Source organism: Solea senegalensis, linkage group LG18 (assembly GCF_019176455.1).
Source record: "Solea senegalensis isolate Sse05_10M linkage group LG18, IFAPA_SoseM_1, whole genome shotgun sequence".
Lineage (NCBI taxonomy): Eukaryota > Metazoa > Chordata > Actinopteri > Pleuronectiformes > Soleidae > Solea > Solea senegalensis.
The window spans coordinates 4,264,739-4,336,827 of record NC_058041.1 but is presented as its reverse complement, the minus strand read 5'-3'; the positions used below and the strand labels follow the sequence as shown (position 1 = coordinate 4,336,827).

Sequence of the window (72,089 nt, the reverse complement as noted above, 5' to 3'; positions counted from 1 at the left end):
AATTCAGGTGAAAGAGGTAGGTCCTAATTTTACACTAAATCCATTTTTGGTAGAATAGAACGCATAACCTTTTACAGTGTTATTAGAGAATATAAATCGAATTTTAATATATAATAGAATATAAATATAAACTTTTTCCCTTTTGTTACATTTTTTTTATTTTCATGTAGAAAATCAAGGACCATGAAGGTATCACATATGGCTCCGGAAAGAATATATATTAGAAGTGAAAGGAACATTATTTTACAACCTTTTAGAACAGTGGTCCACAGGAACCCCTGTCCTGCATGTTTTAGATGTTTCCCTGCTTCAACACACCTGATTGATTTCATCAACTTACCGTCATATTACCATAGATGCAGGAGAAGACCGAGCCGTATCACTGCTATTTAGAGAACAATGGAGGCTTTTCTGAAAGTGTCAGGTCCACTTGTTAAGTTTCAGCCCAGAAAACTACTTCAACCCTTTTAGCTAAAGTAGCCGTTGAGTGTCTGACCACTAATGGCTGACACTAATGACCTAGCGCGGTTTTCCTAGAACACGTCGGCCGTGACGGTCAGTTTTGTCGCCACAGAAAAAGTGCAAGTGGCTCAATCTACGGTAAAATGAGACTGTGGTGCCTCCTCAGTGATACTGGCTCCTACTGAGGCTGTGTTTCTCGAGTATATCTGTTCTGTATATAATTGTCCATTTAATTAATGAGCTTTATTGAGTGAGAATTCAGGACAAACCAGATTAAAAATGTTTTAATTGTTTTGTAAAAAATGGTTCTGCCGCTGTGTGTGAGGAGGTCGGAGACGCTGCAACTCTGTGTGTGTGTGTGTGTGTGTGTGTGTGTGTGTGTGTGTGTGTATAGCCAGGCGCTGAAATCTGCAGGGAAATACACACAGCAGGTCTAAAACTGAGTCACAAAACAGGATTTAATAAAAAATCCTCAGCTGCATTTCACAAAGTATTAGGGAAACAATTTTAGTCATTTCTGATATTGCTCTCTATTGTTCTCGACTGTCATCTGTACAGTTTCTATGACGACTGCATCCAAAATACACTTGTAATGAAAACTCCTCATCGCTGCTCTCTTATTACCATGGTGATGGGTCTCTTGGGTCTGGGGCCTTGCTCAGGGGCATCAGGGTCGACTTTACCGTCGTTCATTCATTCATTTACCCCCCGTTTTTTCACCTGTTGCTCGACTGGACTTATCAGCAAAGTCAGCACAGAAAAGAACTGAGTGTGCTATATTTTATATAATATTAGGTTCAAGAGGGAAATTCTGAGGAAGAAACAAGATATGCATTCGTTGGTTGCACTGGCACAATTTGTTTGTTCGTTAAAAATGAATGAGTAGACTCATACTACTCAAACTCTGAGGAATAAACAAATATTCCATCCTTGATGAGGTGGCACAACATGTTCTTTTCCCTCAATTGATGGTAGAGAAGGAGTCTAAACGTTAATTGCCACTAATAAATTATAGAAACATGTGTTTTCTTTGGTTGAAATTTTTTGAATGTTGCACAATGGTGCCACATGATCTTCATAAAACATCGAGTCTGGAGCTCCCGTCGCTCTGTCGGGCTGCAGAGAAACTCTCTCGCTGTGATGACACAGATGTGCGTGGGATAAAACCTGACTTCCTGCTTCTCACCAGTCAGGTTTTACAGTTTATATATCCAGAAAAGAAGGACTGTTTTCTCGACTTCTGTTTCAGCGCTAGTAGTGTTCCGCAAGCAGTAGCATCGTGGTTGACTCGCACTTACCAGTTCCCAGCCAGAAAATCAAAATGCAATAATCAATTAATAATAACCGCATTCATAATCATGACACAGCAACATTACAGCATTCAAGCTGTGCGTGAAGCAGCTCAGTGTATGATCAGACGACAACAAGCATCCACCCTGATAGCAGGAGTACGTGACGGTATTGTGGGCCTGAGGGCATTAAAGCAAGTTTGCTGGAAAGAACACGGTCCGGTTGACTAATGTGAACTCAAGTCCTTCAACTGGACTCCAATAATCTCATCAGATAATCCATGCTGTCCAGGCTGTTCTTGTCTTTCACAGAAAGCCCATTAAACCAACAGATAAAAGGTTAAAAGACTTTCAATAGAAGAATAATGAAAGCTACATGAATTCATTTTAGAAACACTATAAGAGCTCAGTTTCCACATCAAGTGGATTCTTTGTTTCTACACTGAGAATCGAGCGCGGATCCAGATATTTGTCTCCATAAGTCGCCACAAATTGGACTTTTTAGCTTGTTGCTGTCTTTCCATGAGTCAGCCTTTTGTTTTGGTGACATTTAAGTCGAGAAAGTTCCCGTCGTGCCAATGACGACAGGGCAGAGCCAATGACCCTGGAGAAGAGACAGCAGCTGCCCCGTTGAGAGGATCTACATGATAAAACGGAGCGGTGAAAGAACACAGCCCAGTACTGCTAATGCGAGGTTTTTTGACCTTTTCCCTTGCTAATTAGGGCAGTGTTTTGGTTCATTTGTGCTCCCTCCTTGTAATAATTGGTGGAACTGTGGTTATCGTCATCAACCTACCCTGTCAAAACATTGTCGTCTCTCTGTTAAGGGGTTGCCTCCTTCAGAGGATGTAGTTCACAAAAAGCACCCACCTATGTCCACAAAGGCTGCACCTAAAATTAGACCAGCTACACGACTAGAGTAGTAGCCTCGTACTGAAATGTAAAATTACCCGTGTTTCCACAGAGTAGAACAGTTCATGCTCCATGTTTGGTACCTTTCCCTTGGGCTACCATAGTAAAATTATAAGGTATGTTCCAAAGGACGAATTTGTCGGAGGAGCCTACAAACTCTTTGATTCTGAAAAGGCAGTGCCTCGAAAGTGAGTGAAGCTTCACTTGTGATGCAGCAGAAGCAGCTAATGTAGCCTGGAGCTTCAAGCAGAGATGATTAGCAGGCTGCAGACGTCTGGCAAACTGGAGTCTGTGTGCAACACCCTCTCCGACTCCAACTCAGCCCTCACTCATGTCAGCGTGGGTTACATGAGATTATTTATCACTCTCCCTCTGGAGTCACACATTTCCAGCGGTTCACGTCAAAACCTGTCCAATACTCCCGATTTCCACTTTAAATTGAGTGATGCTGGATCTGACCCCTCCCCTGAAGGCTCTGTAGATGAGAGGGAAGATATGCCTTCAAGAGCTCATGAGAATCCTCGCTTCACTGCTCATGCTCAGTTGTGTCCTTGTAATTACATGTGCACTCAGAGTTACTCAAAGGTGAACAGGATGTTATTCCTCTGAGGAAGGATCTTTCCAGGACTCCATATTTAATCCCAGAGAAAACCATCCCAAGTTCTGTTTTAATATTATTAGGAATGAAGATGTTAATAAGAGGTCTTTGCTTATAAGCCTTTTGACAGGTCTACTAAAATCACAATACTTTCCGTGTACAATATGTATCTTTACTGGAACTGGTCCTCAAACAGAGATGTCTCCCAAAGGCAATTGTTATGTAATAGATGGAAATTCCATTTTATTGAAGAAATTAGGTTTTGTTGAAGCAAATGCGGAATCAAGTCGATATCTTTGTATGCTGTTTGCTAACTCAGGGGGTTTAAGTCCAACTGCTGAGGTGGCATTATTTGACTTTTTCATTTTACAATACACAGTAGCACTATTATATAATCCAAATATTAAAATGCCACATGAAAGAAACGCAAAAATGCAAACGTACCCTATACACTGTAATGTCTGGGGGACATTTCGTCTTGTGGCCATGGTTCCTGTGTTGTTTTGGTCCCGCTTAACTTAACGGGAAGTGTTGATTCTGCATCTATTATCTACTTTTTTTTACCATGACCTCATGTTACTGTGTACTGTGTATGATCTGCACAGTATGACCTGCAGGTGTGTTTACAGTCATCTGCATATGTTCTGCATGGATGCAAGTGGGCGAACACACGTGGGTGTGGAAAGTGTGACCTAAACCTAACCCAGTCATTTCTATTTTGCCCATAGAATTCATGGGGTGAAATGCATTATTTATTTACATCACTGCTTTAATTATGAGTACTGTATATATACATACATATATACTGTGTGTATATATACATATATGCAGTGTAGGTAGCTTTGCCGAGAGAAACAAACCTGCACAGTAAACTAAACTAATTTTATCCACGGGCTAAATAATTTAATAGACGTTTTATATTCAGAAGAGAATTATCATCCCAAGTTTCTTTTCTCTCTAGATTGGTTTTCCTTAGAGGCAAATGATTTCCCACGGCTGTTGAATTATTCTATTAGATCAGTATTCTAACTCTGTCAGAAACAGCACCTATGTTGTTTATTGTGTAAATACTCTGCATTGATTTACATATATTGTAAATCAATGCATCAATGTATTGCACATTTATTCCCCTGGTGTTTTTATTTTTATTTTTATGTTTCATTTTTATTTTTTTAACATAAACTGCTATATGTTATTTGTAACAATTGTGTGTTAGAAGATTTTCATTAATTGTCTACGCTTTATCCTCCACATGAGGAAACACAATGTAGTTCACACAATACACATAACCGAAAGGGAAAACGGGAGAAGCCAAAAGCTTATCTAGTCCCACTCCCATTATCATCACACATTACATTTATTTTTTCATTTGACAAAGAAAACATGTTTCAGCATCAGGTAGCACTCAGAGATATAGTCTAGCTCTTGAGTTTAAGCCCACATAAGTGAATCTGCAGCTCGTATAGACACATTTATGACGGTTGAGACAAAATTGGTTACAGGAACGTTCTAGGAACCAAAAGATAATGTTCTATAAAGGTTGTATGAAGGTTGTGACTCGTTCTTGTAATACAGTCATTTTAGGGGAATGTTCTGGGAACCAAATGTGCAACCAAAAACTAACATTAGGAGCATTTTCCATACCAACTGCAGGAGAACCTGGGGGGGGAATCGTCAGGGAAGGTTCCCACAACCAGAAGGTAACGCTCAAAGAACCAGAAATTGTTAGCTGGGTCATGTGTGATGAACGGAATGGTGCGTTGCTCTTACCTGCATTCACAAGGCCACGATAGAAAGGCTTCCCCTTGTTATCATCAGTGTGGGTTTGTCACCGAGGCAACCATATCTGCTGCGGCGCCAACAGAGAAAAAAAAGAAACTCCATTCATAGACTCAGTGCTGTTATGTCACTGTCAAAAGAATTTCACTTAGATACGAGTGTGAATGTCTGTTCTCCATATATTTTCACCACGTTTCAAACTGTTTCTTTTGGCTGAAGTTTCATGTTCATGAAGTTCATGCACTTTCATAACCAGGTACAATGGCTATTCTCAACCCACTGGACGGATCTAATTAGAATTGCATTTTCTTTATGCCACTGATCATTGTCTTTGGAGGAGGGGAAACAATATGCAGAGACCACACGATACTCGTGTGTCGTAATTAAATAAAGAGGAGATAAGACCGTCCCTTTGGGAACTCCACATTACCTCAGTCTAATATACTGAGGTGAGTAGATAAGACAATTTTAGATAAGAAATAAAGAGAGAATGTCGAGCTACTGATGACCTCTGTGACACATCCAATGTGGACACAAGGGCTTTATAAGCTATAATATTATACTCCTCGATTAAATGCTGAGATCATTGATACATGGCAGAGTTTGGTTAAAGCTGCTTTATTTAAGAAATTGTTACCCATCCGTTCATCGTCAACCACTTTAGCCTCCACATGAGGCCACAAAGTAAAGAATCTAAGAATGAAAATTCAGGTCAGAGTTCAGACGTGGCAAATTTGAAATGATCTGTAATGTAATACTGTTTAGTTATCTTTAGCATTTTGTATATTTATTATTTTTTTTATGACCATTGCAGAGTATTTTACTTCTATTCAAAACATCACTGTTGACTGTATAGTGTTGTATTACTAGTTTATTGATGTGTTAGTCTTATTCTCATACATATTTCACTCTTTCATGAAAACTGACTTTGTTTTTCTGAGGAGTTACTTAAAAATCGGGTTTCTCGAAACCACTGTGGGATGTGTGTGTGTTGGGTGACAGTGGATGATGAATAGTGGAGATACGTTTAAATCTAGATGGATGGAGAAGAATATTTAACATATATGATTTATTAATTGTTAATCATTGTCCTGTTGCTGACACACAAACATGAACCACACAGGTTCAGTGTTTGTAAGAATACAACAGTCAACAGCAGGACATTAATGTTTTTGAGAGTGTTGCGCCGGGCATAAGTGCAGCCTCTAATTTCTGCGTTTAGGGAAATCTGGCAACCCCTTTGAACCGTGTTTTTACACGAGATAGCAGTAATCACTTTAAACGCCAAAGGTCACTGTTTGTTTACCGTGTTTTTATTCTACATATATCACATTTCAGTGGGGAAATGAAACAATCTAAACCACTTTAATTGCCCGTTTGACCGAAGGAGCACACGAGAACCTGCAAAAAAGTACAACCATTACAACTGGAACATTCTTCTCACAGGGACAATGTTGTGTATCCAAACTCATTAAAAAGCTTGTTCGTTAGTTCTCTGGCAGCATGTTCTTCCTTGAATTTTGAGCTCTACTCAGTTTCTAATTGCATTTCCTCGCTCAGTCATAGTGGAAACCCCGGTGGAGATGAATTAACTGAGCCTGAACAAAAAAAACGACAATGCTCAATATTTCCAAATTGCAATGTCGTCTCATATTGTGCTGTTTTCTTCATCTGGAGTGTAAAGTGGCCTGCAGAGCTTGCATGGTCCTGAAATGCTGATCAGCACTGGATCCCTTGGGGATGCCAGTTAAGAGAGCGTGCACTCAGCCAAGAGGGAGGGAGGGAGGGAGGGAGACAGGCAACACTCAGCACTTGGGGCTGTGAAGTTGAGAACACTCTTACATGCTGTAAATTCATCCGCTCTCTTCTGTTTTTGCTCATGTTTTGCCCGCGCGACAAAAAGGGGAAGCGCTCGCTGGAGCTGCGCGGCTCTCCGTATGAATTATTCCATTTCGCTTGGCAGGGGGGGAACATTGCACACCACCATTCGTGCATTTGTGCCTTTTTTTTAAATCCGCGCGCACACAAAGAGCGGATTTGCAAGCCGCGTGGTTTTTCGGCGCGGAGCGAAAGCGGGGGAATCAAGTCGAGGCAAATAAGTCGTCCTGGTGCTGAATGAAATGTAGGTTACAGGCAGATGTTTGTGCTTCTAAGTCTAAGTGCTCCATCCATCCACACACGGTATCACATCACTGACAACAATGACACATACTGTAGCTGGAACTGTGGGTTACACTTATATTATGTAATATATACATATCTATATACAGTATATATGAATACTATAGTAGTATTGATACATATAGTGTAATTTTAGGGCCCGAGCATGAACGGCAGGGGGCGAAACGGCAAGAGGAACCTATTGCTATCCTTCAGATTATTATTATTAGTGTTATTATCCGTGGCTTTGCTGTCATTTCTGAGGGGATTAACGTGCACAAAAACTCTTGGCATAGTTCCCGGATCCATGCATTGCTCAAGGGCTCGATAGCACCCCTCGAAAAATGGTGGGAAGATGTTATAGACAAAACCATGAACCATGGCGTCAACTGAACAGGAAGTCGGCCATTTTGACGACTTGCACCCTACGTAAATGAGCGAACTCTTCTGAGCACGTTTGTCGTACCGACGGTCGGTAGTTTTATTTTTCTTTTTTGGAAATGCCACCAAAATACCTTTAGCTCAAGGGCAGAGCTGCAATCACACACAAAGAACTGGGTGAGGTATATTCTTGCCTTTTAAGGGCTTTTTAAGTGTAACAAGTACTTTGTGATTTATCCCATAACATTTAACATTAAGTGTTTATGGTCTCGATCACTCGTTTAAATAGTAAATAAATGGTCTGTGTTTATGTATCACTTTTCTAGTAGAATCATAGAATTGAACCCTCCACCTTCCAGTTGCGGGACAATTTGCTCTACCACTCACCCGCTGTCGCCGCCACCATCACTGTCACTTATGGTAATGAAGATTTAATGCTTTGACAGTTATTTTAGAATCCCCACCTTCGCTTTTTAATCTTCCTCGCTCTGGGTGACCTAATCTACGTCGTTCATTTTCTATGCCTCCACTCGGAGCTCAGTGCATCTCAGCAGGTTACGCATGTAGCTTAATGATTACACTGAGCGGGGTTTCTTCTTGTGTGCACGAGGTTTGCGCTGTAATATAATGCACCTGTTGCTGTACGACAGTGGGGGAAAAAGGTGCAGTCGAAAACAAACAAACAACCCATGATATGATGATTTTGTGCGAAATCATTAGATCATTAGATTTAGACACTAATGCAACAAAGCAGGATTATCGACACATAACAGCTTTCATTAGGAATCACCACATCGACATGCATGTCTGCTCCTCCCTGTGATTTCATAGATACAAAGCATTGAAGCAGATGGCTCTGCCATGCAACCATGTGTTTCTATGCACGGTATCATTTTTTTTTATTGCTGTAAGGGCTATTAGGGCCACAAAAATAAATAAAACATGACGTTTTATTCAGACTTCTGACTTTTCTCCTCAGAATTCTGACTTTTTCTTTAATCTCATAATCCATGCTGGGTTTCTTTCTTTCTTATAATTTTTTTTTTTTACGTGTGGCTCTAATAATAAAAAAAATGAACCACATCAGTGTTTGAAATGTTCAACTCTGTGTTTCTACAGCTCTGGGAGAATACACACTTAATTGCGTCTCCACCTCCTTGACTTTTACTCACCTTTAAAGTTCACGCCTTGTTCTGCATAAAAACAAGCTTTGTTTTTATTTTACGACCTCTAGCCGTCCAAAATGATTTCAGCAGACTGAGCCGGAGGGGAACATTCGGCGGTGACATTTTCATGGTGATTAATTTGTGTTTCTCCTAAACACAACTGACAATTGATATTTTGTGGTCATTTCCATACGACTTCATGTCATATAGTGTTCCATAATCCGAGGCTGTCACTGAAGGCGACATCGTCTTTTAAATATTCTCTTAAAAAACAACTTTTATTCTATGGTGTATTCACAACAATTTCACTTTAAATCAGAGGTCTCAAACATGCGGCCCGTGGGCCATATGCGGCCTCCAGTTGATTTCCTGTGGCCCATCACATATTATTTCTGTGTGTATTATTTTGAGTTGTGACTCAGATTATGGTAATCATCATTTTCTAGATTTTGGAACAGCGCGCAAGCATCGCTCTCTTCTTCTTTCATAGGAATGCGTCCTATTCGCTGCATCCAGACTTGTACCGCCACCTGATGGTAAAGTGGGATCCCTGCGAGTATTGTATACCAACCAGGGCCCGCGAGAGTATACCAGGGTCTTTAATGCTCAGTGGCCTCTGGGTCATTTGAGTTTCAGACCTCTGCTTTAAATGGTTGCCATACATTTTCAATAGTAGCAACTTTTGGTCTCACTGATCTTCTTCTTCGTCTTTTTTTCAAACTAATAAAGAAAACAAGAGTTAGAAATTTAGAGTTAGAAATGCTGACTCCTTAATTCAAACTCTCCTTTTTTTCCCCCTACTTTGTAATAAAAAAGTCTTTAAGAAAACTCAGACGTCACTGTTCTAAAAGTATGAGGAATGTACAGTGGCCGACAGGGGCAAACGCACTGCAACGACCCAAAACACATGCAGGAGGAGGAATGAGCTGCATAGTCCCAAAAACACCGGCAAGTCCCAAAACACTAGCAAGACCCAAAACACTAGCAAGTCCCAAAAACGCCAGCAACCGCATAGCTGCACGAAAAGGAGTGCTCCCACAGATCCGAGCACTTTCATTATCGTTTCTGTCGGCCGGGAGGGGCAAACGCAAATGTTTTGAGACTTGCTGGCGTGGCGTTTTGGGACTTTTGGGACTTGCTGGCGTTTTGGGACTTGCTGGTTTGGGACTTGCTGGTGTTTCTGCTGGTGTTTTGAGTCTTGCTGGTATTTTGGGACTTGCCGGTGTTTGGGACTTGCTGGTGTTTTAGGACTTGCTGGCGTTTTGGGACTTGCTGGTGTTTTGGGACTTGCTGGTGTTTTGGGACTTGCTGGTGTTTTGAGTCTTGCTAGTGTTTTGGGACTTGCTGGTGTTTTGAGTCTTACTGGTATTTTGGGACTTGCCGGCGTTTTGAGACTTGCTGGCATTTTGTGAATATGCAGCTCATTTCTCATCCTGCATGTGTTTTGGTAGGAATGGGTTCCAGTACAGTTATAAATGAGTCGAAAAACTAGTTGCCTGCCTCATGTGTTTAAAAGCACCTGCTCAGTCAAAGAGGATTAGAACAACTTTTTTTTTTTTTTGGCTCACAGACGTTTCTATCTGTGATCAATTGGTTTATTCATGACGCGGGAGACTCGATCAATCCAGCCCTCGCTCACGACGTATTAGCTCAGCTGGTGCTGATTTCTCCGGTGTCCTCAGCGAGACACAAAAGGCAGCAGGTGTTGGCTATTGAGCCTGTTCAGATCACACGGTGGGGTATGTGTGTGTGTGATTTTCTCTGCATTTTTAATGCTCAAAGCTACTAAATCTGACGATGAGATTTCTGCAGAGGATCGACTGGTTAAATAATCAGCGGCTGCTCCAGTGTGTGCGGCTTGTGTCCGGCTGCTGTGGGAGCTGAATCGATGGAGATGTAACAGCTTGATTGTACATGCAGCTCTGCTCTCACGTGTGTGTCTCATGTTTTCCACGTCCTGCGGTTGACGCCGGGACATGATCAACATGTAGGGGGAGGACGACTGAGGCCGGGGTAAAAGAAGAAGACAAACACAAGGCACTCAAGGCTTTTTCAGTGTTTAGTTGGGATCTTGTAGAAGTTTATAGCAATGCACAGGAGCATCAAGTTACACTACGGACATGCAAAAGGCATTCAGATATCTGCAAACAGACCAAAATACATCAGCTATCATATCTATATGGTCATTTTTTTTATTTTTTCATTTTTTTATTTGTTCCACAACCAATATATTAAATTTTAAATAGTGTTGTTTTTTTTGTACAATTAATTCAAAAACATTCAACAAAATTCTCGAGTGATTTCACAGAGCCAAAGAGACATTTTGTTTTTGCACGACGTTGACGTCGTTATATATAAAGCAAACTCCAACCCCCAGTCCAAGTAAATGAGTTCACGATGAAGATGTTGAGGAAATGTTTCAGCGCTTGTTCTTTATTTCTAAAAAAAAAAGGACAAAAATCATTTCCGCCGAGCAGCTGGACACTGTCGCATTCAGGCTTCTGTGAGCAGGAGATGAGACTATTCTCTGCTGCCGGCTTGATGCACAGCAGTTGATCTAGGCGACATTTTTTCATATTTCTTTATACAATGTGGAGCAACTTTTGGCACTGATGAATAAGATTTATGTGGAGTTTTGGCTTTGACTTGACAGACAATTCTTTGGATCGGGGTTTTTTTAACGCAGTTTTGGTGTTGGTGTTGTCGAGAGCATGGCGACGGCATTTTGAACAGAAAACAGCACTGCTCGTTACACGTGATGGATGATGGGAATAAATGAGACTATACGCACACTAGTTTGGTTTAATGTTTTCACCAGAGTGAAATTGCAGTTCCTTTCAAACTAATGAGCCAGCTATGTATTTTTTTTTTTTTTTAAATCTCTTCGCGTCGTTGCATCTCCTCTATTCCTCAAGGAATAGTAAGTCACTTTCTTGCCATTGAGATGAGAAGATTGACATCAATAAAGGCCTGTGTTGTAAATATGATGCACACTAGCAGCTATTTAGCTTAGCTTCAAGGCTGTAATAAGGGGGGAAAAAAGGTAGCAAAATCCACATGAGGTTTTCTTTTTAAGCAGAAGATGTATCGCTGGGTGCAATTGACTTTAGTCAATGTATCAGCTTCCATTAACTACACACTCCTGATGACGGAACACATCGCTTCAATTTCGTGGGACAGGATGCTTATTACAACATTAAGCATCTTGGGTTTTTTTCAGAATAAAAGCCCCCAGTATTTGGTCTGTAAGTATAGAAATCCATGTGGAAGAGACTCGAGATGACAATTTTAGTATGGACACGCGCAGATTGGATCTGATCACTTGCAATTTTTTAATGTGACCAGTTGGTCAAGAAGATCAGATTCTGATCAGATTTGGGCTGCAGTCTAGACGAGGCCTGAGTGGCACATTTAGCTCAAACACCACACCATCCGAGAGGCGCTCTCGGACAACACTTTTTTTAGATAACTGCACCAAACCACGACGGATACTGCAGAAATCACATCACCATCATGCGAGTCCCCCATGAAAGGTGCTGTGAGACGGCTAATCTATGTTTCCCACTATCCCTGTGTTCAGTTACAAACTAACTGCTGCTGTCTATCGCGACACTGTACAGCTATGAGAGTCCTGCGACCCTTAGATAATCCTCCCAACAGAGGCCCAGTTCATCTGCCATGTGTTTTTTTTTTTTGTTGTTATTTTTACGGCACTATAATGTTTTATTTTTTCCTTTTTGTTTTACGACATTTTTTTTTCTCCAATATTAAACCACTGTTGAATCAGTACCTCTCGCACCACCAGCTGCTTCGCTCCCACTGTGGACGATTCTCCTCTCAATCACCAGTAAATAAGTCGGTGACGCACATGCAGCGTGAGGAGGACAGACGGTAAACATATGAGAAGGCATAAAAAGTTAGTTAAGAGTCTTCTTTTTTGTTGTTGTTTGTGGTTGTAGTTATTATTATTCCACTGGAGGACCAGGGAAATAAATATAGATGAGTTTTATATATGAGTTTTTTTTTTGTTATTTTTTTTAAATTGTCTTGAACAGCATCTCCTCGAGCAGTCCCCCGCTGGTGCTCGTACAACCACGTCGAGTCCATGGATGCTTAATTGCGAATGCAAAAGAAGCTTCTGTCGTCACTGTCCTAGCGGAGGTGATGAGGCATTCAGGGTCCACGACTGTGCGTCTCATTTCGTCTCCCTATTCCCGCCGCAGGCTCCGCTCTCGTATCAAAACCTATCAGGGAGACACAGGGCAGAAGTGTGGCTATTAATACTGTGCTTTTAAATCCTACACACACACACATACACACACATACACACACATACACTCGACAATGTTTGTACAGCATGTTGTCATTGGAAACAGCATGTCGGTATAAATAGAAACGTAGTTATCAGTGCCCGTGTGCATTGAACAGCATTCACCGCTGTGTTTTTTTTGTTGATTTACATAAACACATTTTCACACACAAACACACGCAAACAACCGAATCCAAACTCAAAAAATAAATAAATCCCTGCGGTGTGAGTTTGTGAGCACCGTGAACAGGATTACTCGTCAGAATCAGATTAGCTGTAAATGGTTTACAGCTAATCATTTTTGGTGTCACTGCTATTATCCCAGAGACATTTTTATTCCTACATATATATATATATATATATATATATATATATATATATATATATATATATGTGTATATATATATGTGTATATATATATATATATATATATATATATACATATATATGTGTATATATATATATACATATATATGTGTATATATATGTGTGTATGTATATATGTATATATATATATGTGTATGTGTGTATGTATATATATGTATATATATATATATATATATGTGTGGATGTATATATGTGTGTATATATATGTGCGTATGTATATATGTATATATATATGTGTATACATATATATAAATATATATATATATATATATATATATATATGTATATACATATATACATACATTTATTCACAAGTGGTTAGCACTGTTGCCTTACAGCATGAAGGTGCTGGGTTCGATTCTTGGTCTTTGGACCTTTCTGTGTGGAGTTTGCACACAGATCTGACCTCGAAATTTCATTTACAAGAAAGCCTGTCTCTGGACTCTCTCCCAACAGACATCCGCAACCTTGACTCTCTCCCCTTCTTCTCTTCAAATCCAGACTCAAAACTCACTTTTTTAAAAAAAATAGCCACTACTCGCTGTAATTTCACTCCACTATCTGTTTCCCGCGTCGTCCTGTTGTCTCTGTAAAGTGTCCTTGAGTGTTCTAAAAGGCGCTTATGAATAAGTTTGATTTCCTTTCCTTCCTCATTTCAGTCAAACATCCAATAATACAGTACATTACATTCTGTGGACCAAAGACTTTGACCTACCGGGTAAATTTAGCATTTCTTTCCAGTCGTGCTTCAAGTGTCACTTCGCTGATAATGTCATTTTTATTACGCTGTCACCGTCAGGTCTCGCTGGTAGACCGCTTGTCTTCATAATAAAGTGTTATTATAATAATATGAAAGTTATTATGAGCAGATTGAACGTTATTTTCACTCTACTTCCACACTTGGAGCCACATTTCATACATCTCGGACAGAATGATAAACGCAGGGATTAAAACGAATACTGTTTCTTTGCTTTCCACGTGCCAAGGTAAACTTTCCCTGGAGTTGGCAGAGCAGCGCTCGATTTAGGTCCGCGCAAAAAACAGAGGGGGGAAAAACATCCTCTGACGCAGCAGAGACACAGCCAGACTGACGTTTTTTCTCCGTCCGTTCGAAAGTAAACGCTCATCACCATAAACACGGTGGGGCACTCATTTGTCTGCGACGTCCAAAGTCACCTTTGGCTCTCATGTGGAAGCACGAACGTGAGTCATTTGTTTGTTCAGTCGCAGTCTGTCGGGGCAGCTCAGCTCCGAGAGCGCGGGGGTCAGCCGCTAACACAACAGACATGCCCATTGTTTTGGTTTCGCGTCAGCGTAATCAATCACGTTCTCTTCAAAAAGTGCCTCTCGGGGTTGTAATGCACTTAATGCTCTCTCGCTGTGACACTTTAATTTGCAGAATGGAATCATTACAGTGGATCGTGTGTCAAATCAAAGTCACACGGGGGAGATTTATTGCTGTGTGAGAATATTTAAAGTCGAAGTTTGGGACCCTGACCCCACCCACTGCGTGACAAAATGGGGGATGATGGGGGTGAAGGAGCCGGGGATGAATGTGTGCGTCAATGTGTCGCTTTGTGTCCTGGGGCCGTAAACAAGGAGAGTGACAAGGAGCTGTGTGGTTCCTGTGCCACACAGTCCTTTTGCTCTTATTCCCCCTGAAGTGAGTATTAGTGAGGTGGAGGACCGTGGTGCATTGGAGCTGTTTCAGTCTGAGTCATTGGCTCCAGAGCCAGTAATCTCCAACGATGGAGCTCCTGGAGCGAAAAAAAGGAAAGAAAATGATGCCAGCACAAGAGAGCGTCAGTGTCTGAGAGTTTGGCGGCTAACGTTAGCGACGGAGAAATACGTTGAAAAGCGACCTAATTACATATTGCGCGTCACATCGAGATGAATCCAAATCTCGGTGTGTTCGAATGCAGAGCAAATCTTTGCTAAACAGTGGCTGCGTTTTCCTCATGACATGAATTAAAGCCATAGTGCGTAACCTTTAAATATAAATGAATGTCCGTCACATTCAAATCCTTAGACTGTCTGTGTTTTTCAGTATTGTGGTGTTTCACACTGATGGACGGGTTTTACATCATGACTGATGGAACTAGATGGTGTGAGATCACCTCAGCGGGATTATGTTAACAAGTCAGACTTCCTCAGGGAGGCGATATAATCAGTAAGTTAAAATAACGGTTTTCACAAAAAATAAAAGAGTCCCAATCTTAAATTTGACATACAAATCACAACAAAAAGTCGCCACTGTCTGTCCCAGAGTGACATTATTTTAACAAACGACTAAATCATTCTCTCAGGTTAATGCATCGCAGCCACACTCTCATGTTTAACCTATAGGCGATGAAGTTAACCCAGGCTCCATATGTCGTTAAACTCAAGAAAACAAGAGTGCATTCCGCTCTTTGTTGACCACATGTTAAAGCAATAAGCCCCACAATTTCAGTCTTGGCAGATTTGAGAACACAGGCAGTTATCGTGTCAGCAGCAAATACAGTTTAATATCGCAGGTTGCAAAGTTCTTGGAGCGAGAACACCATTTTTCCACACATGGATTTGCAACCGGCGCGTCTGTTTGCAGTGCGGCCAAAAAAACACCACTCCGTTAATAAAGACATCAGTGTAATTGGCCTTCTTCCACCGTGCCATTAGCAACCACACTCGGATTTAATGCTGCACACAATGTGCAGTTTTCCACACAACAGCAGGGCGCAGGAAAACGAGCGTGTTACCTCACTAATAAGGGCCGCATGTCTCCAATACTGGCAAAGAAAAGTAAAACAGAGAGGGGTAATTAATGGATTCCCAGCAATTAAGTGTAGATTAAAACAGGGTTGTTACTAAATGAAGGGTTAGGGATTGTTTTAACCTCCAAAGAAGGGAAGTTTGCACGGCTTTGCATTTCCTATTGTTGCTATGATATTGAGTCAGGCTATAACTGGCATTCTGAAACATGCCAACACATTTTAATTAGATTATTAGATATGCTCGGAGTGGAAAATCCTCACGGTGCTTGGATTTCCAATTTTAAAGTTGAAATACCAAATTTTAATCAGTTTGAGAAATGGACTATATTATATTATGGAATGGGACATTTAAATATAAATTATTGAACGCAAGTACATATGTACACAGAGGCGTGCACACACACACACACACACATAGCATCGACATACTCTCATTATTACTGGTCTGTGTGCATTAGTATAGCTCTGTGTGTGTGTGTGTGTGTGTACGAGGGCCTGCCGTGCTGCAAGTGCGAGATAAGAAAGCCGCCAGTGTGTTGAGTGTTAAGCCAGCCAGGATAAGCCAGGTCTGTGTGTCCTGCCAGAGAGAAGCCATGACAGCCAGGGAGCGAGCAACAAGCTCACGCGGTGCAAAAAAATCGGAACGCAAACTGTGCTTTTAAGCCATCTCTAACCCCACCCCCGACATTCGGGCCGATACATCCCGCCAAACACACAACGCGGCGGTTTAATACTCTGCACCTCTCCACACATTTCTCATCCGAAAAGTGGGGGAAGTCTACTCAAAAAAAAATCAAATTGGCTGCCAACCAGGTTGAAGATGAGCCAGGCGATGTGAAATACATAATAATAACGACTCCAATAACCACAGTCATTACACTGTAAATCTTCTACTGTGGCCTATGTTTCTCTTTGCAGCCATTATTTATGCCATATATGAAACTCTCCTTCCAAAGCGCGTTTGTTTTGTCCTGCTGAACGCGTTTTGCAGTCAGAGTCGGAGGAAATTTCAGTGGAAACTAATCTCTGTCAAGGACTTTTACTTCCTCTCGTCTGTGATGAGCTTGTGATGATGAGGCCTTGGCAGAGAGGGGCAAGTATACACATTACTGTCTGCTGCCAAGTGGGCCAGAAGGTGCTTTGGCTGCGGCTGAACGGGCAGAGAAGGTTCACTGGAAACAGTGAAAAAGTGGCAGAAACGAGGGGAGGTAATCGGAGAGACATCAATAATGGGGATGACGGCCAACTGCAAAGCCATTTCAGGTCAATCAGTGGTCACTGAATGGCTGGACGACGAGTCCGACCATTCCGTTTTTATTTTTCTGACCGCTGCTAATGAAAGCGAGGCAGATGGACATTAGTGCAACATTAAGGAAACGATCTGCGACTTAAGCACCACAAGGCTCGGACTAATCACACTCTAGAGGAGGATAACCGCGCATGAGTTCATAATGTCATCAAATAGTTCCAACGTGTGCATATATACATATATGTCCCATTCACTGTTGACATTTTAACTACCAGTTGCAATGAGTTCAGTGACTTCACTATAATGCCGTAAGGAAAAAGAGAGGACAGCTAAAACTTTGTGTTCTTCAGCCGATGAGGCGATGAGCATGTAACTGGCTTAACTCAACGAGATAACCATTCAATGCTGTTGTAAGGGCAAATTTGGCCTTTCTCGCACATGAGGCAGAAGCAAATTTTATTTAAAAAACAACAGGTGGCGTGAAACACAATAAGGGCCGGCTCTTATACGTGGTCAGGGAACGCCAAGGAGAAGAAGTCGAGATTTAAAAACAAGTTTAATTGAAGAGCCACCACAGCAGAGAGGCTACCTGTCGCCGCGGTGTTTTAACCTCGGCCTACAGACCTAACAGGCCTCAGTGATGATGACAGTGGATATGGATGTTAAACGCTTACTGAGGTAAGACGGGGCAAGATCATTCAAGGCTTTATTAGCACTGTAAGAAGCAGAAGATGCCAACGCAGGAGTGCTCTCGCTTGTTCTGTTGCAAAAGCCATTGAACACGTAACCCTTTCACACCTAACCCTCCAGATGTCTGGCCTTTTTTTGTTGGTGCATATTTTAACCATAAAAGCATCAGAGAATGTCTTGTAACTAAGTGCTTTTGGCCATTTTTCCAGAATAACGTCTGGCAGTTATTTACAATTTACTGCATGTAAACCAATTTCGAAAAACCCGGATTCTCTGCGTCCCTGAAGCGACGCAAGTGAAATCACCGCAGTAACCACGTGTTTACTTAGACGGGGCAACTTCTCAGCTTTCAGAAAGCGTGGAGTTGTTCCCGATGGCACAAACCATCGCGTAGCTATGGGGATGTAAACTGTGTGTCGTCAACAATACGCTCGGTGTTCAAGAGTTAAAGATTCACTAGAAAGAGCTTTTGTATTTCAATCTATGGTGTAAAATGATGACCGTCTATAATTGTATTATGTTAATAATATAATATAGACAATAATTTGTCATTATATCAGCTGTGCATATCCTTCTACACTTCTGACTTGTATATACAGTAATCTAGTATAGATAGGGCTCCAAGAGAAATTCTTAAGTTACAAAGGAAAAAGGAAAAGGATGTTCTTTATATGTTTTATATAGACTAACTGCCAAAACTAGTGTTTTGTGTTATAGTTTCTGTAGAAACATCTATATTTTCCTCACTCTGTAGAACAATATAGGCCGACAGCATGTACTGTATGTAGTGAGCAAACCTGACACGTTTGGGAATATTATTAATAACACTTCACTCCAACCTCGTTCAACTTTATCACCTCCGATGGAGGATTACATTGTGTGTGCACACGCTGTGGATGTTATCATTTGAGCAAACTAAGAAAGAAGAAAAACAAACAGTGGAGAATGGGATTTTGTTGCTCACGGTTTGTTTAACTGAGAAGTGTTGAGAAGGACACGGAAGAAATAAATCCCCTCACTTTAATTTGCTTTGGTCGTAACATGTACATTTGAGAATCTAACTGTGATGATTTAGAACGTTGGAGGCAGCTTTTGGTAAATGAGTAAGTTAGGAGTCTTATTTATTTAAACGGACTTGGGGTTGACGGCGCCTGTGATCAGAGAGGTCACTTTAATTAGACTTGAGTAAAATGACTTATGGAATATTTACATTTTCTCCAATATTGAGGGGTTAACGTTATAATTTGTTTTTGAAACATTGGGTGCCCGATTGATGTTGTATGGGACTATTAAGCAGTCCTTACATTGTATGAGTAATACAGTGTTTCTGTTACAGATAATACTCTATTTTTTTTTAGCACATTTTAAATGTGAAATATCTGTTAAACAAATTCATCTTCTATATTTTAAATGACTTGACTTATAACTTGCTTGATTTGAAGCAGGGACTTGACTTGATTTGATTCTTGCAAGAAAGACTTTGGACTTCCTTGAGCTTTGAAGGTTAAGACTTGAGACTTACTCCCATCTCTGGTTCATAGCACTTGGATACCCATGTTGCCAGCAACACAGCAAGTTGAAGCTATAGGTCAGAGGGGTCAGTTCAAAATGTTTTTCTGAGCTTATTTAAATGTGGAATATCTGATCAATCATCTTCGTCGTCTATATTTTATACGACTATAATATAACTTGCAAGTTAATTGCTTGAGACGTGAAAGTTAAGACTTGAGACCTTGAGATCTCTGCTGTGTCCCACAATAACTTTGGCAAAGCTTGTCACACAACCGCTCACAAAAAGATCGTCTCTAGTTTGTCTATTAGCTAAAATCCAAATAAACAAAGCTCAGGATACAGAGCAACAAGCAGCAGTGCATTGTTACATGTCTTTTTGTGCACTGTTTAGAAACGCTCTGTCTTATAATTCAGCGCGTACGCAGGGGTTTCCCTCATGAGACTCAAAGTCGTTAATTAGGAAGTCACTGCAATGCACTCACTCACTTTTCCATGAACCCGACCAGAGCTTAAAAGAAAAGACAGTAAAGATGAAAAGAACTTTTCTATGTGTGCACATCCCTCTGCGGATGTTTTTAGGGCGGCGCTACATGCAGCGCAGCTGAGGCAGAACAAAGCTGTGTTAGAAAACAATTCTTTGAAAAACTGAGATAGAAAGAACAAGGAAATTGTGAGGACTCCTGCTTTACTGAAACATGGAACAGGAGAGCTGCGTCGCGCCAGGGTTACGTCAAAAAGAAACCCCTGACGTACACAACAACGAGGACCTTTGATCCCGTCCCATATCGTGTCACTTCATCAAACTCAGAAAATCTGCAAACACATGGTGCCTGTATAAATGAAAAGTATTCCCAAATTCTGAGTACCATGTTTCCTGGAGCAGATGTGCACGTCAAAGCAAGTTTAATGAGCTGAGCTCGGCTTTTGATGAGGTGCTAATGCTAGCTAATGCTAGCTTAAAACTGAGCACTGTCTGGTTATTTCTTTATTTGAAAATCTGCTGTTAACCACAATCTACATGTTGTTGTTTTTTGTTCTGAGCTGTTTTCCCACATTTTTAAGTCTCTGAAAGATTTATTTTCATATTTATTAAATTAGTAAATTCACCAAATTGCCGTTCATACAATTGATGGTAGAAAAGTAAGATATAACCTTAAATTTTAACATAAAGATTTTTAATTAAGCTGGATGAAATAAAAACACTTTATTTTTTGGTTTCCTTAGTGTTTAGGGAACATATTAGGCTTCTGCATATAACCCTGATTGAACTTTCTAACCGTAGAAGAACCACGGGCTAACATTCTTAGAACGTTTTGTACTGTATATGTCCACTAATTACTGATAAAACCAAATATCTCCGTTAAAATGTTGAAAATAGAAAGCTGAGATGCTAATGAAAGTTGTTGATTGTGGGCAGTGAAACAATTTGATGTACTGTATTTATCTAAGGGTTTAAATTCCCACATCCTAAATTAGCATTGTGATTTCACAGTTAAATATACAGTATACATATATGTATACTGTATATTAATAATACCATGGTGTAAAAATTGCTTATTCTACATGTCTTCTATGTCTCACACTTCATTCACGTCCTCTGCTTCCTCTTTAATATTTATTTGAAAAGTCATACAGCAGACGATCAAGGGCTTAAAGTGAAATGATCTATTCTCTTTGAATTTGGCTTTGATGCTCCTGACGTCAGAGCATCGTTGTGCAAAAGTAGTGGAACTTAAGCATTTGTCTCTACCGCCGGTGTGGTATGTTCTGCTGAGCATTTTATTAAAGGGCCTTTTTATGCATTACTTTTGATTCAGTTTCATTATTCCTGAGATCCTTTCAAAGCCAGCCCAAAATCTCAACTGAGCCAAAAATCAAAACAAACGTTTTGAAGAATGGCGTCAACTGTGGAAAACACAGGAAGCTTTTTGCCATTAAAGGCATTGTTTTAGTCTTTCTTCTCACCGGCACCTGTTAAACAGTTCAACAAGACCAGGAGTTAGGTTTATTATCTCCTTTTATCCTCTCTTCTTTCTTTGGTCTTTGATGGAATCTCTTCCGTATGTGTTCATGCCATGTCTCCCCCTCGGCTATTTGTGTCAAGGTGGAAGAACACACGTAGAGATCTTATATAAGTCTGGGCAAGACTCGCAAACAGTGCTCGCGCACTTGAATCTTGATCTTCTGTCAGAGCGGCACAAGTCTCACTTCCGGAAATCAACCTTTAATTTGATACGATCGGCTGAGTGGCAGCACCGTCCAATTTGCAAATGAGTTTGCAGTCTTTCATTAATGTTTCAATTAGGGTGGTCTGATTCTCCCCGTACTGACCTTTTGAGTCCAGACTTGTGTATGCTGATTTGTCCCGCGCTAATAACTGAAGAAAATAAACAGTGACAGCCCTGATCGACAGAGGTGAATCAAAGCTGAAGACGTTTCATTTTCTCACCCGAGAGGCTTTTTTTTCGGCTCACACAATAGCAGCCTAGTGTCTCACGGGTTCCTCTCACAGCTTGACTTAGGGGAAACGAACAGCCTGACACAGGGACACTTGTGACTTTGAAAAGATTTGGAGAACACACTGACTGACTGTGTCAAACCAACAGAACACACCAAACTCTTGCAAGAGAGTGGGGTTCCAGTTTGTACCAAAATCTGCAGCCTACACATTGATGTGCAGAAGTATACCAGGGCCTTCGCCCCTCATACACTTAGCGGATTTCTGTGCCGACTAGTCACACCGACTAGTGATTCACAGGAGTTGGCTGAATCATAGACTCCTGATCTGGAGAGCATCCCCAAGGAAACAATGGTGAATGCAAAATGAAATAAAAATGACACGACACACACAAAAAAAAAAAATCACCAGCGTGGACGGAGGCGGTTTTTGTTTTAAAACAAACGTGATCACACGGCCTCTTTCTTTCTTTCTTTCTTTCTTTCTGCCTGCCTTTCATGTGCGCACAGAGTTGTGTGAGCTTCATTCACAATAAAATGAGAGTCTGCGTTGGTCTGTCGTTTCACACACGTGTAGCTCATCACACACTCCATTCCATTCCTATATACTATAACTCGTTGAGGCCATATAATCACACATTTTGCCCTGCATGCTGACGTCCGTGCTTGTACTAGTGGGAAGATGGGATAGATGGAACTCATCCTTGTGGAGAAACTTGTGGTCAAATTTGATGTTTGTTTGTCTTATTTCAGTTTCTCTATTTGTAGTTTGATGTAACATCTCTCATTGAGTCATTTGGGCCGCTATTATTTTGACTGTCGAGATGCCGGATGGACAGACAGGAGCCGTGTGCAGAAATGATCACATAAGTGTGAGTGAAAATCATTGAACTTGAGCATGACCGCAGAGTATGTGCTGTTCTCTTTCCAAAACAATGTTGTTGTTATTGATTTAAATGGAACAAGGAACGCTCTGCTGTGAAGCTTCCCGTCAGATATGATTACGCCGTGTTTGTGTACAATGACCGACTGATGGACGAGCTTTCATCATGTTTTCTCTCTCTGTGTCACTTGTGTCAGGTGCATGAGCTGTGGGGGCAGTCCCTGATGAAACAAAGCAACTGCTTGATCAGTTTCCATTACTTTGTGCCTTTTAAAATCACCAGAGCTTTGATTTCTCCTTCTGTAGGAGGGGGAATAATCATAGGATGCAATCATTTTATCCCACAAGTACTGATTTTTTTCCTTTTGATTCTGTAGTTTCTATTTAATGTTGAGAATAATAAATGAAACAATCACACAACGGTGGGTTTTTGGGCTGATAAATTATGTGAAATAGGGCAGACCATGAAGCCTTTTGTTGACTAAAACAATTACTCAAATGACTCTTTCTCATTACAAATGGGTTATGCATATTTACAAACCCATTTAATTGTTATTGTTTCTGTGAGCAACTTTGAGCAACAGCTGTTCTTTTTTTTTTTAGTGAAACCAGCTGCTGCTCAACAGTAGCTGCTCATTTCCATATTTAACATTATCAGTGGATCAGACGAGGAGTTGCAGAGAATAATCACTGTACGCCAGTTTACCCTCAGCTCTGCAGAGGTTTGAGGAGATGTTTTATGCCGATTGTTTAAGTTTTGGCTCACGGTATCACTGCTTTCATCATCCTCTCGTGGTTTTTTTTTTTCTGTTTCTTTCAGCAGCAGCTGTTTTCACAAAAACATGTTACGCAGTGTAAACTGGCCGGCAGACAGAGTTAGCACCTGACAAAAACTAAGTCACAGTGAGGAGGATGCAACTCTGACTCTCCATCGGCTCCGCTGGAAGGAACACGGCCACCATTTGATTAAGGGGAAACGAAGCGCATGTTCCTCAATAACAAAACCTGTGATTAATTATAACTCATTTGTTTCCTCTTCTTACGGGATATGTTTAGTGGTTTTTCTAGACCATTAGATCGTTGTTGAAGAACTTATATGTACGACGTCCGTGTCTACTGTTCTCCATCCAATTAATTATATCACCAAGTTGTGTGAAATGAGATAACTGGCCTTGTGTCTCTGATTAAGGCGTGCATACTAATGACCTTAGTGTAGTATATGATTCTAACTGATGACAGTAATGATGAAGAGGAAACTTCTGAGACGTTGACAAATATATCACTTCCTGTACAGTAAAACCTTTACCAAATTCCAGTCATTCCCGTTGGCACGACATTAAACAAAGTTACGTCACCACCGCAAGAAACAAATGAACAAAATGTTAAACTGCCAGTTTTCATTCGAATTTTCAGATGAACAAAACGAAGGGGGGGGGCCTTATTTTGTTTCTTTTTGGAAATCTAAGCTAACCATCTGTCGGTTGTTGGCTTATATTCAAAGTCTGTGTAAAGGACATCTCTTTCTCTGCTTGGAACATGTACTGTACATTATGTCTAGACATTATTTTCCACTCCGCTCTCTGTCCACACAACCTTCAATTTGCAAAACATGTCCATCCAGGTGGGGGAAAAAAACCTCAGAAATGCTCTTTTAAAAGCCGCTTGAAAGTTTTTGAAAACCCTCCTAAATAGATATAGAAAGGGTCATTAAAAGTTCTTGCATTTTGTGCAAGAAAGAAGTGAAGTTGACACTTAGGTAGGTGTCTTGCATTGCTTGATGTACGTAGACTACGTGATGCCTGGGCAATGCAAATTCGAAAATGACATAGACTGGCTTTGACCAAGATGCAGAGCGTGCTGCAAATCAATAAAAGTGGACGCCATCATGGACGAAGTGGCCCTCCCAGGTCCAGGAAAGTCCTTGAAGGTGTGGGAACCCTGATCTGAGATCCAGTCACAGCTGAGAGCGGTGAAACGAAGTAACTTCAGTGTTAGTTTAGTCCTTCCATATACATTAATAATGCACGACTAATAAAATATGTATACCTGCTGCATTTCATATCTCTTACAGGTTTACAATCCGTCATACAAGAAAACACTTTAGTGTTCTGTACTTGACACGCAGCTGCAGAGAGACTTATTATCTCAGTCATTACGTGAGAGGAAAGACGGTGATATGTGATCTATACATCTACTTAAAAATCTAAAATCCCCTGCTGTCGTCGCACGCGGCATCTTTGAAGTGGGCGATTGTTCCGATGAAGATGTGTCGCACACCTGAGAGGCTCTGCAGTGGAAGCGACATGCCGCCCTTCGATTTCACTTTACAACACGTGACAGCGAGTGACAACAGAGAGATGAGACGCCGTATCCGTTTCAATGCACCGCAGATGGCCCCGTGAATAACGCTGAAAAGAAATCCCCCGCAGCGCTGCACGAATGTTCCATTAGCTTCCTTTATTCTATCAACAATCAGACTTTTGTGGAAAGAGTCGATTGTAGACTTGACAGATGGTGCGAGCAGAAGATTAGAATGAAACCTTATGAGATCTCCTCTGTATCCCCTGCTTTTGCACCACCATATTGGAAGGGAATTTAAAATGGCTTCCTGATGTTAGTGTTGACTTATTAGCAACATGGCGGTGTGACAACTCCATCTCGCTACAGATGGGTTACATATTACGGAATGTCAATGTGGTGTTTGATATTTTTCTGGGCACGTAAAACAACAGCTGACAGAGCCGTTCGTTCCAACTGGCGGTGGATTTTTCACCCATTATCACAGTGATCTGTGGTCTGATGTAATGCGGCGACATGTTTTCTGTGAGTCGGAACCTACCATTGTGCCACTGAGACGGTCGGTGCCCTGTTTCTGGCAGCGTTCACCTTCCCTTTTCACTCCCTGCCTGTTATTGTTTGCTGTGCGGCATGTACGGACGCCGCAGGGGACACCTGCGGGAATACAGCCAGATAAATGCCATGTTTGACCTTTTTTTGGGGGGAAGACGTTTGTTTGCACTGCCAGAGCCTCGCAGCGTTGACGGCTGAGCTTGAAGTAAAAGTGGAAGAACATTGCCGGGAGGGAAAGTCTGCAGTGTGTGGGGGTTTACAGCCTCCTCGCAGCTACGACGTCTTCATCGGAACATTCACACTCCTGCCAAGAAAATAGGTCTCACCTCACCAAGTCTGTCAGAGGTCAAACGTAAGACAGTCACAGGCGCAGGATGCATAAGAGGCTGCAGGACCAACTTTGCAGCCATGGCAGCACATCATAAAACATCCTGCCGCTAACCCATCTGTTGTTGTCTGGTAATCATCAATTGTTTAAGCTGAGTCTGTATTTCACTGGAGGAAAGTGACGGCAGAGGAGAACGGGGTGATGGTGATGAGTCGCTGCAGCATTTTTGAATCACCTGGAGAGAGGATTGAGTAATGCAAATGAAGACATGGCTGCATTAGTTCCTCCATTCATCCATCCTAATCGGCACATTAAGGGAATGGAGCAGAGTGACCCGCAAGACAAGGCATGTGGCTGAGGGCAGTCCCCTTCCTATGTCCATCCATCTGGTTGTCCTTTTGAGGGTCACGGGACCAACGTACAGAGATAAACCTAAACTCGATCTCCATGTCTTTTCTCTTAGTTTTTTTTTTTACTTGAATAAATCACCTGACTTATTATTTTTCTTTATTAATCCCCTTGGGGAAATTATTCTCTGCATTTTGACCCATCCTAGAATTAGGAGCAGTGGGCTGCCACACTGAGTAGCGCCCGGGGAGCAATGGGGTACCCCAGCCCTTTCGACCTGAACCGGCGACCTTCCGGTTACAAGCCAAGTTCCCTTTCCACTTGGCCACAGGCTGCCCATTATCTGCTCCTCTGTAGCTTCTGTGTCTTTGGCTCCATCCACCCGATCATGTTGTAGTTTGAAATTTGATCATTTCACACGGACAACTATGGATGCCTTGATAAAACAGCCTTGAGTATGTACTGATGCTAAGATTTAAGTCTGACACAGCCATCTGTGCAAGGCATTAACTGGTTATATTGATGGTTCAGTATATGTTAAATTATGTTTAGCTGTCAAAATGAAGGGAAGTGTATGCAGTTTGTGTGTGTGTGTGTGTTTTCTTGTGTTTTGTACCTCTTTTTGGACCTCTTCAGGAATAAACTCAGACCTAATCATGACCAGAAATCCGCATGGAGACCAAAACTTGGTCCGAATGAGGCGGAACCTAATTTCTAAGATTGGAACTTTGGTTAGGTTGAGGTCAGTGTTACCAACCTTCCATTCTATACAGTAAATGCAAGGAACATGTGGCATAACTGTCCAAATGGTCACTTGACAGGCTTCAATCTTGGCAGGTGACTTACTGAGTGCTGCAGTGTGTGACTTTGACATTGTTTGGATAAGAAATGCCAGAGATAATCTGATCATTGTAATAATAATAATAAAAAAACAAGCACACACTGAACGGCTCCTAGACATTCTGGTCACATGGCATCAGTAGCACACAGGGTTTTTGTTCTCATTGTATCTGATGTCGTTTCAAATTTCCGACTGAACGATTTCGTATACCAATACCGATACTGAGCGTCATATTGACTCACCTCCCCAGAGAACAGTTTGTGCGTGAGGCTGAATCCCTGGCAGGCATTAGCAAGAACGTTCATGCTTGTTTGAGTTTTGGCTCTATGTTAAAGGAAACTCTGAAACCTGTGAGATCTGGGAAAAGTTCCCAGAAACAAACCGTTAAGTCCACTCCACCTTTACCCTGCTTGAGGTGATTGTAATAAGCTCTGCATCTGTCTACCATCATCACCCCTCCCATCCCCACACCTCTGTGGGGCTGTGTACCCATCTATCACTGGGCTCGGTCCACCTCTCGCATATGGTCCCATCATGCCTATTCGCAACTTAATTCCGATGACTAATCTATTTATCTTGGTGAGATGAAGTCTGGCGTGATGTTTATGAAATTTGATTATACCTGGGTTGACAACAAGCCTGTTTAGCTGCAACGGAGCATCTGCGAGTGTATAATTGAAAAAAAAAAAAAAGCAACGTGCTGAGAGTAAACACATTTATATGAACGCGTGGTATACACGAAGTGTATGTGTCTGATTATTCACTGTGCTGGAGAAAGTCAGCGCCGTGATCAGGGTACATAAAGTCCTGGACCGGTCCTGCTGGTTCAGCAGATGAAGGAAGGTGTGTTGGATGCACTTGAAATGTCCTCTGTGCCGAGTGAAATTTCTCCCCCTGTCACTTGCTGCAGAAAGGCCTCAGAGCGGATACGTGCACCACAAAGCCTTAAATGTTACCATCTTAACTCTGACCAATTTGCACCCTGTGATTGCAGCAGAGCTGTTTTTGCTTACAACAACTGTCCATTAAGGCTCCGGCTCCTTTATGCCATTCTCCATTTCACAGTGGGCTGTTTATCTTCATTCTTCTGAAGCTGGAATGGGAAATTATCCTTTTTTTCCAGTGGCTTACTTAAAAGGGGGCGCACTTCATTTAAATTAAATGATGTTCTTTGAAGAAAAATAAGCCGCTGCCGAGGAAAGACAACTTCAGAGTAGATATCGTGTGGATTAAAAGTTATTTTGTATAGAATTTTTATTTGCACCAAACAACGCAGTCCAAACTGCAGAGAATCACCACAGACACCAGAAAGCTGTTGCATAGCCAAGAATGCATTCATCTAAACCATAGCAGCAGCTCTAACGTAGCAACTTGCAACTGCCTGGAAACCAAGAAAAAAACCTACTGAAAACCAATAAAAGCTGCATCAGAAGACTGCAAATATCACCTGTTGTTGTTGACATCAATGACAAATAAAGAAAAAACTATCTTCACACCTATTAGATTAGATTCTCTGCTGTGATAATGTCTTTAAATTTAATTAAACCTCCAGTCTGTTTCCTGAAAGTCATCTGATATCTTACTAAATTAGATTAATCACAATTTTGGCAACGGCAATTGGTAGATCTACAGTAAAATCCAAAAAATATGCATGCTTCCCATTGTGTTTGTTCCTGGAAATGTCTGGGAGACATACATGAGAATGAGCCACCATTGTCACCGGGGAGAATAATATGATTAAAAGCCACACAGGATCTAAAAATGTGGTTGTTTATGAAAAAAAAATCTCATAATGATGTCACATTTTGAACTGAAAAATAATTAGACGTTCAACCCAAAAAGTCCATCTCGTTTGACCTGAATAGTTTGTTATCCTCCTGGGCAATCCTTGTTTCCTTATAACGCAAATGAGCCAATGACGGACGACAGAGTTCTAAGATCAGCCTGAGAACATGTGGGATTTCTAGTTTGTATGTGCATGTGTGTGTGTGTGTGTGTGTGACCGTGAAAACCATTTATTCTCATCCCCTGGAAAAAAAACAAACAAAAAAACGTTCTATTTGTATTTGTAGACATGGCAGACTAATTGCAGCCGTGGCCACAGAGCACATGGGTCTCACGGCTCAATTAGTGCGTGAGAACAATTTGTGAGACACATTTCATCTCGATCTGATGGATGAAGAAAAAAAAACCAACATATTAAAAATACTCCAGCATTATTAATAATCCTTGTCTAACCTGGTGGATAGTTTGTCTTGGCTTCTCTTGCTGTTGTTGACAATTTATGTCTTGATACTTTCAATTGTCCCAATTTATCCTCATCTGTCTGACAGCCGCGCTTGTTGGTTGTGTGTCTGTGTGTGTGTGTACTTGTGTGTGTCATTACTATAGGACATTTTTCTGGCAGTAGCACTGACCTCGTCAGGAGCACATGAAGACCAAACCCTGGTCCTAATGTGGCGGGACCTCATTTCTAATGAACTGGTTCAGGACAAAACCTTGGGTATGCTGTCCTAATAAGTGGAAGTCAAGGCGAGTCTTACAATGATAGAAATATGAGCATGTGTGTGTGTGTGTTAAGAGTTAAAAAAGGTCTATGTAGGGGAACTGCATTCTGCTGTGGTATCAATTTTCTCCTCCCTGAGAATGTTCTCTCTGGAGACTCCGTGACAAAAAGGAAAAGATTCTGTTCTGAGTGCATGTTTGCTCCTGTACTCCGATGTTTATATAATGCACAGTTTGCTTTCCACATCCCTTCAACATCACAGACGGCTTAAGGTTCCTTTCAGATTTTACAGGCTAAAGCACGACCGCAAAAACCTGAGCTTTCATGACCCATTTTGAGCTCACTTGCTCTGCCCGCTAAAGCCACAGGAATCCCTCGCTTAGCCCTGTTTTCTCTACATATCCAACATGTATATGGTCTTTGTTGCCACGGCCTCCCAACGGGGGCGTTGGCAGCCTCACATTCACCTTGGTAGACGTTTGAACTTGCCTCGGTGTTGTTCGTCAGCAAGTTCAACTAGCGAAAATTAGGATCCCGATACTTGTGGTTAATGAAAAAGCCTCAAGCTCCCTCTTACTCGTTCATGCTCTGTCGCTTTATCCTCCACATGAGGGTCACTGGTTGACATATAAGGTGAAAGGCAAGGTCACACCCTGGACTGGTCGCCAGACCATCACAGAGCCACACATGGCGTGGTTCGGCCAGGCTTGACTCTACTCTTTGGTTTCTATTCTATTACTACTGTATAGTACCTCTTCAAAGCAGGCAGAATCATTATAACATGGCTGTATGAAACTGCAGTAACGTTGTTTTACATACATACAAACTAGTGACAGGTGTTTTTCGGTGTACTGAATCATTACTAAAAAGATTAACACATGTTTTCAGGAGTCTTTTTAACTGATCTACAGTTCGCCATTGTTCGGTTTGATCCTTATTTTGGACGTCGCACTCGTGACTCTTCTAGTGACGACACCCACGGCTATCGGCTCAGTTGCTTGGAACCTCATCAGAGCAGGTATTACAAAAGTACCAGGTACTATCACTCATGGAAAAGCAAAAAAAACAAAACCGAGTAGAGTCGAGCTGTGTCGAGCCAAATCATGCTGAAACTCCGCTCACACACTCAGACCTAAGGTCAATTTTTTGTCCAATTTGCCCAATCTACATATTTTTGGACTGTCAGACGAAATCGGAGAATCTGTAGAAAACCCACGCACTCACAGGGAGAACATGTAGAAAGGCCCTTGTTCTGACCGGGGTCACGAACCCGGGTCTTCTTGCTGCAAAAGCCAGAGTCCTAACCCCGACTCGCCTCTATATTGTTTGCCATTTATTTTCAGTCTTAACTGAAAATATGATGCACATCTGGTTGTTTTACAGTTTAAAACGGGATGATTGATGTCCATGATTGTTGTTGTGAAAACTGATGGCTGCTGGACAAATATGAATATCCTCCGCTTGCCTTGCACCGCTCTAATAGACCTACCCAGTCAGAAAGCGACATTATAGTGCGTTAAGTGTTTACTAATTAGCCACGTCTACTAATGTATTCAAGCTCATTCAGCTCAAACACTCAGACAGTGACTCTTGCATGAATAAGGAATGAGTGTGAAAAACGCCGGGAGGGAAAAGAGGTGAAGAGAAGCCGTGACGCTTCAGGTCTTCATTGATTTTGGCAAAGAAAGGGTTCAGTTCACAAATTGGAAGGGGATTTTTTTTTTTATTATTATTATTATTATTATTAATTCAAGAGCAGATTTGCTCACAGGCAGATGATACGAGAACAAATATGTGGCGCGGAGGAAACTCTCAAACATCTAACTTAAGTAAAAGCACAAATAAAATGTACAACATTAACTTTTCCAATTGAATAAAAGTAAGCCAGTGCTTGCCTTTTAAATGAATAAAGGCACGAAGTTAAGGGTGAAAGTCCTTGTGTAATGCAATGCATTGTAATAGTAATACTGACAATTTGCTAATTCAAGAGTGGAGAGGGTATTACTGAGTAATGTCCACCAGCAAAAAAAACTGAATTAGGTTAAATGCATTCATGTCAATATCAAATTACTATTTAAAATAGGGCGTTGTGATGAATACAGCCAAGATCAACACGATTAAATTAATTTAAGAGAGGGGAGAGACGGAGAGATAGTAGCTGAAGATGGAGAGAATCTAGATTAATCGTGATTCATGAATGTCAAAATGTGAGATTTTTCTTAATCTATTAACAGCCCTTATTTAAAAAACCAGTAAAAAATCCAACACAGCATGGAAACAAAAGAATCATATATAAATTGATCATGTGAAATTGAATTCACCCTGTTATTACTGTATATTTACAATAAAAGCTATGACTCTCAAGTATAATGCTCTTAAGAAAATGCCAGGCTAATTTTCCCTGTTCCAGTCTTTATACTATTAAAAAAAAAACACACTGCTGCTGTTTGAATGGAGCATTAAAAGCTCCCTCCTCTCTAACATCCACCTGTGGAAGCTGAGTCACCTTCTTGGGAGAAAGTAATAATTGTCTGTGATGATTCCTGTGTGGGTAATGAGGGCACTTCACAGCCGTATCGTCAGGACTGTGTATTCCAGATGAGCACTTTGAAATATTGTTTGTGCTAATAACAGAGAATCCAACCAAATAGTCAATATCATGGACGGAACGACAGCAACGCAGTAGCTTTAGTCAGTGGGACGTCGAGCTGAGAAAAACAACCCCTGTGTTCAGTTTTGTGACGCGGTACAGTATTTTTTTCTGAATTATTGATACACAGTGTTTTGAAAATGTCAAATCCTTTCCAGCTCCAGGGTTGTTTATGCTGGATGTGACATTTCCCATGGACATATACTGTAGACGTTGGGTTTGCGGAAAGTGAAGCCAGTGTGGAAGTGCCCGAAACCTTTATTCTATTACATGACCATAAAAGGGCAACACCACCACTTACTTATTTTCCCATTTTCACTTGGTTTATAACATCAGTAAACATTTTCCTATATAACTTTTTATGTCTTTGAAACATGATGATCCCATGTACATATATTATGTGCCTTCATTAATCTTCATTAGTGGACTAGTCTGTAATTCTTCCGTGTGTTTTGTATCAAATTTTTGTATCAAAAGTGGAACAAATGCTGAAAATACTCAATATGTAGATGATAGATAGATCGATGGATATGCTATTTTGTGGGTTTTTCCTCTGTGCTGAGGAAACACAACGTGCACGGTTGTAAGTTTGGTGTAACAAGCTTGGATTTCAGCAGTTCAAGGATTCCTACTTGACTCTGGGAAGCTTGTTATGTCTGTCCTGGTTTTCAAAAAACAACTTTTAACCACAACAACTAAACTATCTCTCCGATTCAAAACTAAACTGTTGCCTAAACTCGACTTTACTTTAAACTAAAACAAAGTTTGTTTTAAAAAAAAGAAAATAATTATTTGCCACCTCATTATCATTTACACAAACACGTCCATGATACGTCTGTTAAAAATGAGATTTCCACACCGTCACTGCTGTTCACTGCAGAAACACCTGTCATTACTGCTAATGACCGACCCGGGGCGTGTATGTGTTTATGCCTCGTTAGCACGTGTACAAAGGGGGACGTGTTGGACTCGCTTTTCAATAGTCTCTTTGAAGGAGGGACAGAGGGACAAGATGGTGTGGACGAAAGAAAGAGCGGTAAAATCATTATCTGTCCCCGAGGGAGGCCGGGTCTAGGACTCCGTCAGCCGCTTTAACTTTGAGGATGTTTTTTTTTTAGGGTTTCGGTCGCTGCTTACCTTGAAACGCGAGTCACCGTACGCGGAGGGTCAGTGGACATGCATTTCGTAAAAGGTTAGGATTACAGCTGGGATTGGAAAGATTATAATCTATAGTTGAAAGTTGAGTCTCATGCCCAGGACTTTGAATAGTAATGTTTCAGGAATGAGCCTCTGTGTCCTGAGCGTCTCCCTCCAAAGGAGCAGATGGACACACACACACACACACACACACACGTACATAACTATTCAACACATAACCCAAAGCAATCTCTCCGTCTGAAACACTCTGCTCTCCGATTACCAAGCTGAAGTGACTCATATGCGATCTGTTTCCACATCTTCAAACCAGATCTTCAGTATGAGTAACGGTCATAGAAACCTTTGCGGCTCATTGACAATAACCTAAACACACGCACGCACACCTACGGTCAATTTCGAGTGTCCAATTTGGAGAGTGTCTTCCTCTGAAGCTGAATCTCCTCCACAAATGTGCTGCAATAGCTTTTGTTTTTAACTTTCTCCCCTGGGCAGTCTGACGACGTCGTGCAGCTCAGCTCACTTGGAACCTCACCAGCGCATGTAGTAAAGAAAGTACCAGGTACCATTGCTAATGGAAAATCAAAATAACCGTGCCGAGGCGAGTAGTACTAGTGGAAAAGGGGCTTTAGTCTAGTCTTAAAGTCCACTTGTCTGTCGTATTTCTTCATTTAAATTATCCCAAAACATTATTTTTGGAATTATAAATCAGTAAAAGCCAAAACTGTGTTGCCTACTCTAGCTTTAACTGGCATATTGAAGAGTTTTGAGAAAGTATGACGTTGATTAACCGATAGTGAGGAGGAAGAGGAGGAGGACGAGTTGTCTGCCTGTCAATTTCACTTTCAATTTAAATCATTACAAGTGTTTTTGATCTTTTCACCGGACAACGTTCGCCTTATTAAAATGACATTTATTCATCAAGCGCCGAGATGAGAATGAAACTACAGCAACGTGGACGCGCGGTGGAATAACAATAAGACAATACTGATAATATCTGTGTGTTTTTTTTTCATGTAAATGTACGTCATTGTTTGGAATGACAAAAACTATTGTTTAAAATGTCAAAATTACTGAATAGAATTAAGTGAATGGGTGGAGTTTGACCTATAGAAGAACCCATTATAGGTTCTGTAAGGACATTGCGAGACAGGGCGTTTAAGTATTGGTGAAGTACGTTTTTTCAATATCTATAAATCCTACTTTGTGGAAACAGACGATGGCATATATCATTTTCCACTTAAAGTCAATACATCCATATATTTTCCCTCCCAATTCCATTTATATTGAAAGCGTTCCTTTTTTATTACCTGTTCAATCCCATTAAACAATTTTTTATGACATGTCTTTCCCAGACGTTGCACTCACATAAAACCATTTGTAGCCTCTTAAAAAAAAAGAAAAAAGAAAATCAGTCTGAATCCCCGCGTTTGAAAACACCAGGAGCTTCTCAGATGAGGAGCATCGCGGCACTTCCTGCACTGTCAGCAGTTACTGCTCCCTGCTACCGGGCCAACGTCGTCTAATAGCATCCCTGTGCTCCAGCTCCAGCCCGCGGACACCTCAGCGTTTTTCAGCTCGCTGTAAAAATCTGCCGTACATGACACTAACAAGGTCAACTGGTTAGCGTCTGTGTCTCTGTGGCCCGAAGCACGGGGGGAAACTTCCAAGTTGAGCCTTTTAATAAAAGCGCATTCAAACTGCACAGTGTGCGTATGTGTTTGTTTTGTTTGGACGCTCAGCAGTCTGTCGGTATCGCATGTCTCCATGAGACGGATCACTTGATCCCAGTTCCCTGACTTGAGGTGACACAACAAGGGCGATGCTATATTTGGACGCACAATCAGATGTGCTCGTCAGATATTTAAAATGTGACGTTACGGGTTCAGTCAGGCGGAGAAAAGTATTTATATTTATATTCCTTAAGCATAGCGTGAAAGTACTTTTTATTTTACAGAGTTTCAAACTTTAACAATAATGCTAATGTAATAATAATAATAATAATAATAATAATAATACAAAATTTGACTATAATTTTACATGATCCGTGTGTAGGATTTACTGCCATCTCATGGTGAGGATGCACACTGCAACTAACCACATTGATTGATTGATTATACACTTATAAAAGTAAAAGTTGCTAGAAATATAAATAACAAAGTAAAGTACAGATATGTGAAGTTTGTACTTAAGTACAGTGACAAAGTTTCATTTTATTTGTAATATTTATGTGAATGACGTCTCTTGGAAATTAGTCATTTACTGTTTTACTGTTATTACGCACAAACGTGCTTCTTTCATGATGTATATTGTGGTTTGGTTCCTGATGGTCCCCCACAGAGAAACTTTGGGAAGCTCTATCTGCTCCCATGGGAACCGATTCAACCTTCAACTGTAGTGATGAAGAGCAAATGTCTAATTTGAGTGGCGGCTTCTTGTTTTCCTGTTCGACGTGTCCGCCAGAGAACCCGATTGATTTTCTGTGTTTGAAAAAAGGGGAGATGGAGAAACACGTGTCATCAGAGAGGAATCAGAAACAGTGAGGGCTCAGCAGTGGAGAGAGAGAGAGAGAAGGACTTCCCGCTCATTTAGAGTCTTCCTGGTCTCAGGTCCATGATCAGATGTGCTCCTGCCTCCTGGTAAAGGCTGCAGAGGGACTCAGGTGTTGGGTAGCCCTTAGCCCTGTCTGGCCTTGGGGAGGCCATTACAGTAGAATGCACAAGATTCGGAGGAATCCTCGTCTGTGATAAATAATGCATCCATTTGGACATCAAGATAAAGCATGTGAAATCACAAAATCGAGAAAAAGTCTTGGTACTTGGCAACTTTGTGGAACATTCACTCTCAAGGTCGAGACGAGACTTTCGAGGAGATTGTAAAGTGTAAATAAAAATGTCTGCATCTGTATAAACAAATTACATTTTGTGCCTTTCCAAATAATAACCGTGGTACTTTAATGTATGCCGCAAGTTAGCTATTGCAATTACATTTTGGAAACGATTGTACTTTTGTGGAACACTTTCCAGTTGCTAAGTTGCAGCTTAATGAGTTTCACCTCGTCTCTCTGTGTCAAAGTGGAGTCCAATCCAAACACACACACACACACACATAATACAGGTATTTTTAGATGCAGTGTGACGCACTCCTGCTGCAGCTGTCATTATCGCTGATATCCACTGTGAATTAGTGTTCCCAAATCTGCTGTGTCCCCTCCTAAGTTGAGAACTCTACTGAGAATCGTCAGGTTTTGCCAGTGATAATTATCTGCACAATCAACTCTGTAAACAGGAACAGATAGAAGCTCATTAATTAGATAAATATAGGATATAAACATGGGCAGTCATTTAAAATTTGGACGATGTTTTCTTTTTCTTAACCCTTTAACGCCGAGCGCATTGAAGACGACGCGTTTGCGCAAGCGCACCATACCGTACCGTAGTTTCCATTTTTTGACACACAACTACGTATAACTTCATTTTAAATGCAGTAAATTGTAAATAACTGCCAGATATTGAAAGTCATCCTGGAAAAACGGGCAAAAGCCCTCACTCACAGGAAATTTTCTGGCCGTTTTATGGTTAAAATGTTCACTGACATTTTGAGGCTCAGACAGCAGAACATGCTGAGGTATTGAAATATGAATAACCTTTCAAAATGTGTCCCTTTTGGGGACAATTGCATTTTTAAGAATCTATAACCATGGAAGATTAATTCTCTTCCAGACAGAGATATAGGTGGATGATGATGATGTGGAAAAAAAGTTCAATTTCTTTATTTCCTAATATTAACTATTAAAGAAAAAAAGCTCTACTTTTGCTGAGTCATCAGTTAAGAGAAAATACTGTCACGGGGGGGGAAACTGCTTTCCCCCAATCAATGGGATTAAGTTGTTTTAAAACATACAGTGGTCATTTCCTGAGGTCAGCATCCAGGAATATTATGTCCCAGAGGACGAGAACGGATGACGCTGCACTTTTATTTACTGCACTTATGAGGCGCAGCGGTAATTCACGTTGACTGACACTGCTGCAGTGAACATCTCTACACCACAGCACTGCAACCCCCCAAAGTTTGCAAAGAGACGATCAAAGTCGCCGAGGTAACGGCGTTGTCTCGCGGCTCTGTGCACTCAAACATCCTGTAACTGCAGAAACACACACACACGCACATTGTTCTACTATTCGGAAGACGCTTATTAAAACGTAATAATCCCAGCGCCGGTGTTTTAATGCCTCCACGCTGCTCGTGTCCTTGTTATGTTAATGTTGAGGTCGACAGAGTGCGCGCGCCGCAGATACCAGGCACGTTTTCTCGGGTCAGAGGAGAAGTATTTACAAGCATGTGTCTATAAACGCACACAGCTGTTCCTCGGTCAGACATTTATTCATTTTAAAGGCGCTATATGAAAGACGTGTCTGTTTATTAGTCATAAAAATGACCGGTATATGTCATCGGAGATTACTTAAATTGAAATGCAGGCTTCTGTGATAGGGACTTGAGTCTGAATTTGAGAACTTGAGACTTGCTTGACTAACGTTGGTGAAAGACTCGACTGGACTTGAGTAAAATGACTCCAAATGACATGGAATGTTTACATTTTAGCGTGACAGTTTGTTTGGTGTTTGCGGTTCTTGCCCACAAACCTGGCAACTGAGTGACACCAGCACCACCAGGTCATCCGACACAAAGGAAGATAGGACAGGAAGTCAGTTGGTTGCTATTTTAAGCTAGTTATGATTAGCGCACGAAACATGCCGGGTAACCAGAATTTTGAAATTAATTTCCCTGGTTTAATGTAGGTCCAATCTTAACATTTTTGGCTGTGTCGTTTTATTTATTTTCATTTTATTGATGATAATTATATGAAGACAGTTCGTATGACTTGGCTTGTAACTTAACTTGATTCTTGCAAGAATGACTTTCGGACTTACTTAAGACTTGCATCATGTGTGACTGACTCTCTTCTCTGGTTTCACAGAGATTTAAAACTCACGTTACAAGCAACACAGGAAGCTACTACTAAATGTCAGACACGCTAAAGTTGCCAAACCTAAAAAAAAACCCTCAGTGCACCTCTCAAAAACATCTCAAACAGAGGAGAAGAAAAACCTCTGTGTGAACATTAACTGAATAAATGTAATTTATTTGTTAAGAAAATCACGACCATCATCAAAATATTTACTATCAATAGAAGCTGCAGATTTATAGGTGATGAAAATCACACTGATGATGATGATAATTGTTTTTAATGTTATCATTCTGAAATACACCTATTACACAACCATTCCTGGTCTCTATCGCTCCTTAATCTTAATCTTAATCCTTTCCACCCACCTCCATCTCTAAAATGTCTCCTAACCTCATCTGCTCAGCTCATACTGGACCAGCTTTCTCTTTTCTTCACCAAATCAGAAAAAGAAAAAAAAATCATCTTTCTTCCCACTGAATCTATTCTTGCCTCCTCCACCTCTCGCTTCATCATTTTTTTTCCCCCCCGTCTCTGAGCTCACCTGTCCTCATCTCTCCGTCAAAATTAATCCCTTACACTCGTCTGCTCTAGTCCGCCGTCCTCGCCCCTTATCTCCGCTGTCCTATGTTCCGCCTCCACACGCTCCGCTTCCTCAGTGCAGCATCTCCTCAGATGCTCACGGGGCTCGGAGGCATTTTGCATGTCTGGATAGAGCCAAGGATTTAAGACTTTTCTTTGTTGTTGTTTTTTTTGCTCAGAGACAATACTCTATGTTTTGGGGGTGTCCTTCTGTCCTTCTGTCCTTTCTGCCTTCACACTGCAGTACATGTTCCATCCATTTTCACTCCAGTCTTAATAAAACAGCGTTATCTTTCTGATTTCTTCTCGCCCTAAGGGCCGACACTCGGGCAAACTGCACAGTTGCCCTTAGGCTCCCCAAACACCCATGGTGTGATTGCAATACATTACGTCTTTGAAAGGTCTTAAAGGTCCACAAATATGATTTCATTCTTTAAAAAATATGGTTTACTGGACACAGGCCTGGAGCAAAGGCAGTGCCTGAAGTGACTATTAGAGAATAGATGCACTTGTTGATAAGTCGACGTGGGAGAAACTACTGTACATCCATCAACCCCAGTTCTGCTTTGTGCTAATTATAAATAATTGCTGACATGCATAAATGATTTAGTGCGCATAGAAAACATCAGTGCTGGCACTATTGTGAACATGTTGGCGTGCTGAGATTGAGTCAGAGGAAATACGTTTGATGGAAAATAACGACTACTACGTAATAAAGTTACAGGTGTTGTGAGAATAAGTCACTGTTATCTGTACCTGTAGATTTACACAGATAAACAACTGTGTTGCCTAGGGACCGTGGTCCCTTTAAATTGCCGGGGACGAATCAGCATCTTTGTCGCCAGAGAGGAGTGAGAACCTACATTGTTTCCTTTTTTTTGTCCTGTTTTTGCACATTGAGAGACTCAAAAACTCTTATTGTAAATAGGCTTTATACTGTTCAAATTTAACATGCAAAATCTGTTGGTCATCACTTATTCTTCATTTTAAATTGTTAAAACAGTATTTTAACATGCAGTAAATGTGTAAATAACTACCAGATATTGGACGTTATTCTGGAAAAATGGTCAAAAGCAAGTTACGGAACATTCTCTTGTCCTTTTATGGTTAAAATAAGCAAAAAGAACAAACAAGACGATAAAGGGTGACTTAATATTTCAAGAAATACACAAAAGTTATCAAATTCAAAGATTTAAGTCACAAGACCAGTCAACCTTATCACATAATCAGCAGAAATAAAGAGACTTAAGTGATTTTTAGCGTCAGTGAGAATGAGCTATAATTAAAGCGAGTGATTTCAAGTGATAGCGCTGGGTGAGTGAGGACTGAGTGAGGGCAGAGGGAGTGGATCTGTGCAGGACATGAAGCCAAAGGAGGCTGAGCTGGATGAGAGGGGGATTGAGCCGAGCGGGGAACAAAGCCTGGAAGCAAAGTGATGAGGCAGGGAAGGTGACTCATATATTTACCACCTTCAAAGGTTTTTTTCCCTCAAATATGACTCACTCAACCATCCCCCCCACCCCCCATCCCGCCCCTGTCATTTCTTTTCTTTAAATGTGTGTAAAATGAAAATTCTGATTGTTTTACAGTTGTGAAAATAAGTCTCAATTTTAAAAGTGCTTTTCCATTTTAGTTATTTTAGTCTCTTCCATGTTCATGCCAAAAGTGCACAGCCACTTTATTACTTACACATGGGAGTGGTCTCCTGCTAGTGGAACCCATTTGCCCACGTGTTGTGCATTCACAGATGGTCCTCTGCATTTCTGGGTTTTTAATGAGTTGTGTCTTTTTGTCCTCTGAACTCTGGGATTAGCGTGACATTTTACACAGAGAATTGCTGCTCGCTGGACAGTTTCTCCATTTCAACGCATTCGCTGTAAACACTGGAGATGCACGGAAATCCCAGTGGGTCAGGAGTTTTCTGAAATTCTCACACCAGCCACGTTAAAAGACGCTTAAAATGCAAAAAAAATGTATAAAAACATATTCATAGTAACATTTGTTTGAGTTTTTGTCTCAATGTGCAAAAACATGTGCAGGCGTAGAGCTGCAACTAACGATTAATTTCGTAATTGATTAATCTGTTGAATATTTTCTCTATTAATTCGAGAAATTATGACGTTCTCGAATTGTTATGTCCACAAACCAAAATGATTCAGTTTGAAAGATTTCTTTGTATGGCGCAAAGAACTTAAGAAAATATTCACATTTAAGAAACAGAAACAATCAAAAATCTTGTTTTAATGAAAAAAGCTTTTAACAGATTAATCGATTATCAACATAGTTGGTTAGTTTAGTAATCGATTCATCGAGTAATCGCTTCAGCTCTATATAGACGTATTTCCAGCTCTCTCCTCTCTGGTGACAAAGACGCTGATTCGTCGGCTTCCTGCAATAGCGCGAGTGTGAATTACCGTAATAACCACACATTGGCTTTGAGACGTGCAACTTCTCAGTTTACAGAAGCCGCTGGAATTTTTCCGATGGCACAAACTGTAGTGTAATTACGGTAATGCAAAGTGCGCTTGTGCAAATGTGTCATCTGCGATACGCTCAGGCGGTCGCAGCCATGTCTACAGGTCTGAATTCCTGCCACGTGATTGGCTGATGAGATTGTAGGGAAAACTGTTTCAGTAACTGCTGTCTGAATCGCTCAACTTTTTTTTTGTCAGCCCTTATTTAAATCTCAAAAGTGCAGCTCTTGTTGAAAATGCTGACGGTCCAAGTGCTCTGACGGGAAGTGCAAATAAGAGGCTGTCACTCTCGGCAGTTTCATCACTTGTACTGCCTTACATCTTACCCGCCCTCGTTTCGCTAAACTCTGCACAAACTGACATTTTATTCTTGTTTCATGACAGATTCCTGACAAGAAAAAAAAAAACAGTATCCGCTACATTTATGTGCAGCGCGTCGCTTTGTGACCTCTTTAATTCAAAGCTGAGATAAGGGGACCCACTCAATCAATTCTGGTCTCTATATAATCCTGTAAAACATCAGTGGAGGGTGAGTCAAGGTGCTTATTGATCACAGTGGGGGACTTTCCCAGGCGACGTAGCCTATGGAGGTTACAGGCAAAGCCACCTCATCACCGGTGATGGGAAGAGACTGGCAATTCCTAAAATGAGCAAAAGTCAATGGGATCAATATTTCCATTATCATGAAAGAAAAGAGTTAGTGTGTGTGTGTCTGGATGACCTTTTACAGAGGTGACTTCTGTAAAGACCTTCCTCAGTCTGGCTGAGATTGGGGGAAAAAAAAAACAAAGAAACCCTATAGAATCATAGCAAAGTTAATGATTCCTCCATTAATCGTTCTATAATGTGCCCCTGGTTCATGGCGGTGACAGATGAGAACGTCTGCTGAGCACGGCTGACGTGTGCAGACATGGGATTAAAGCAATTATAATTAAAGATGGAATCATTTTTTTTTTTAATAGCCAGCACTAATAGCGGTCAAGGCTTCCTCCGTTTAATCTTTATGGACTCACGGAGCGAGATCTGTGCGCGCCGCTTGTAGACGTATTCCGGTGCTAATTTCATTCAAGAGGATGACATGAATTTTTCTTTTCGACAAATCTAAACGTCCGCAGCCACAGAGTTGTTTTGACTTGAGCACGCTGACATACGCAAGTGACACCGTCCTCGAATAATGGAAGACACGCCAAGGTCGACTGTTGATCGCCTTGACATGTGCCGTTTTCCACCGGACGCTCCTTCCTGTGCCAGAAATCACAGGATTGAACGGAACAATGAACAATAGGTCGACTGTTGATTGACTTTGAAATTAGGATGGTTCTAGAATGTTACGAGATCGGTTGTTTGAGTATATTGATTTAAAAAAAAAAAATAGAAATACAGTACAACTGAAAGGAAAGGTACAGTAGTCGAAGAGATTGTGAAAAAGGGTTAATAAAATATCTCAAGTGTTTTTTCAGCCCAATTTTTAGTTCGACAAATGCCCCCGAAAATACATGTTTACAGAGGTTTCACATCCTGTTTTCAGTTTGCTGGAAATCTCGTTGGAGTTGAAAACATCTCCAGCAAATCAGAGGCCAGGATGAGTGGACACATTGGGCAGCCCGTGGCCAAGTGGAAAGGGAACTTGACTTGTAACCAGAGGGTCGTTGGGTCAAATCCCCACCCGGCCAAAAAGGGCTGGGGTACCCCTGAGCAAGGTACCCAACCCCCCAATGCTCCCCGGGCGCTACTCAGTGTGGCAGCCCACTGCTCCTAATTCTAGGATGGGTCAAAATGCAGAGGAATACTTTAATAAAAACTAACTTTAAAAACATTGGACACTCTTAATTGACCCTAGATGTGAGAGTGAGAGTGGACGCTTGTGTGTCCCTATGTCAGCTGGGATTGACACCAGCAACCTCTCATGACCCTCATGTGGACGATAAAGTGGTAGAAGATAAATGGCCAGTCGCTCTTCACAGTGACTACCAGTCTTGTATATTTCTTACCAGAAAAGTCCCTTTTGGTATAATATTACTCAAGTAAAAGTCGTATAGTATTTGACATTTACCATCAAAAGCAATTTTCTGATATAAAAATGTACTGAGGAGTAGGGTGAGATGTCGTTCAACTGGAAGGTTGTGGGTTTAATTCCTGGCTCTGCTCGTCTATATGTGTCCTTGAGCAAGACACTTAACCCCACAACCGCAGCTCAAGCCTAGAAAAACTCTATTTAAGGGTTTTGTTTGTCCACCTGAGCCTGACACTGTCTGTGATCTCCTGTGTCTCCAGTGCAGGAAAATGATTCGGGTGAACTGGTGCGTGACCCACACGGACTCATCTCCACTGTGTCACTTCCACCAGGTAAAATGAAACTGACGGCGGATCATATCAGCTGCTGCTAATGAATATTAAATCTGACTTGACTTAATGACAGGCTCAAACCCGTCTGTTGTCTCGTGTGAGTGCACTCTGTGAGCCTCTCCACAGCCAAAGCTGTTATTCCAGCAACTCCTACACTGTGATTTATCATCACTTTCGCTTGTGACGTGACATGTTTAAAGAGTGGAATAATTATGGGGGGAAATTAGATACAGAATGCTGACACAAACACAAAGTTATTGTAACTTGTGACATGACTTTTGTGGCATTGTTGGCATTTAAAGCTGCTGTGTATATAAATGGATGTCTATTACCATCAAGTCATTTCCAAAATAAGTTCAAAACTCTTTTTGTCTCTAATCTAATTGAAGCAGTGTTTGGAATCCCGCGTCGCCCCAATGGCATGCTTGCACTGTGCACAGGAAGTCATAACAGAAGTTACGCACTGGAGCTTTAAGTACCAGAGGAAGACTGAATTGTCTTTTGACTTTATGTGGAATTTTAACGCGAGAAAGACTAAAATAGGTCATCAACCCTCATTACAAGACATTTACCAGCTATAGTAAGCCTATAAATGTTAATGGGCAACACTATATCACTTAAATAAGCTACTGCTAAGTGGTGGACTTATTCTCTTGGGACAGCAGGACGCAGCAAAATGTGTTTTCCACAACCTTAACCCTCTGGCTTCTTATCATTACAGACATTTTTGTCCATTTGGGCAAATGTTGCTTCTCGATCTGGCAACCATTTGGGCTGTTTTTGAACATACGGTTTCACGCGGCCACCATATTCACCATACTCTCGAGTTATTAGAGAACAAAAGAAAACATCTGTTAAACATCTTCAGCCCTGCTCAGAAGTGATGTAAATAAAAACAATGACGTCAAATAATCAAACTGGCATTTAAAGTGTTAAAATCCTCAAAATGATTGAATGTTCGGTAGTTATTAGCGGGGCTGAAGTTGTTCAACAGATTTATGCAGGGAAAAAAACATGGAAAATCTGTAATGTTTTTACAGCAGTTTTTTGGAAGTGGACATTTTTGTCCTTAATGACTTTAAAGAGTAGTAAATTAAAACGGAACCCTGAGGGTTCATGTAAAATCACACCAAGACAGTACTGTAAACCTAATAAATATCATACCATGTGTATACAGTAGTAGCAGCTTAGATTATTGTACTTTAAGGTGGTAAAAAAAATCCTTAACGTGCCACTTTGCTGACTAATTTCCTCTCCTTATCAGTGAGGAAAAGGGAAATCATTTTCATTGTCAACCCAACAATGAAATGTGTTTTGAGAACATGTTGCTGTACACACAAATTGAGGTTATTCAAAAACACACAGATTCCATTGATGTCATGCATCTCACTGTATTTTACCGTGCCACAAAAACCTTTTGATTGTGTAGTTAAATTATATTATAACGGTGTACAAAGTTGCAATTGATGGGAACAGGCGGTGCAGCAAAGTCCTTAACCATAACCCTGGAAATGACTCCAGAGACTTGAACAGCTCATTTCAATGCAATCACAGACGTGAGTATGTGGGGAATATTCATCCTTTATATGTATGGAAAAAATAAGTTAGTCTAATTGGAGATTTTATATGCCCTTGCCTCTGCGGTGAATATTAAATCACAGGCCTGTGTAATGGGGCTACAGTATATAGTAGTACATCATATGTTTTCCACGGTAGCTGCTAAAATTGCCTTCCTGTGTCTGCTGGCCACTTCCTTATGTGGCCTGTGCTGCAGTAAACACGCGATGCTATCAGCACGCTTTAGGAGCTGGAGCACTTCCACAGTGCCTGCCAGGCAGCCGTCACTATATCCTGCAAGTTTTTATTGATTAAAAGTTTATGGGTCGCATGAGAATGCTGCACCAAATTGCATTAGCTGGCACTCATGTATCGTAAACGGGCCCTTTTACAGAAATCCACACAGGGGCAATGAAAGACATGTGGAAACTCATAAAGAGAATTAAAAAAAAAAAAGATCTAAGTTTTAAACAATTTGAAGAAAGTAGACTGACAGTTTAATATATGATTATCGTTTCATGTCCTGCTGAGTTTTCCAAAAGCTCACTTATTCCAAGGATGATGCAGGAAACTCTTCGTATATATTGTACACAAAGTTTCCAGTAGCCTAGCCTATAGCGAAGAGAAGATAACGTGGACTATAAAGGATTTTGTTTAAGTTTACTTGTTTTTATTATTCATATTCTTTCCACAGTGGACAGGGGCCTAAAGGAATGCTGTGTAATCTGTGCTGCTGTTTCCCACAGTGGCTGTAATTCCGGCACAGGATGATATAATATCAGTCCACACTCTTTGTTTCACTTGATGGCTTCCTTGTTTTGCTCCACTTGTTCCACACAATAAAAGCAAAGCACGATATTGTTCAGCTACATCAAGCTTGTATAAGCGCCGTGTCCTTTCTCTAAGGCACATTAAGTTTTTATATATCCGTTGAATTAAAAGCTTGTTGATAATTTGATATTGTCCAACTAGGTTAGGTTTTAATCCGAGGTTGGTTGTGCTGAGCAACAACCATGACAAGATTAGAACACGTACTAGATGGCCGCGGAGCAGCAGGTCACTGGTTTGACTCCAGGCTGCTTTGATTGTTTTCCTGTGTCTTTCCAGTGTCTCAATCCAATATAAAGACGCAAAGCACAAGCATTTTCACCATGTGACGAGTGCAGCAACCTTTTCCCCCCACTGTTACATAAGTAAAAGTTGGACATGCTATAAAGAAGCACTCGTGCCATACGCTATTGGACCATGTGCTTGGATCATTAAAAACAAACCCCCACAAATCACAATTTCTGTATTTTGACACCCCTTTAAAACAAGGTGGAAAATAAGGAATGACCATTAGCGCAGAGTTTAGTGTTAGAAACCTCTAGGTTTCCAGCTAAGCTGGAGAACACCTGGATGCAGCTTTTAATGAGAAGCTAGCAAAAACGACACAATAAAAGCTGGTATTTCTCGCTGTGTAATTCCTAGAAACACTTCATCAACTTCTGCGAAAAACAACTTAGAAAGTTAATAATGTAATGATTGAATTTCCATCACTTGTTTTTAACACGTTTGGCTGACCAGCTGATCTAAGGTAAAGCTAGCTTTAGCTGGCTAGCTTTGGTTAGTACTATGGCGCAGGAACGTCTTATCAAAAATACTGTATATTGCTTAAATTTCTATTACTGTAATGTTATATAAAAATATACCTGTGAGTGTGTGGTTTGCCAACTACTGAACCTTCTGTTCAATCTTGAGACTCACCGAGTCTGATCTGAATCCAACGGACAGTTTATCAGTTTTAGCTCAACTCAGCTTGGCTTTTTTTTTACTTCTCCATTGGCGACAGTACCTGGTGCTTGAGTACCTGCTCTGGCGAGGTTCTAAGCAAGCTGAGCCGATACTAAAATGGGTCGTCAACAGACTGCTGGCCACTGATTCGTCAGAGAGTGTTGTCACTAGAAGAGTCATAATGGAAAACGATGTTCCTGATATCAAACCAAGTAGTGCTAGAAACTGTATAATGGAATGAGTGTTTGATACCCTGATTCTGACATGCAATTGTGACCATGGCCATTGTGTGTGACTTCACCTGACCCAAACCTGATTCCATTTCGTCTCAAAAATTGAGTCCAAACTCGGTCACAAACCTTGAGTCCAGTGTGGATGATATTAATCTATCATCAAGTGATGTTCAAAAATATTATTTTTTTTCTAACCATTAAATGAATGCTGCAGTGTGAAGATTATAAATATAAGTGTCTACATGTGACTTTCTAGGTTAGCAATGTTTTGAGCAACCATCACCCAAAGTTACACACTGCAGCTTTAATGTCTGTATTTTCTAGAGACGCATCACTGCCCAAAGTTGTCATTAAAGCACACAGTTGGTTTTTTTCTAAAATTCACTGGGTCCATCTGTCTGTCCCATTCCGTGTCTCCGTGTGTGCGGACACAAATATGGAGCCTGTATTCTCTCTACCCTTGTGAATTATAGTAGGTGTCACTCAGCACATTGTATTCCAAGGCAGGGAGAGGTGATATATGACTCACTGCTGCTATTCTCTCTCCCCTCAGACAAACCTGGAACCCCCCACCCTAGCAATCAAAGATAAAGCTCTACCAATACAATATCAGCTGAGTGCAAAGTTATGAACAGGATTGGATTTTTATTACTCTGACCCCTTTTTGGGATGGAGTGAAAAGTGTTGCTATTGTAGGACACAAGGTTGCCTTTTGACACGTTATGAGGAAAAACGATAAACACAATGATGCCGACCCTGACAGAAATGTCAAGATTGTGATTCATATCTCGATAGAAACAGACAAAAAATACAAGATTACAAGAGGACACACTCTGTAACGGCTTTTATTTTGCTTTATTTGAAGTGCTATTTTCTCCGCTTTAATTTGCTGCTTAGGTCTGTTTTTTATTGTAATTGGCACAGTTTATATTATGATTACAGTTTTAAACTTTTGTCTCGTTTCGAGGCTGCATACTTTAACACCTTGCCAGGCCCTTTGATATTTTTATCGGTAATGTTAATTATAAAGAATTAAACTAAACTCGTATAACCTCAGTTGTTATATCCTGTTGTGGCCGGTCTGGATTGAGTCATGAGGCGCTGCAAAAGTATTTAGTCGTTCATTAGTTAAGCAGATGTTGGCGTCGGAAAAAATAAAAATAAATCATATCTGCTGTGTCTCAGCTGACAATGTGACATTCACTACTAACGCCTGCGAGTGGAAAGTGTGGGCGTGTGTGTGTGTGTGTGTGTGTCTCCTGTCACACAACCCCATCCTCTGCCCCTCGTCCTGCTCTTCACCCTCCATTCCCCTCGGCTGCATGTGATTCAGGAACATTTGCGACCAACATCTAAAAGTCAGTCGTGCAGACGGTCGAACACATACATGCAAATGTGAGATTTCAAACTAGAGTCTTCGTACAGTTCTTGAAGTTTATAGGCTTGTTAAAACTTGCCTCAGGCAGAATCTGAGGATACAGAAACATTATGTCTCTATAAACGCACGTATAGGCTTAAAAAAAGGAAATTCTATCAGTTATAAATGCTAAGTCAGCATTACAAGTTAATAAATTAAGTCAATTGCAACGTTACAGTAAATTTGATAACGTGCATGTAGAATTGAGTGCTTGAAGAATATGATTCCATCAGGAAAATAAATATTGAAGGTCAAGCACCATTTCATTTAACTCCTTTATACACACTGGACACTTTGTTTGTTACAGCTGATTTGTTTGCTGGAAGTCAAGTTTAATCAGGTACACGTAATAAGCTCAAAGAAGGACTGTTTGACTCATTCATATGTTCTGCCCCTTCAAATTCAGACTAAACATGTCAGAAACCGACTGAGCCACGGACTTCATTTAAAAAAAAGAAGAAGAAAAAGAATGAAAGAATCCTCCTCTGAACCTCTCCGTGCAATTGAATATTTATTGTTTTAATGTGTCTCGTCAGCTCACCCAGTTCCATACATAAACATTAAGAGGCACTTGCCTCATATGGAATGGAAGTAGAAATCCAGGACAGGGCTGTTGTTTTCCAAGGCCTGCAAATCTGTGCCATCTGTAGTCACATAACTCGTCATACCGAGGCTTTCATTCATTACAGAACGTCAACAAAGCTGTGTCTATACATCAGCCCCTGCACGGCTGATGTGTACTATTTAATATAAAGATAGAAAAGGGGAAATTAGTGCAGCGCTAAGCTTTGTTCCCGAAGAATCATTTGATGCATCTCAGAGAACCAGAGTCGTACTGGTTTTGACAATCAGCTAAAACTTTAGTCAGCGAAATTTGCCCCTACCTCACAAGCTGCTGTTGTGAGCTCGCAGGGAGGCCGTGTGTGTGAGCATGAAGCTCTCCGTACACTGCTGACTGCTGGAAGACGGTGACCTCCGGGGCGAACGCTGGAACCGGCTCCTTCTGTTGAAGTAGCTGCCAGCCGACCAGGAGCGCTTGTGCTTCCGCAGGTACTCCTTGTAGTTCTTGGTGAGCAGCGTGTAGAGGAAGGGGTTGATGCAGCTGTTGGAGTACGTCAGACACGTGGTCAGGTAGTTGATGTTGCGCTTGGCTTCGGCGGAGAGCGACAGCGTCGGGTAGAACTGGAACAGCAGCTGCCAGATCCAGAACGGCAGGAAGCACGCCCAGAAGAGGAGCACGATGGTGAAGATCAGGTACAACACCTTGAGAAGGAGAGGACCAAAGAGAGATGGACCAGTTATGAGGTTCCACAGCAGTCTGTTAAACATTGGCCTCTTCAAAGGTGCAGTGTGTAACATTTAATGGAAGAAGTGCACTTCTGCTGCTTTTAGATCACACAATTTTTTCTTTTACAGTCTTTTAATAGATCAGCTGTCCAAAAGATTTGTTCAAAAACTTAAAATGTACACCCAAATTTGAGCCGGGTCACTGGGCTTCTTCTCTGAGAAGTCAGAAGTGAATCAAGCATAAACATTCAACCACTAAAACTCAATTTTTCTGCTCAGGAATGCAAGCACATAAACTATAATTTGACATCTTATTCAAGAAATAATAATGTGTTTTACTAGGGTTTTTCAGTGCTTCTGTAGATAACAATAATTGTACTTAAGCATTAAAAATATCATTTGGGTCAAAAAGCTTCTTCATACTGGTGTATTAATCATCGCAGAAACATTAAAAATGAAAATAACCAATGATAGCTGTGGCATAAACCTCATATTGAGTGCACTTTTTGTATTTCAGACTTAAAGCACATGATAAAAACAAGTATATCTTTATTCACTCACATTTGAAGACACGTTTTGCCATTTAAAAAACAGATATTAAGAGATAAAAAAACACATTGCATAGGGCTCTACATTTGTCACATTGTTAATCACAGTCATAACATGGAACTGACCTTTGGCCCTGCTATGAAGGAAATTGGATGAGCTTTTGTCTCAGCATGAGCGGAGAGCAACCAGGGAATGAAAAATAAAATATCTGCGTCAGCAGAAGGAGGGATTGTTAGTGGAATAGTTCAAGCAGATAGCCAAACACTCTTTACTGGCATCCGGTCATCAGCCGTGTTGACACGGTTGTTGACAAAACTGTGCCAGGGAAACAGAAGCTTTGAGAAAGAATGCCATTATAGCCTATGAGCGACATGATACAGGGCCCCCACCCTCAGGAGTCGCTGCACTCTCCATGAGGATTATGACAGAATCAGTTTTTATGAGTGAAAGGTCTGTGGTTCTTTGTACATTTGGGCTTCCAGTGCAAATATGAGGTTTCGCCAGCCGGATTAGCCTGTATCCTCCTTCTGCTGAATGGCAGCTTGTGCAATGAAAAGGTCAAGTGTGGTGCAACCACCAAGGAACCAAAAGAATCATAACCAATGACAACACTGCAGACTGTCCTCTCTCTAATCAGTGGCGATTTCTCTAAGACAACAAGGACAGTTCAGTTTAGTTTCCTCTAAAATGTTATCAGATATTTACTGTGTTGTATTTACATTTCAATACTAAACGTGTCACTAGTTTGTTCAGAATAAGCTGTTTATTTTCGTATTCCCATGACAGCCTCTGCATTAAAACCACTTGAAGCTCGGCTTCAACTGTTCTCTATGGGATGGCACAGAATTATTATTTTTTTTGGACAAATTGGCAAAATGCGGCAAAATCCAGGTCACTTCCAGGGAAGCTCAGCTTCCACGACAGTAGGTGGAAGGATGGGCGGGAGTGGACGCTGGGCTTCTACACAATGATTAGAGGAACTGTCTGTCTGATTGACAGCGTTGTATAAACCTTTTTGGAAGGGAATTCTGTGGATAAACAGCTGCTCGTTATTGTGTTATTTGCTCAGGATATAGACCATTTTCGTTTGTACGAAATTGATTATAGCATTTCAGTTTCACCTAATTATCACTTCCTTCTTTGTAGTTGTTTGTTTGCAGAATTTATGTAAGAATAAATTCACATCTCGATATACCAACTCACCAGATATTGTACTAGAGCAGCCTTTTTCCAAACTTAGCAATTGAAATTGAGAATATTGTTTGCACAAAACCTTTCATGACAACTGTATGCTTTCCTATTCACCACCTGAAAAACAATTGCTTTGTAGTAACAGTGTATGGAAACATGTGTCTCAAATCCAATGGCTTGACTTAATTTCTTCTGATCAGTATGTTTTTTTAAGGGTCACTGGTGTCAATCTCAGCTGAGATTGCCAGTCCATCACAGAGCCTTATAGAGACAAACAACCATCCACTCTAACACTCACACCTATGGTCAAATTAAAGTGTCCAATTGGCCTGATCCCCAAATCTGAATGAATTTTTGGACTGTGGGAGGAAACTGGAGAACCTGTTGGAAACCCATGCACACACAGGAAGAACATGTAGAATGGCCCTTGTTCCGACCTGGTTGCAAACTTGGGTCTTCTCGATTTAGAAAACATAATATTTATCTTTAAATTATATTATACAGCCCACCAGGGGGCCATGGCCCACACTTTAAGCATCACTGCCACATGAACCTTATCTTAACCCTAAATCAGAGAGAAGGATAAGTTGTTGTATAGGTCAACAACTTCTTAACTTTTTATGCCTGAGCTCATGTATTTTTATTTTTTTACCCCCACAGTATTACGTAAGTAATTCTTTTTAAGCCCAGTGTGTTTTCACTTACCGTAACCAAACTATTCCTGTTCCTAAACCAAACCAAATGTTGTCGGGGGAAACAGTTGAATTTATGATGAACTCCTGCTCGTTCCGGTGCCAAGGGTCTTAAGAAATGAACATCTCTATCAGTTTAGAAGAACAAGTGTCTTGTTGTTGAACTCGGAAGACTTCATTTCAGAGAAGTTGTCATACAAAGCTGAGCACATATACACACATGAATGAAACCATAAAACTCTGTTAAAGAAACATCACTCACCTTTTGATTGGGGAGTTTCTTGGTCTGTTTGAAGGTCTCCGTCTGTGAAACCCAGTAGGTGCGTGCGAGCTGAGTGTAGAGAAAGCCGATGATCAGTCCTGGAGCAACGATGCTAGTACAAAACAGGAAGGAGATGTAAACCTTGTAGGAGAGTCGGGACAGGGTGGACTGACACATGGCCTTGGTGCCCACCGTCATGAGCTGGATGCTCACAACCATCGGCAGAGTCAGAATAAGAGAGGCCGCCCACACCAGCAGAGCGATGGCCTTCCGGTAGCTTTTAGACCGCTTCACCGTGTCGAGTGGCTTGAGCACGGCAAAGTAGCGCTCCGTGCTCATGATGGTCAGCGTGAAGATGCTGGCGTGCATGGTCAGGAAGTCCATGCTGATCAGAATCCGGCAGCCCGTGTTCCCGAAGTACCACTCCTTCAGGAAGTGTGTGCAGACGATGAAGGGGATGGTGAGCAGGTACAGCAGGTCGGCCAGAGCCAAGTTTATAATGTAGATGTACATGGACGCCGCCGTCCTCATGGACTGGCACATGACCACCAAGGTGTAGATGTTCCCCGAGACGCCGACGAGGCACATGATGGAGAGGATGGTGCCGATGGTGAAGGTGGCGGCGGTGTCCTCGTGAGCGCTCACCGGGGGGTCAGTGGCATTGGTGCCCCTTTCTGAGAGGACTCGCACAGGCTCCATGGACACGGTGGTCATTTCTGTGACGTGTGAGAACAGAAATGACACAGTAATCAGCTCTATTCTTTATACATGGACTTGCCCTTGAACGATCATGTCACTTGGGTGGCTCTCGATGGGTAAATGACGACGTTTTGTTGATTACTGTGGCGTGTTTGAGTTATTTCAACTTTTCTTTTGATGAAACACATCTATCCAAGTATCTGTTTGCCGAGGTGCAGTCTCAGATTGAACCAAAGAAACAGCCGCGCCAATATAATCCAACCCACGTACAGCATGCACGTGTACAGAGGCTGCACAACCTCTGCCAAGTCGTTCACGATATTGGACAGCTTCTGAAACGGTGTCTTTTTGTGCGACACGCTGATTAAAGGACAGACATTAAGAAGCACAATCCAGAAGTTGGCATTTTAATGACTTAATACTGACAAGATGAACAGTTTTAAAGTATTTCCGATTGGTGCAAGAGCTGTAGTTATTGGGTCATTTCTTTTTTTATCAGCTGAATATCTGAAGGCTGACGCATCATCACACACTGACATTGTGCAGACAGACGTACAGAGTGTTTGTACATAAAAAAGCCAAAGGCCGACTGTTCAGGGTTGGTTCAACTGTTGTAGGAACACTTAGTAATAACTCACGCTTGTCCAAACTAGTACTTAGGTGACAGAGACTGAGTGGAGACTCATTTGAGTTGTTGCAAAATCACCAGGGGGCAGAGATGAAATCGGGAGAGGTCGTTAAACCATTTCAGTCCTCATTAACAGACTCGTCTGGTATGTGCTCTGATAACCTCAACAATCTTAATTGTAAGAAGTGAACGGGAACATGAAGTCTTACCTGAGCTGCCTCCCTGGATCGAGGGATCGTTCAACACTCGGCTGCACGTCCATCAGCCATGCTTTGTCTCACTTTGCTCCTCCAAGAAAAAGAAAAAAAACTTCACATGCACTGCAAATATTTCACACTCCATAAAAACACCAACATATTGCCACGGGGTGTCTGGGAGACGAAACACGCGCGCAGGTGGAATCAAAGGAGAAGAGAAAAGAGAGAATCAATATCCAGAAGACTCGAGAAGAAGAGGGGAAAATAAAAAAAAAAGAGACATCCACTACAACAGAAATCGCTCCATTGCTGAAGAGTCTCTCAACAGTTAATGAACCTGTCCAAAGAGTCTCGGTTCAGTGGAGAGGTGCAGTGTCCGCAGCCTCAAAGTTGTCTCCTCTCCCCATCCCTCGCACCTTGGTAGCATCCACACACACACTTGATGTAAGCTGTGACATCAGCAGCTGAGGAATTAAATTCAGAGTGGAAAAATGCAAAAAGAAAAAAAAGAGAAAAAGACAGAACAACCTCAGAGGAACGGTGATGATGAGTGAGTGTAGTGAGGCTACAGCTGGTTACGGAGAATCCCCCCCTGTGACTGAAGGAGAGTAAGAGAGAGAGAGAGAGTGCCTGAGGTAGACGAGGAGGGAGAGCAAGAATGAGGGAGAGGGAGAGAGGGGAGCATGCTGCTGTTGCTGCTGAGGCACTCTCACTCAAAAGCCCAAAGTGGGAGGGGGAAGGCAGCGGGAATGGGTGAGGGAGTTATGCAGGAAATGTGTTCTGCACGCTCTCTCTCTCTCTCTCTCTCCCCCCTGTGCCATCTATTTCCATGCAACGGGGGCGTGTGCCACAAACTGATATGCAACACTGGGACTTGAGACAGAACAACCCTACTGACACACACACACACATACACACACACACACATAAATCAAAACAGACAGCCAACTCTGCCCATTCAATTCAGCGCAGGGTCCACAGTATCCATTATTTTAAATGGATGGTAGCAAAGTCAATGTCACACACACACACACACACACACACACACCATCATCAAACATCATCTGCTGCAGGAGGCTGAGCCAACGTAAATAATGTCTTTGGCCTCGTCGCAGCTCAAACACGCAACAGACAATGTGTTTTGTTCACAGAAAAGGAGTGTTTATGGCTTTTGTTTGGGCTTTTGAATCTGAATTATTCTGACGACGAGGACAACGTCGTAACATTATGAGAATAAAGTCGTAATATTATGATATTTTGTATGGTTAATTCAATTTTAAAATTGAATTGCGCTGTGTGTTTCTCATGCTGCAGTTGATCGTCTTTGCTTGATTAATAATGACTTTATTCTCATAACACTACAATTTTATTCTCATAATATTACAACTTTATTCTCATAATATTACAACTTTATTCTTATAATATTACAACTTTATTCTTATACTATTACGACTTTATTCTCATAATATTACTACTTTATTCTCATAATATTACAACTTTATTCTCATAATATTACAACTTTATTCTTATACTATTACGTCTTTATTATCATAATATTACGACTTTATTCTCATAATATTACGTCTTTATTCTCGTAATATTACAACTTTATTCTTATACTATTACGACTTTATTCTCGTAATATATCCACTTTATTCTCGTAATATTATGACTTTATTCTCGTAATATATCCACTTTATTCTCGTAATATTTCCACTTTATTCTCGTAATATTATGACTTTATTATAAGGATTAAACATTTGTTTCTTTTCAGTTTGGTCCTAATCCTCCGTCGGGCTGAAGGTCACTTCACATCTTAAATGAGAAGATAAATCAAACACACAGAAGTTAGGATGAATTAAAACAGACAAATTAAAAAAGTTAAAGATGAAATGAAAAGGACAAGACCGACACAGTTGGTGGAGTTTAAAATAGTGAAAAAGATGAGGCGATAGTGGAGCTAGCTTCACTGTACACTTGTTCATTTCTGTGTGAAACAGCCGACAGAGAGAATTAAAACCTTACATTACAGTTCAGGTGTTTATTGAAGGATTTCATTTTTAATATTGACTTCACTCCTGAATGGGAAAGTGTCACAACCACCGAACATCAAGGTATTACAATCTAATTTCTTCTCTAATATTAACTTACTGCTCATATGCAGCTTGGAAAGCCACTTTAATTTTCCATTTTTTTACATCAAAGACAAACTGAGAGTGTTTGTAGATAAAAGGAAAATCATTTGGCCTGAAAATATAAAATGTTTTCTGTGACCCTGAAGAAAATGCATTCGATTCATGTTCATCAAGTTAAGCAAAGAAATCCGACCAAACAAATCAGACGTGACGCCACGTAGGAAAAAAATATCTGATCTATAAATGCTCTGATTTGTTATTGTCAGCAGGACGGCAGCATAAAGAGTCTTTCTCAGTGGGCAGCTTGTAATTACAGTCAATTCAGCCTGATGTGATTGCAGCTTTATCCTCCTGTTCTGTCTGTCATTGGCTGCTTATCTAATCACGGTTGGCCTCCAGGCGATCAGATCACACGCAGAACACAGACACACTCAGGCAGGCCTTTTATGCTCCTGTGTTTACAGCCGTGACCTTTTAACCTCACGGGTCAGAAAGTCACTTATGACAATGAAGCCTCTTTGTTTTTTGGAGTCAATACGCTCACGCCGATAGAGTGCCACTGCATCCATGCAGTATTCATGAAACTGGACCCGGATGATAAATGGCTGATAAAAAGATGCTCGGGGAGCACGAGTGAGGCACAAATCTTCCTGACGGCACTCGCTTTTATGGCTCCATTAAATGCCAAAATATTCCTGTCAGAGTTAAGCAGCATGCAAGTTGTTGTCGACAACGTAAACAGGCCCAGAAGCTGTTAAAAAAAAAAACCAACATCGACCACCGTGTTCTCAGGGAAAAAGTGTGTTTACAGGTTTATTTTTTCTGTATCTGGAGTTTGTGTGTGTGGGATCTTATCATCGCAGAGGTCAGGTTGCTCCTGGTGTGTGTCAAATGTGTTTTTTTTGAGGTCGTCCTTGGTTGGATGCGATTAGAAGCGATCAGAGGGCGCGGAGCGCTGATGAGCAGCTATTACATTAAGATAAACTGGACGCTTACACAGTAAATGATGCAGTTTGAGAACTGTTTGTCATTGACTCCCTCTGTCATTTACATAACTTTACATAATGACACAAACCTCATTACACACATGCGACACATTGCACTGACTTCAAAAACCTTAATCTAACCACAATTACAATGTTATCCCTGTACATTTCCACTAACAAACCAAGTGAGGTTCACCTGTCCTCGTCATTCACCTGTCCTCGTCATTCACCTGTCCCTGTCATTCAACTGTCCTCATCATTCACCTGTCCCCATCATTCACCTGTCCTCATCATTCACCTGTCCTCGCCATTCACCTGTCCCGCCATTCACCTGTCCCCATGTCATTCACCTGTCCCCATCATTCACCTGTCCCCATCATTCACCTGTTCCCATCATTCACCTGTCCCCATCATTCACTTGTCCCCATCATCCATCTGTCCTCATCATTCACTTGTCCCCACCATTCACCTGTCCTCATTATTCACTCACCTGTCCTCATTCATTTCCAGTTTCTGGTGCATGAATGTATTCTTTTACTCAAAAACGGATGTGATTTAAAATGTAGTGAAGTTCCAAAAAATATACTTAACTAAAATTCCAAATTTTAAAAATGACTTTGTAAAGTACAAGAACACTAAAAAAACAAACAAACAAACAAACAAAAAACTCTATTATTACAGTAACACGCGTAAATGTAATTACTTCTTTGTCTTTGTCGCTGTGGTCCCTGAAAACACGTGTGCAAATTAACCTCAGAACCGAGAGGTTGACAAAAAACAAGGTAGTTTTGAGGAGAAAAATTACACAAAAACTTCACAGTACTGAGTCTATTACAGTTTATTTCAAGAACTCTTCCCAAAAGAATTCACACTTGTGTGGCCTTTGTTCCACTGAACCCAGATCATTCCCCCTATAAACCTGTCTGCAGTACTATTACGCATCATTGTTAACAAGTGTGTTTATTAAACACACCAGATATGGAACCAGTTGCTGTGGAGCATGTCTTACGTGTCTCAGCTGCTCAGTAAACCCCTTCACTTGATCACATTAGCCTTAAGCCTCTGCTACTGTAAATAGCAATTGGACTGAATGCGTAAGTGCGTCTTCAAAGAGCGCGCCGCGGCGTTCACATGCAGTCGATGTCGGCGTGTGAGCGTGTGTTTTAAGTGACAGGTGCTCATGTGCCGCCTGACGATGCGAGTGCACACATGACATTTGTCATTTGTTCCGCGGATGAAAGGACGAGAGGAGGAGACAGTGATGAGGAGGAGATGTGTGAACAATGGAGGAACACGGATGCAACAAAGAAGTCAAACTCAACACACGTTTAAGAGTGAAGGCATAAAGAGATAAAAAGGAGGAAAAAAAATAACATTAATTAGCCGTGGATTCCTTAATGATAAAGTTTCCACCTCGCTCAAGTATAAAAGATAATGTGATAATCAAGACTTTTCTTTTTCTTTGCATTCAGGCGCTTTTCATGCAAAATTCTAATCCATGGGAATTCACTTACTTACTAGGCTCTGTTTGCGATTTCAATAAAAGTAAATCATCATCCTTCCATTCATTCATTCACTCATCACATTAATCTGTGCAATCGTAATCTGTTCAACACGGAGTATAAGGGCCACATGAGAAAAGAATTGAAATAAAAAACAGAACAACATGAATTCTGAGAATAAAATCAGAATTCTATCTATTCTATTTTTTTCAAATTTTTTTATATATATATTTTGTTTATAATATATCTGCAGCAGCCAAAAATATCTTAATAGTAGTTGTGACACTTTTACCATTTGTCTTCTTATATTTATCACGTTGTTATTATATGTTATTTTATTGCCTCTTCTGTTCCTATTTCTACTCTTTGATCGATTCTTATTTTCTACCTCTGACCTTCAGCGGCTGCAAACAAGTCAATTTCCCCCAGTGTGGGATCAATAAAATCTAATCTAATCTAATCTAATCAAGCGATACATCAATTCCATTATCCTATCAATGGGACAACGGGAAACAAATGTCCATTTACAATACCATTCTATATAGTCAATTTCCCATAATATCTTTGGATTATGGGAGGAAGTAACTGTAGAAAACACACACACACAATAAGAAATGAACAACCTTGCCCACTTAAACCAAGAGCTCTAAAAAACAAAAGTCTGAAAACATGTAGTACTTAAGTTATATCGGTTATAATACACTGATGTATTGTATGTATGTCAACCATTTTCATTTTTACAGTGTAGCTTTAAGCCTTTAAGCTTTAAACAATGAACTGGACATATTGTTTCCATCTTTCCGTGTTTCCATACATTGATTTATTTGTGGGCAGCTCACCACGTATTGATTTAACCCCCCCCCACACACACACACACACACACACACACACACACTCACCACATTTCTCTGTCTCTCAGATATACGCACAAACACTGTGATAAACAACCCTGGATGTCACAGTCAGACTGAAGAAAAACTAACAAACTGGCCGTGGTGCCGCCTACATGTTTACTGATGGTGGTTGTAAAAAATGAGATGCACAGATACATGTTAATATCAGATATATGAACATGAGTCATTTGTTGAGACTGTAAAAGACCAGTCAGCCCATGTTTATGTGTGTTTTGGAGGGAGGTTGAATTATTCCAATTTGCCTTAACGTTTAGGTCCAGGGTATAAACTTTGAAACATTACATGAGTGTATAACTGCTTTATTATTGCTTTATACTTAGTTTCCATAGCTTTAGATAAACCCTTTATTTGCACACTATGTTAGTATTTGGCCACGATCTTAACGCTGCAGCATACCAAGATGTTTCTTTTTACAATGCTACGGTGACGGCCCTTTTCTATTCCAGCATGACTGTGTCCCAGTGCACAAAGCAAGGACATGGTTTGAGTTTGGTGTAGAAGAGCTTGCCTGGGCCGCACAGAGCACTGACCCTGAACCCCATGGAGCACCTTTGTGATGAACTGAGGAACAGAGATTGTGAGCCAGGCCTTCTCGTCCAACATCAGTGCCTCAACTCATAAATGCTCTCTTAATCTTGAGAAGTATTTCCAAGAAGAGTGGTAGCAGTTACAGCTGCAAAAGGAAAGGAACAACCCTTGACGGTCATGTTTGTTGCCCCGAGTTTTCAGTTTCCAGAAGACGGCACTGATGCAGCATCATGAATGCAAGCTGCTGCGTAAAAGAAGAACAAGGTTAAAGCATAAACCACTGAAGAAGACGGAGGACAGAGAGAGAGTTTGTTAGAAGTTGTTATATCCTTTCTGCTATTTGAGGGACACAGTAGTTTCCTGTCGCACTGAAGAAAGACAAAAAGAACTCCAGGGAACTCTCTGCTTAACGATTAATTAAAATTCCTTTTATTAGAATTTTCCCCGATAAAGGAGTAAAACCGTACCACTACGTCAAAGGCCTTTGAATTCCTTGAATTGGCAAACCAAACAGTGAACCTAAGTCAAGTCCAAGAAGTTCTCCTACCATGAGTTTTAAAGACCAGTCGTGTCAGCCGTGTTGATCCACTTCATGACGTCGTAAACCCTTGTCCAACAACCTCACGTGGACTGAAGACCACACAGCTGATTTCTGCCCCCATTCGGCAAACAATCGTCCATGATTCACTTCATCTGGGAAATATCACTCGCTCACAGTTGAGTATGACTGTGTGACTGTGCCCTAAGCCACAAAAGTCGTTTTCGCACGGAACAGCCAAGTGGACATTTAATATTTAATATCGTCAAGCTTTTCCCCCTTGATGATGAATTTCCATGGCTTTGTTTCCTCCCCCCCTCACACACGCTCTCTTCTTTGTGGTGGTGTGTGTGTGTGTGTGTGTTCAATACTTTTCACTGACACACAATGGAAAAAAGTATAAAGATGGTGCATGAGAGTTTGAACTTCACGACAAGTTAGTTAAAAGTGAACAAGTCAGATTCCACTTTAGGCACGTCTGCTTCTCTTTGTGGGGAGTGTTACAGCTTCGTTACCGGGTTGGACTTATTGACCTCTTCAAAGCTGCTTTCTGCACAAAAGAAAAAGAGTCAGAAACGGCGGCGGCAGCGGCAGGAGGAGAAGACGAGAGCTGGAGTTACGCGTCAGCTTCAGTTAAGACGTCAATCCTCCTACATGGACCAGTCACTGTGAGGACGTACTTCCTCACACACACACACGTCTAAAAGCACCGCTGTCAGCTCATTGTGTCCTCATCATTCCTCCAGGTTGAAAACGCAGCGCATTGTTTGGTTTTCCACATCTGCAGCCCATCACAATGCAAATCGTTCAGTACACACAACACAAAGGCTTCATTGAAATGCAAAGTCAGGGCACGTCAGTAATTCAGCCCCAGGTACAGATTCACCCGGCTTCATCAGAGACACCTTGGGATGTATGCATGGATTTAGAAGCATGAGAACGTCACATTATTACACACGTCTCCAACGGTCTGTGCGGCACAGTCTCAGTTCTGCTCATTTAACAGATACATCAAAAAAAGTGTGTTCAATTTGTTTAAAATTGGACGAAGAAGTTATAGTTGTGTCAAACCAGGGGAATTACACTCTAGATTATCTGGTCCAGTTTTTTGCCTTATTTCTTGTTTAAAATTAAGAATTTTATGACCCATTTCCCATTTCATTTCATTTCCATTTATTTGCAGTACTATCAGACCTGACTGTTGCCGCCGTCTGTACTTGTAATGTCTCCAGGCGACGTGAGGTCGAATCACGGACACACTGAGAACTACAGAGAGTCGAGTGAAGCCGATACAGATTTAATTGTGTGAACGTTTTCTTACACACTTCTTTTTTGAAAAGAAAACTTTTGCCTGTTGAACAGCGGAAAGGGGCGCCGCATATCCTCTGTTTTTCCTGATACACATTTTGGTCGTGGGCCACACGGCAGTGTAGTGGTTAGCACTTTCGCTTTGCAGCGAGAAGACCCGGGTTCGAGCCCCGGTTGGAACAAGGGCCTTTCTGCATGGAGTTTGCATGTTCTCCCCGTGTGTGTGTGGGTTCTCTCCGGGTACTCCGGCTTCCTCCCACAGTCCAAAAACATGCAATGTGGGGATTAGGTGAATTGGACACTCTAAATTGACCGTAGGAGTGAGTGTGAGAGTGAATGGTTGTTTGTCTCTAGTTGTGTGTGGCCCTGCGATGGACTGGCGAACTGTCCAGGGTGTACCCCGCCTATCGCCCGATGTAGCTGAGATTGGCACAGCACCCCCCTCTGGTGGAGGATAAAGCGGTTAGATGATGACTGACTGACTGACATTTTGGTCGTTGAAGGCACATGTGTGACACTTCTGTCACGGCGTTTCAGAAGAAGACAAACGAAGCTCAGAGACACCGAGCTGCTCTGGACCCACTGACTTTCACCACTAATGGACACAACCACAGTGCGACATTTACTTGATGAGTTAAGCTGTTTGTGTCTGCGTGTATACAGACAGTGATAATCACAGAGGAGGCGAAGTGTTTCAATTCATTTGCTGGTGAATGACCATGACTTGATTGGCACAGTACACACACACACACACACACACACACACAGAGCGTGGTGAGAGAAAGAAAGAGAAGCCTCTTCATTTCCACACTCAGATCCCTGGCTCTATGCCTACGTGTCCCTGGGCATGACATTTAACCCCGCCGCAGTGCCAGCACTGTGTGAACTGCAGTGACGACGAGCAGAGTGATAGAAGACTGTTGTGAGTGAAGAATCAGCGACTTTGATTTAAAAAGTGCTCACAGTACCTGAAATTGGATTGGGATTGACATTGAAGCTTGGTTGTACTCTGGTGGCTTATTTTAAATTGCTTTACTGTTATTGCACAAACAAATTTCCCCTCGAGGGCTGTGAATGAGTGAGTGAATGGGTGAATGGCAACACTGTAGTGTAAAGTGCTTTGAGTGGTCATCAAAACAAGAAAAGCTCTCTATAAATACTGTTGCAACACACACACACACACACACACGTTTGCTAAAACCAGGTCCTAAGGTATTTTAAGGAGGCGACCGAACGTAAGGACCAGCCAAAATGTCCTCACTCTCTATGGCAGTGGTCAGCAATTAGTGGCCCGTGGGCCAAAACTGGCCCACCAGCATCAGTATCTGGCCCAGCAGACGATTGAACAAATATTAATATTAAATAATACTCTTTTGCGTTTCAATTAATTATTTGCTACAAGTATTTGTCTTCATAACAAGCTGCTAATTAACGTCAATGTCGACAAAAAATGTGGCCCCTCTACCGCATTTACTTGCTGATCCCTGAAGTTTACCCTAACCCTAAAATGCAGGTCTTAACCCTCAAAAAGGCCATTTTTAAGGAGGCGAACGAACGCGAGGACCAACCAAAATGTCCCCACTTTCCCCAAAATGTCCTCAATCTCTATGGTTTTTTGATCCACACAGAGACACCCATACAGGAACACTCTCACAAACTCAGGCTGGACAATGAGAGATGGAGGCTATTGGTGGTAAAGCAAACCAAACAGCTCTACAGTAACTTGAGGAAGACAGAACTATCTGTGAGAACCATCTGTACGTGTGCTGCACTGGCATCAAGGTGCATTTAAAGATTCCTTAATGAACTCGGCAAGAAATCCTGTTGTGGAACAAGAGAAGACCGGATTGATATTCCTGTGTAACAGCCTGAAACAATAAGACAGAATCCTGCAGAGACTCCTTCTAGAGCCACACTGCCCTCTAGCTCCTTCTCCTCCGACCGTCCTCTCTTCCACCTTCCTCTCCTCTTTTGTTTGTTTTTTGTTTTGATTTTTTTTAATAGAAAAGACATCCATTCATCTTACTTTTCCCCTTCGAATATGCGTTCACATATTCTGGTAAAACTCAGTATTTAGATTCAAACGTACTCGTGACAACCAAAAGAGTAGTTTTATGTATTATGGTCTGTATTTATATAGAGCTTTTCTAGTCTTGATGAGCTGCTTTACACTACAGTTTTCACCCATTCACACGCTGCAACATGGGGTTAAGTATCTTGCTCAAGGACATATGTGCCAGGAATAGAACCCACAACCTCCCTGTTGAAAGACAAATCGCCCTACCACTGAGCCACCATGGCTCAAGAAAATTACCTTTCACTACTTGAAGTGACTACTTTCTAGTACTACTTCTACCAAAGTCTTTTTCTGGTAAGATACTTGTACTTTTACTCAAGTATCCCTTTTATGTACTTTATACTGACGATTGTCTTGCATTATATTGATTATCACAGAATCGTTGGATCGTGATATCATTGGTATCGTGAACCATGTATCGTGTATTTCAACTCTATTACAGACGTTCAGAGGATGAATCCCTATAATAACTATATGATGAATAGAAATATCTCAACAGACAAACTCTAATACAGATCGTCATGGTTGTCAGATGTTGTATCCCAATTATTTGCAAGATGTAAGTTTTTTTTTTGCTCAGTAGTGCCACCATGAGGTTGACTGTTGTAGTTCCAGATTAAATGTGTTGGGGGACAAATAAGTGGAAGTGGCATATCATAATTTCAGCTATTTCAACACTTAAATCTACAGCAAATATTGTGTTATCGTTCAGACGTTTGCATTTAGCTCATGTCGGGGTACTTTCTCGCTCGGCTGCAACAGTTTTCAGCCTCTTTATAGTGTTTTTTTTCCCCCTCCACACTAAATCACTTGAATATCTCTTCTAATACAGCCAGAGATGGGCTTTCAATGAGGAACAGATTATTGCCTGCCAGCTGCTGCCCCTACAATAACGCATTACCAAGGAGCTTTCTTGGACGCGACGGTGAAATAACAAAATGAATGTCAATCGAATAAACCTCCGTCTTGTCATCGTCGCCGTCGTCTGCTCCTTCGATTGTGTGGTGGCCACCGCGTCGCTCGCCATCCGTTTTACAGCCAGACATCGGATCCAAATAATCATTCAAGCTCTTTAGAGTGTTGTCGCTCTGCAAAAACGACACTAATGCACCCTCTTTAACACGGGCGTCGGTGCCAGCGCGGCGACCTGCTGCCAGGCGTTTCTGACAGGAGAGTCTGGTTCGTGGCAGCGAGAGGGAAGTGGTCTGGAAACTGGAAAGTCTTGTCTTTTCGACAGAAAGTTCCAGCCAGACAAATAAAGAGCCAGATGCTCCGAGTGTGAGAGAGGCGGCAAGAAATGAAGACAGATGGTGAAATATGGAGCGAAGTCATGCAAGAACACGATTTTATCTCCGGCGCTCAGCGTTAATTCTCCCACAGTGCTTATGTTCTAATGTGATGGGGTGTTTTTTTTTAAACTAGATTGAAGTCTTGACCTAATTTACACTTCAGAAAAAAAATTGACATTTAAAACTTAATGACTATTAAGTGCAATCACAAGAACTCCAGCTCATGTCTGTGGTTGTTTGGTGGGGAAACTGATGCTGTGCAACGGACGGAATTTTACACTGGAGGACTTAGTTAATGCTGTGAAGCCTGTGGTGGGTGTTTAATAGAAAAATGGAAGTACAAATACAGCGATTCCATTTAACTCAAACTGAAGAGTGCACGTTGAAATCAGAAAATCCTCTGAGCTCCAGCCAAACTTTAAATCCCGACTCTGATCAAGACACGAGACTAGGATGAATAATTCCCATATACTGTATGTTATTGTTTTCATGCTTTCTTTTTTGCATGTAAGAAAGGGAGGCATTTCCTTTTTTTCTTTCTTTTTTTTTTCCTGACGGCCTGAACACGCCCCAAAAGTCACAGCAACTGCATTAATCCTGGTGAACATTTACGTCTGATAGTGGTTCAGAGAATGTGCTTCAAATATTGATAGTGGGAGGGGCTAAAAAACTTCTATTAGGTCATCTGGTGTCAAGTTTAACGTACGTGAACAAAAGTTAGCCAATTTTGCACCATAAAAAAATTACAATTGAAGTTGGGCCTCCCGGGGTCCCTTTTGCCCCGGCCCCTCAAAATCCAATGAAGCACCCCTGTTCACAGCACAGTCTCATCCATTACCCAACGGAATGTTTTTTGGCCTCATGTGGAGAAACATGGTCAGCGTGTTCTCTCCTGCAGAACATTATGTTACAGTCAAGATCCTTTTCATCGATCTTCCCCCCAAAACTTTTCAAATGTTTTTAGCTAAACTAAATAACAACAGTGACCTCTGACCACCAAACCAGGTCACACTTGAGTCAAGACCGTCACTCGTTGCATTCTTGAGATAATGTGTTCACGAGGTCACAAACATGTTTTCTTGTGGGTCATTAAAATGTCATTTGTCTCCTATCTAATGTCCAGATGTAATGAAAGTTCCTCCTGGGACGCCTAAAATAATAGAATGTCTTGTCTCAACGACCTTGACATCTTGACCTTTGCCTACTGTAATCTAAATAAATATCTGTGTGAAAAGTGTCCACAAAGCAGTTTAATATTTGTGCCCATTCATTCAGCGTCTAATTTAAAAAATCCTCCCGCGGTGTGATGTGCTCTCGAAATAGAAAGTGTAATCTGTTTGCCAGTTGGCGAGTCGGTGATGCACGTGTCCGAGCTGCAGACGACAGGTTGTGCGAGGTCAGCGATTGCATTAACACAAATCTGTCAACGTGGAAAGCTCGATGGAGTCACACGAGCGCCGATGGCGGAACACACTGAAGTTTGCAGGCAGCATTTCTGCACGTACTCGTCGCAGTCAAGCGCGACTTGAGCTGGACATTTTTAAGACGCACTGTGATGCACTGTTGCGTCACAGCATGAGGGAAGTCGATTTGACTTGTGAAGAGACTCTGAATTGACTTGAGTTAGTGTGAATACTTTGTGTGACTGTCTTTTTAAACGTGGCTACATTAAACTGAACCATTTGAGACGAATGGTGACTCATTTGACTTGAAGTCGCGTCGCTTACGGAGCGATTGCTCATTATTTGGAAGTGAGTTTCTCGAAGCACCCTCTCAGTTCACATCAGAATCACAATAATGATTCAACAAAAATAAATAATACTGATCAGAAGAAGAAAAGAAACAGGAGGAGTTTACATCTAGCAATGATGAGCCTGTGCTTTGTCATTTTACTGAATAAAAAGAAAGAGATACTTAGGTAGAGCCACTGAAGAACGCTTATTATGTACATGTACAGTACATGTATACATAATAGTATGAGGACCATAAATGACATTATAATAAATAAAATAATCAATTCATGAATAAATGAATTAACGGATACAATAATACATTAATAAATAAATGAAAGCTGAACATGAAAACAACATTTTCAAGTGTTAATGTTACATTTCTTCACTGCATTTATTTATTTTTTGTTTTAATTATTTTTATTCATTCATTAATTTGTTTCCGTATTTATTATTTCATGTATTCATTAACATTGATTGATTGAGTCATTCATTCATTCATGCAAAATCAAGAGGACACTTTTTCTCACGGATGTGACAAGTTCATGTTGTTGCTCATCTTCTGTCATCGTCTCATATCTCACGTCGTCTTGTCTCATTTACGCTCAACTCGTCTCCTCGTGTCGTATGACATCTTATCCTTGTCTTCGCTCATGATGTTTTCATACCAACGATGAGGAAATCTGACTTTTCATGCGTTCATAAGGACACTTGTGATACAGGTCTGAAATGCTCATCTTAAAAAACACAGAAGCATGAATGTCTCCCCTGTGTGTTGACCCTGCGACGGACCGCTGACCTGTCCACTGTGCACCCGCACGCTCGGGGCCTATTCTAGCGTCTCGTTCTGCGACCATCAAAAGATAAGCGATAGCAAATGAATGAATGAATCTTGAAAATAAGGACTATAATAAAAGTCCCATTCCAAAACTATTTCCAGCCTCACAAAAGACATGCGAGTGTGTGACAATGTTGAATGGAGCGCGTTATAAATGACGGCGTTCCTGAGGAACATAAATGACTCTCATGAATCAAAAAAGCTTATTTTGACAGGTCATTTCTGTCAGATTATATATGATAGGTCAAGAAAAGACGGCTTTTCTCTTTCCCCCTTTTCCCTTTTCCTTTTCTCTGTCTCTCTCTTTCATTAAGTGGCTTCATAACTGTGGATTTAAAGCCAACACACACTGAGCTGCGACGCTGCTAAAGACTGTGGCGCCTCAGTGATGGTGTTAAAAATAACATGTGTTTGCCATAGAAACACAGTAAATATCAATTTGGCTAGAAATGAAAAAAGTAGGCGCACTAGGTGTTTTTAATTATTCTTATTGATATTGTTATTGTTCTTGTTATAGATCGAAGGTGTTTGACGTGTACTATGAATATTTAGGCTTTAATCTGTCGAGAGATTTTCTGACTTAATATTACTTTCTAGTATTGTTATATACGATGGAGTATTAGAACCAACTGAAGAGAATAAAGAATATTTACACTTTCCAGAATAGTTGTAATAAATCAAAAAAATGAATTCATAATGTTATGAGAATAAAGTCGATATTAAAAATATCACAATATTATGAGAAAAAAGTAATAATATGAGAATAAAGTTTTTTTAATTATATATATATATATATATATATACACATATATATGTGTATATATATATATATATATATATATATATATATAATTATTTTCTTCAGTTTGGTTTAACATTAAATAAAATTATTGGAGAAATATTTCTGTCGTATTTTGTCACTTTTTCTGTTTCTATTGCTTTTTTTATTCATATTTATCTGTAATTGCGGTGTTCCACGACCCTTTGTGCTACTTTGTCAGTATCATTTTCCCTTATCCTGCCTTGTCTTATCTTAGTACACTAAGTATACTATGATATTTACTTTTGAAAGGAAAACCGAGCGATTGACAATTTAAATGTTTACTTGACAGAAGAGATGACAAAAGTGAGAAGAGGTGAGATGGATTTGAAGATTGTAGTAAAATATTTATTATGCTCTATATTAAGTGAGCCTAAATTCACCCTTTCATAACAAACAACAAACACACATACACCCCAAAAAGAGAGTTGGTCATTTATGTATGGGAGCAAATCACCAAAATGGACGTCATAATTCCAAATGGTCGACTTCCTGTTGAGTTGAGGCCATGGTTCTGATTGACTTGTCTTTAACATCTTCCCACCAAGTTTCAGGAAATTCTGTGAAAATCAATTTTTCCCTCTGTTTTCACCTTAGGGGGGCGCTCTGGAGCCCTTGAGCGACGCACAGGTCTGAGAACTATGCCAATATTGCATTTTCGCCAGACCTGACCTCCGTGCAAAGTTTTTATTTACATTAACCCCCTTTAAAAATGACACAGAATAATATATTCACATGAATTTGGTTCGGCCCGTTCAGCCACTAAATAGAAACAAACTTCCTTCTCACTTTCTTGTAAAGGTTTGACGTCGTGTGATCAGAATACCTCGTCCTCTAATTACCGGACTTCTTTTCATTTTGTTCTCGTCTAAATGAGCTACAGGTGTTATGTAAATATAGCTGCTGTTCCAGGAAGGTCTAACTGTGGCAATTTGGAATAATTACACATTCACAGGAAGTGAGGGGGGGGGATATCCCCTGGCAGGTTGTGTGTATGTGTGTGTGTGACAAAAACAAGGTGTTTTTGCCATTATTTATATATTTTTATCATTATTTTTTTTTCTCTCTGTCTCCGTCCCACAGCTGTCCTTTTGTTTGACGACGATATGGCAAATTTTCTGTTGAGAATTATCTGACTGTACGCTATTATTGCTGTAGAAAAGTAAGTAATTAGACAGTCTTTACTTGAGTAAATGTACAAGCATCTTCTTTGTCTTTTTCTTAGTATTCTTCTTCATATTCTTCGTATATTTCGTATCCTTCTTTGTATATTTCGTATTCTTCTTCTTCATATTCTTCCACTTTTTCTTCTTCTTCTTCTTCTTCTTCCGTGTTGGATGTTTAATGTGTTGGATGTTTAATGCAACGTTCCCCCGACGAATGCACTTAGCGTTTTTACTTTTCACCGATATAAAACCACAAAGTGCTTTCCAGTGAAATATTTACACAAATTAACAAAAAAAAGTCTATTAAAAATGAAAGTAAATAAAAACAATAAAACAAAATAAAAGAGATAAAAGGATACAATAAGAGCAGCTAAATGCCTTTTAGAACCCAAAAGGGTAACAGGCATTAATAGGTGAGGGTTAGATGACCTAAGGGGGAGAGTTGGACAGTGTGGGACAAGGACGTCAGTCTCTCTAAAAGTTTAAACCAAGTTTTAAATTATGGATATGGGTGGCCATTAATAATGAAAAGCCGAGATCCTGCATTTCAGAGGGATTGACAGTGTTTTACAGTTGACTGACTTTAACAGGAACAAAAAGAACATTACAAGAATCTAAAGGACAAGAAATGAACGCATGAACAATCACGTCTAACCCAACGTAAGTCAAAAAGATTTGTTTCCTGTTCCTGTTTGAATGGGGTTTTTTATAACTAAAATAAGGTAATAATATCAGGATTTTCAGCTCCTTGAATGTGAGTAATTCCTGATTTCTTTGCTTCATGTAACAAAAGAAATCATTCAAAGTGAATAATTGTGTTCATTTCTGGTTTTTGGGGGAAACACTGATAGTTTCATCATTTTATGACATTTTTTGGACCAAACAACGAATCGATCTTTTAGGGAAAGTAAACAACAGACGCAGACTTTACAGTACAGTACATTCCAGCGTTTAAAAGGTGACACCTTTTGTTTCAAAGTTCGTCCAAGTCATAATCACAGAAAAAAGCTCATTTGCAGCCGTTTATTTCTCAGCCGAAAGTTTCAGTCCTTCACCTTTCTGTGACCCCTTCTTCTACAGCAGCTTTACACGCTGCTATAACCGGCCGAGAACACTGACTCACGAGGGAAGGAATTCTTTTCTTTTTTTTTTTTGTTTCTTATGTAAAGACGGTCCACGGGCAATAACCTGGAACACTCTTGAGAACTCGTGACAGGTGGGTTATGCTGTTCAGGTGTGATATGCGCCGTCTGCGTGTGGACGACTGTGTCGAGGTGTCCGTCCCCAAAAGCGTAATTGTGGGGGAATCAGTCACACAGTAACTCGGGTGGTATTATTTGGCTGAGAATCAGAGAGAGCTGCCAAAGCTGCTACTATAATCAAACACTGCTCGTGGTTGTTATTCCACTATGAGGAGGAAAGGGAGCAGTGAGCCCGAAGTGACAAACGGCACAAAAACTCTATGAATAATGCATCTTTCCTCTTACATTTGAATAAACAAATCATACAGGAGTATGAGCTCAATATATATGTTATATATATATGTTATATTGTGCTCAACTTAAGCTTCGACACTGACTGTTTTGGTTTTTTTAGGATGAGAAAAAATGTATTCAGCATCTTCTGTGTGTGTGTATACAGCAGCAGTGTATAGGAGGGAGGTAGAGCCCTGCACTGGAGCCCGAGGGCCCCAACAGCCCGAGGGCCGATTACTACATCATTACCTCGGACTCAGGTTGG

At 40.9% G+C, this 72,089-nt stretch overlaps 1 protein-coding gene across 2 annotated transcripts; it reads right to left on the bottom strand.

Moving 5' to 3' along the window:
- Positions 1–12,766: 12,766 nt before the first annotated feature.
- On the bottom strand, positions 12,767–55,154 carry LOC122758828 (urotensin-2 receptor). 2 transcript variants are annotated; one of them, XM_044013162.1, is made up of 4 exons: positions 54,531–55,154; positions 52,995–53,710; positions 49,898–50,276; positions 12,767–12,991 (listed from the first exon to the last, which is right to left on the bottom strand). In XM_044013162.1, exons 2-3 carry the CDS (start codon positions 53,706–53,708, stop codon positions 49,899–49,901), a joined length of 1,092 nt encoding a protein of 363 aa, XP_043869097.1. In that variant the 5' UTR covers positions 53,709–53,710; positions 54,531–55,154; the 3' UTR covers positions 12,767–12,991; position 49,898. The 2 variants fall into 2 exon arrangements, with proteins under 2 accessions (XP_043869097.1, XP_043869098.1); XM_044013163.1 differs by lacking the exon at positions 12,767–12,991 and having other exon boundaries at positions 49,506–50,276.
- Positions 55,155–72,089: the final 16,935 nt, after the last annotated feature.

Excerpts from the sequence above, each read along its gene's own strand:
- LOC122758828 (XM_044013162.1), bottom strand. The coding sequence starts at position 53,708 with ATGACCACCGTGTCCATGGAGCCTGTGCGAGTCCTCTCAGAAAGGGGC. Across the intron at positions 50,277-52,994 it reads AGAAACTCCCCAATCAAAAG|GTGTTGTACCTGATCTTCAC; the intron begins GTGAGTGATGTT and ends CTCCTTCTCAAG.